Source organism: Grus americana, chromosome 1 (genome assembly GCF_028858705.1).
Source record: "Grus americana isolate bGruAme1 chromosome 1, bGruAme1.mat, whole genome shotgun sequence".
NCBI lineage: Eukaryota > Metazoa > Chordata > Aves > Gruiformes > Gruidae > Grus > Grus americana.
Genome location: NC_072852.1, coordinates 135,381,714 through 135,453,451, shown reverse-complemented (window position 1 = coordinate 135,453,451; position 71,738 = coordinate 135,381,714). Strand labels below are relative to the sequence as shown.

The 71,738-nt window shown below is 42.0% G+C and overlaps 2 protein-coding genes across 3 annotated transcripts; one reads left to right on the top strand and one right to left on the bottom strand.

Moving 5' to 3' along the window:
* Positions 1-12,034: 12,034 nt before the first annotated feature.
* On the top strand, positions 12,035-40,970 carry BMX (BMX non-receptor tyrosine kinase). 2 transcript variants are annotated; one of them, XM_054838875.1, is made up of 19 exons: positions 12,035-12,103; positions 12,833-12,979; positions 13,981-14,085; positions 15,907-15,988; positions 17,705-17,824; positions 19,607-19,668; positions 24,167-24,342; positions 26,309-26,371; positions 27,386-27,445; positions 28,235-28,289; positions 29,911-29,990; positions 30,751-30,878; positions 31,294-31,368; positions 32,074-32,245; positions 33,175-33,391; positions 35,029-35,093; positions 36,037-36,155; positions 38,094-38,251; positions 40,320-40,970. In XM_054838875.1, the coding sequence occupies exons 2-19, from the start codon at positions 12,842-12,844 to the stop codon at positions 40,392-40,394; spliced, it is 1,950 nt and encodes a 649-aa protein (XP_054694850.1). In that variant the 5' UTR covers positions 12,035-12,103; positions 12,833-12,841; the 3' UTR covers positions 40,395-40,970. The 2 variants fall into 2 exon arrangements, with proteins under 2 accessions (XP_054694850.1, XP_054694841.1); XM_054838866.1 differs by having other exon boundaries at positions 24,164-24,342.
* A 2,204-nt stretch (positions 40,971-43,174) lies between these two features.
* On the bottom strand, positions 43,175-69,758 carry ACE2 (angiotensin converting enzyme 2). The gene is made up of 18 exons (XM_054813220.1): positions 69,421-69,758; positions 66,292-66,450; positions 64,301-64,394; positions 63,559-63,702; positions 62,091-62,203; positions 61,434-61,542; positions 60,611-60,708; positions 58,925-59,094; positions 57,663-57,889; positions 56,707-56,851; positions 55,041-55,139; positions 54,298-54,420; positions 52,505-52,677; positions 51,439-51,497; positions 47,219-47,319; positions 46,112-46,228; positions 44,650-44,844; positions 43,175-44,028 (listed from the first exon to the last, which is right to left on the bottom strand). The coding sequence occupies exons 1-18, from the start codon at positions 69,601-69,603 to the stop codon at positions 43,917-43,919; spliced, it is 2,421 nt and encodes an 806-aa protein (XP_054669195.1). The 5' UTR covers positions 69,604-69,758; the 3' UTR covers positions 43,175-43,916.
* Between the last annotated feature and the right edge of the window lie 1,980 nt (positions 69,759-71,738).

Here is a 71,738-nt window from a genome sequence, read left to right as displayed (position 1 = left end):
AAATCTGTAAGCTTCAGATACAGAGGTATCAGACAGCTAGTATTTTTGTTCTGTAAGAACTGCAGTTTGAACACTCATCAATGTTATTCTTATGACGAGATCGCAGCAGTCCAATATAGTTTCTGCTAGTTAAACCCAAGCAACCCTTTCTAGATTTTTTTTTCTTGCTATTATCTCTGAATCTTGAGATTTAACATTTGGCCTTACTGCAGCCCTTCACATAAATCAGACATATCTGAATAACAAAGGTTCTCTCAGATACAAAGAATGCATGGCCTGATACATTAGTGATTGGCCGCTTGCTCAGTATATCTGCTCACAGTTTCACTACTCCGAGTCATCAAGGCTCAGATTTGATTCAGAATAGGTCATAAAGGTTGTTATTATCTTAAGCACTAACTCCATGTATTTCAGCATTTTGGTTGGAACATCTGCAACACAGAATATGCCAGGAGTCCTTTCAGAGGATGAGTTTACAAATGGAAACATTTGGTTTGACAAAGCCTTTATACAACTTAGTCTCAACTTACAAACACAATTCAAGTTCAAATAAGCCAGCTAGTGGGATGTTGCACTTTCTTTCAAACCTCATTAACAACAATGTGCAGCACTACGTAGTTTTCATTTGCATGAGATTCAGCACATTTTCTTGTCTCAGCTTTTTATGGGTTTGTACCTAATGAACCTCGTTTAGAGTTTGAACCTAACAGCAGAATTGCTTCCTAAATTTGCTGCACAGGTCATGAAAGTTGAACCCCATATATTACACAAACACATTGTGAGGGCCTGGGTGTGAGGAAGACTCATGAAACCATCAACACCAACAAATGGCTACTAATAAACAAGAAGGCAGAATTAAATCTAGTTCTTTTAAAACATTTATAATCCTCTGTGAAATTTTTGGCAGCCTTTTGGAGAAAGGACATTGATGTAGTCCAGAGAGAGTCAACAAGAGTGATAAAATTTGATTGTTAACATGCACAGAAAGTCTGGAAAAACATGAATACCATAAATTGAAATCTAAGCTTTTAAATTCTTCAAATGGTGTTTCATAAAGGAATAGAGCAAAACCAGCAGTGTCACTCCAGGAACAACACAGTGCACTTTGCAGAGCAATAATGGAGCAATAATGGAGTTTCTTGCTTGTGGTTTTAGGAGTAAGACCTCTGTTTGCCTACCTCTATGGTTATACACTGCTTAGCACTGAGGAACTTAGAGACCAACTCTGAGCTCTTTGGGCATTTTCTACTTAGAAGTCAGCATTCACACAAGTATCTTGACCGCACTAAACTCAGAGCCAAATGTTCAATTCAGTAAACAGGGAGCACATCTAAGCCCTTTCAATTACTTTGTCGTTTCACACATTTTAAACATCAAAAAACCACAGGTAAGTGAAAGGACACATCAAGTATTTTTCTGCCTCTAGAAAGTGCTGCCGTTGTGCACATGCACTGCCATCCTTACGTGAGGGTGGAAGGATAAACACATATACCACAGGAGGAGTGTATTTATCCACAGTGAGTGAGTTTCCTGTGCACTGCATCACATTTCTGAGGATGCATCCTATTTCCCCTCCTCCTCCATTTCTGTCCTCGCTCTGGGACTTAATGGCATTATTTTTACATTAAAGGGAATTTAGATTGAAAATAACCACATGTTATTCTGCATGACCCTTTGCTATGGCTGGGTCCTGGTGCTGGAGCTCTGACATTATCAGGCTGATGACAAGCAAACCTCCCGAAATTCCAACACTCCCAGGGCAAAGAGCTCCCTGCTTTAGCATATGGTTGTAAGTGACCCGACAGACTCTACCCGCCTGATGAAGCTAGACTGAAATGTTCTGTCCTTCTCCTTTTGGCCTTCATTTCTGGCCACTAGACAACCTCTGCTGCTGTAAATTTCCACCAACTCATTTAACTGACTCAATTTTGAAGCCCCACCTTGTCTGCTAAATTCAGTAAGTGCTAAACATTAAGAGGAACGGGGGCAGTAATTTTTTTTTTAAGTGAAAGCGTGAGCGAGACATAAGGAAGATATTAAGATGACTGAGGGCACCCTTACACTGTGCAGTGGAGTATGGCACAGAGATCCCCAAACCATCACACAATAAATGAGCTGCAGAACAAGCACCAATGTAATTACAGCAGAACCACACTGTTTGTGGGCTAATTAGCCTTGCTGAGAAGCACCACATTAACGCAGTTACAGTGTTTCCAAGACTCAAGACTCAATATCCTTGGTTTTATGGCTAAATCAAAACAAAAATCCATTTGTGCTAATGCAAAACTTTGAAAATTAGTGATTTTGGCAAAAATCACATTAAAAAAAGAGATCTGTTTAAGCTAGTCATTGTGGGCCTTTTTTTATACTATACAAGGCTAAACTCATAATGGCAGAGAAACAGCCCCCAAATGCCTCTCATGTCCTCCATAGCACAATTTTGGCACCTTTGCAGAAGAAGGCAGTTCACTTTTCTTCTCTGCTTCACTGTGAGTAAAAGTTTGAACTAAAGCTTCGTCTCCTGCTCTAAGCAGAGGTGGAGACTCATTACATTCAGCCTTTTCCATCAGTTCCAGTACCCAGACAACCACTGGCCACAGAGAAAGAGACTGACACTGTGACGGTGATTAACAAATTCTTTGGAGAGGTTTTGGTTTCAGCTCTTAATCCAGTGCATATTTCAGAGGAGCAGCTTCAAAGACCAGAAGAAACCACCTCGAATCCCCCGCAGCCTATGGCAAAAAAAGCTCCACAGGAAACAAAGGACCACGGTTCAAATTCCTCTCTCAAACCTGGCAAAGGAATGACTTAATGAAAGGTGCTCCTTTTCCTCCCACTGTTGAAAACAAATACTCTAACCACTGTGTTATGAGGGCGGGCTTCCTGGGCTAGCACTAGGTCCTTTCAATATTGTTTCTGAATTTATTTTAAACAAGTTTCATCAAATTCACCCCACTACCACCGTTAATCAGTCAAATGCCCACTTCTGACAACTCAATTTGTGCGCTTCAAACACAAATATATTCAAATACAAATATATTACTACTTCATCCCATTAAGCACCTTCAAACTGCTCAGTTTGGCCCTGAGTCTTTGTCCTGCAACTAGGAGCAACAGCATTGCAATACTAAACAATCCAATTCTAAAAAGATAAGCTTTTACTCCAAGCACACAGCTAGACAGTAATCACAAAGCCCTCAGGTGCAAGTATTCATCAGCTTATAAAAACCGTTTACATTACATGTCTGCTCATTTCTGTGAGCTCCTCCCCAAGATTAAGGTGATGCATACATACAAGCTGACAAGAGCTAGGGAAAGCCTTCCAGCTGCCACATTCACTTGTGCTGGATGTACCTGAACATAGTACATTGTAATTACTTTCTCATCCATATCTGTTTACCAAGGCAAATACTACTTAACCAGAAGTCTTTTGCATCAACAGAAATAGTTTATCTTGTTTTGATATATTCATGGCTTGTATCAGAGTACAGTAACACCAACAGCATAATAAATCAACAATAAAATCCCTAAGAACTGTCTCTGTTCACGTGAAGACAATCACACACAGAGTGCAGGTTGCTCACTGTCTCTGTGTTTCCCAAGGACTCCTCAGATGTTCCTGAGGAATGAGACACAGGCTAAGCTTGAGCAGCAAGGTCCCAAATGTCTTCTTTCCTTAGAGTCCCATGTCTTGGCCCCCTTGATGACTGACAATGCACCTTTCTGGGGACAAAACTGTAATGTCCCTTCTCTCTTGGAAGGTCCATATCTCTCATTCACTCAACAAGCTCATATGTGTACATGAGGTCATGACACTGTCTACCTATAAGGCACCTATAAGATCACAGAATCATAGAATCATTTTGATTGGAAAAAACCTTTAACATCATCAAGTTCAACCGTTAACCTAGCACTGCCAAGTCCAACCACTAAATGCTCCTTAATCACTAAGAGCCTCCTTAACAGGTCAAACATCCCTCCTGTCAGAAAGGGAGAGCTGAGGAAGATCGCCATTAACCCATGGAGCTAACCCTATGCCAGCAAGGCCTACCAGAATAGAGTTACCTGGGTGGGCACACAGGCACATAACATGCCCTTAAAATAAAATTGACCGTAAAAGAAACTTTTTTTAAAAAAAAAAAACCCAAACAAACTATGCTGAATACCCCTTATTAAGCCATTTTCCCTAAATCAACATGGCTTTTTTAGTATTTATCCCAGTATCAAACACACCTTGCCGTCGCTTGCAGACTTTTATTGCTGTTGTACCGTGCCATCTGCTGGCTCTCCTGAGAAAGACAGGCTGGTGAGAGCTCAAAAACCGCGAGGTGCTCCCCAGGCTGAAAGGGACCTCCAGAGAGCCTTCTGCCCAAATTCCTGTGGGAAAGGACAGCCCTGCATATGTCAGGCTGAGTCTCAACTATTTCCAGCAAAGGAGATTCCACCATGACTCTGGGCAACTTATTTCAATATTTAATTGTTCTCACAGTGAATATTTTTTCCTTGTATCTGGACAGAATTTCCTGAGGCAACTTGTCTGTTGCCTCTTGCCCTGTTGTTGTGCATCTTTGTGAAGAGTGCCTCTGCCTTCTCCAGAAATACCTTTTTGATATTTAATATTTAATTAATTTAATATTTGAAGAAGGTAACTAGTTCCCCGCAAGACTTCTGGTCTCGAAGCTCAGCAAACCCAACTCCTTCAGTCCTTCTTTGTACATCCAGTTCTTCAACACACTAACCATCCTGATGGCCCTCTCCCAATTATTCAATGTCTCTAACAATGTGTAAACCACACCTGGGCAGGGTATACCAGGTGTGGCCTAACAAGTGCTGTGTAGCAAAACTACATACCTTGATCTGCTAGCTATGCTCTTGCTGACACAGCCCAGCATGCTGTAGTCTCTTTACTTCCAGGACTCACAGCTGGGTCATGCTCATTAGTGCCCACCAGGAGCCCCAGGGCCCTGGCCACAGAGCTGTGTCACCTCCAGCCTGCTCCCAGGCTGTAGGGCTGCTTGGGCTTGTTCCAACACACGTGCAGCACTCTACAGTCCCTGAGGGCCCTCAGGTCTGTTGATGTCTCTGTATGGTGGTTCTTCCTTCCTATGTATCTACCTCTCCTCCTGGTTTGGCATACTCCACAAGCTCGGTGAGGGCACGTTCAGTCTCACCACCCGTGAGAGTGAGTAATGAGATGTGACTATCGCATGTGTACACACAATACGAATATCAGACCCTGCATTGACCCCTGTGAACGCCACGTGTGACTGGCTCGCTCAGTTCAACTTTAAGCCATTAACCATTCACCCTTTCAGCTCTATTTAGCCAGTTTCCTACCAAATTTGTGACCCACCTGCCCAGTTCATATCTTACCAGTTTGTCAACAAGGCTGTCAGGGTCAGCTGCATCAAACATCTTGTTAAATGTCAGGGTTTGATATCCACAGCTCTGCCTGCACCCACTAAGCAAGTTGCTCCATCTCAGGAGGCAACGAGGGTGTTTATGCAGTGTTTACTCTCAGTAAGTCTGACTTGGCTTGTCCCGACCACCTTCACACGTAGGCAAACAGCTTCCATGAGGAAATGTTACATAATGTACCCAGGGTGCACTCACTGGTCTGCAGTTGCCTGGTTCTTTCTTTTCACAGATAGGAATATTACTTGTCCTCTTCCTGTTGTTGAGGACCTTTCTCTGATCTCTGTGACCTTTCGAAAATGATAGAGTGGCTTTGTAATGACATCAACGAGCTCTCTTAGCACCCTCAAATACATCCCTGCAGATCCCACAGACTTTTATCTATATATTCATCTCCAATTTGTACAGATGGTCCCCAGCCAAGTTGATACTACTGTTGGTGGTGTGTCATTTCAACCTTGCTCTTTGGCATAGAGGTGTGTCATGAAAACCTTATTTAAAACGGGTAGAACAATGTCAAGGCATTTCATGGTTTGCTTAAATCTTCAGCTACTGAAATCAAGCATATATGTGAAAATACTCAGTTCTCATTGACAATAAAACTAGCTTCCAAGTTTGTGTAAGAAAAATTAAAGTGATCTGAAACTAATTAAAAAAAAGCCTTAAAAATTATTTTTTATTTTAATCTCATGGTCATTTGATACCTGACATTTTGATTGTTTGGCAACAATATGAAAATATTATCTACATTATTTCATACCTGATGCATATATTACAAATGTACATAATTTATACTGTTAGCTTTACTTGTTTAGGTAAGTGATCACTGCTTAAGAACTACTACAAAACCTCAGTGATCTAAAGACATGTTATCAAGATAACAGACTGTGCATTTTACATATACTAAGTTGTATTGGGTTTGCATGGCAAGGTTTTGGTAGCTGGGGGGGGGGGGTCTACAGGGGTGGCTTCTGTGAGAAGCTGCTAGAAGCTTCCCCTGTGTCTGATAGAGCCAATGCCAGCCGGCTCCAAGACGGGCCCGCTGCTGGCCAAGGCCAAGCCAATCAGCGCCTCTGTGATAACATATTTAAGAAGGAAAAAAAAAACAAGCTAGAGAGAGCTTTTGCAGCCGGAGAGAGGAGTGAGAAGATGTAAGAAACTCTGCAGACACCAAGGTCAGTGCAGATGGAGGGGCAGGAGGTGCTCCAGGCCCCGGAGCAGAGATCCCCCTGCAGCCCCTGGAGAAAACCATGGTGAAGCAGGCTGTCCCCCTGCAGCCCATGGAGGAAGGATGAGGGGGTGTAGAGATTCCACCTGCAGCCCATGGAGGACCCCACGCTGGAACAGCTGGAGGCACCTGAAGGAGGCTGTGGCCTCGTGGGAAGCCCACGCTGGAGCAAGCTCCTGACAGGACCTGTGGACCCGTGGGGGACCCACACTGGAGCTGTCTGCTCCTGAAGGTCTGCACCCCATGGGAGAGACTCACGTTGGAGAAGTTCGTGAAAGACTGTCTCCCGTGGGAGGGACTCCATGGTAGAGCAGGGGAACAATGAGAGGAGTCCTCCCCCTGAGGATGAAGAAGCGGCAGAAACAACATGTGATGAACTGACCGTAACCCCCATTCCCCGTCCCCCTGTGCCGCTGAGGGGGGAAGGTTGAAGCCGGGAGTGAAGCTGAGCCTGGGAAGATGGGGAGGGGTGGGGGGAGGTGTTTTATTTCTCATTTCTCTACTCTGTTTTGCTTAGTAATAAATTAGATGAATTTCCTGTCTAAGTTCAGTCTGTTTTGCTCGTGACGATAATTAGTGAGTGATCTCTCCCTGTCCTTATCTCGACCCATAAGCTTTTTGTTACACTTTTTCTCCCGTCTAGTGAAGGAGGGGAGTGATAGAGCAGCTCTGGTGGGCACCTGGGCCCCAGCCAGGGTCAGCCCACCACGTAAGTCCATGTTGCTTTCAGAGCAAGCTCTGGTCACAATAACAGTAGAGTAGCACTTACACAATATGAGATTACCAGACTACTTCCTTTAAGGGACATGGCCCAGCTTACTAAAGGTCTGTAAGGCAGATCTGGCCCTCAGCTGCAGCTTTGTGCCACCAGGTGCTAGGCTGATGAGACCTTTGATCAAGAAAGTAGGTTTTCACCTATTCCTGCAAGATGTAATGTCAGCAGCAATCAAAAGCAGACACAGAATAGTCCCCTTTGAAAGGGACCTTCAGGGGGTCATCGAATTCAACCTTCTACTGGAAGCATAGGTCCAGCTATGGGCAACTGCATCACGACATGAACAAGTAAGAATGTAATTTGTCACCCTATGGAATAATATCCCATTTCATATAGAAGTCACCTGGTACATTATAAACAAATAACTAATCCTAAACCAGAGTAAATGAAATGCATGTTTAAACACACTTCAGTGATAATATTTTAAGGGAGTTGAGGCTAGATGCCACTAATATCCCCTTCATAAAAAATGAATTATTGTGGCATATGCCCAAAAAGTAGTTTTGATTTTATATCCTGCATACAAAAATTTCTGCCCCTCAGTACTTTTCAATTGCACAGAGAAAAGATTGAGGGAACAAGAGAACTTCTGAGGGGGAAAGATAAGTTTGCTGTATGAAGTGAAATTAGACTGCCACTTAACATACAAAACAGTAAGTATAATACTGCCAAAACTTCACGTGTCTTGTACTGTGAGGAAAAATACAGAATACCAAACAGATCATTTTCACCGAAAAGTGAGGGCTGAAATGCAGGATAATTTAAACCACCATTTTAAATTAAGTTTTAAAATTAGAGGACAGAAAAGCTTAAGACGATTAGGACTATTTTCCATGTGTACTTGAGTTGTCTCCTTCACTGGTTTCCACTACACCAGCATCAGGAAAGAGTTCCAGCCCTTAGACTAAACATGACTTGCTAAAATGAATAGCAAGAGGATGCATCATAAATATCTATATTTAAATACCATGGTTTAATGGAAGTGTGTTCAGATTTTTTATGTTTACATTTTTATCATATTAAAATAAATTGCTTGTCTCATTTCAGATCAAATAGCTTTTTATTCACCATTTGTGTTAGAGTCACCTTAATCATCAATTGTAAACACCAAGGTAGTGCTTTGTAACTGGTTTAATTAACTAATGTATTTTGGGTGTGGTGGATTGGAAAAAGGTCAGTTTATCAAAACATTCAAACTTAAAAATGTTATGGTTCACTAGCAAGACTAATATAATTTGTAAGTAACTAGAGATGATTGGTTTTGCATGTCTACCCACACCTTGGAAGTTTTAGAATTAGTAGCTCTCCCCCTCTACATCTACTTTATTTGGAAGAGGAACGAAAAATTGTATTATTCCAAATCCCAGGTTGTTTCAGAGCTACAAATGAACAGCTTACTGAGCTGAAATAGTTAACATGAAATGAAGGAAAGTGGTCCCTCCAAACCTGCAGAAGAGAACACCTGTAAAACTTTCGGTATTTCTAGGAAATTAAATGGTGTTTGTACAGTGAGGGCCACCAAAGCCTGCTGCAGTGTCCTCACACCAACAGGCGTGCCCCTGGGGCAGGGGTGGAGGGAGATGATGGAGTCTCTCCTCAAAGATGGTCCATGCAGCAGAATGGGGGTAATCTAGTTCTGCAACAACTTACCCTGACTGAACATGTGCCCACCACCCTGAGGCCTTTGCCTGACACCTCTCCTGCCTACCCTGACCCCATTTTCTGCCCTGCTAGTTGCCCAGACCGTGACCCCTTTACCTTCCCCACCAACCGCCCACACCTTTACACAGGGCTGTGCAATGCACCTTCTTCCCGGCACCACCCCAAGCCTCCACTAGCTGCCCTGCTTTGCCCTCAAACCAGCGACCATACCCCATCATCTTGTCCTGTTCCCTCTACATCCATCCCCGCCCCCAGCCTAAGCCTGCTGGGTCATGTTGTGGAGGATATGGCGCCAAGCCATAGTGGCAAGCACTTCCCCAAAAGTCTGCTTCCTTCACCCAGGGGAAGGACATGTTTCTACTTGGTTGGTAGTCAGGGGCTCCACCTTGCTGGCATTTCTGAGCCAGGAGCCGTGTTTCCAGCATGGCTGTTTCCCCAGCCACCTTGCATGCTGCATTACAGCCTGCCGTTACAACATGCGTATCAGTGACCACCACATCCGAAACGCTTTGCCAGAGAAGGAAACAGAAGCAGAAGCTAATGCTAGAGAAAGCGCCTCTAGCCTCCAGGATGTCCCGGCCCCTTTTGCTCATTCCTTGCTGAGTGCAGTGCTGATAAACGGTCTCACAACAGCCCCCTTTCTGAGGCACAGGGTGGTTCCTAAGAATTTAAAGATCTGCTGGGGGAACAAAGCTTTTATATTTGTCACTGTGTTACAGAAAGCAAAGAAAATGCAAATATCCTCAGTACAAGCACAACTGTTGGGAACACAAGATACAAATTTCAAGCATGGAAAAGTAATCCAAGATCTCTAGATCCTTCACGTCTCTTCAAATCATACAGAACAAAGGTTTACGGATAATTCTATACAACTTTTATTTTCTTCCAGGGAGAAATTAGATTTCACAGTTGAAGGATCTGAGCTCCATCCAGCAAAGAGGGAGGATACCATGCCTTGCAATTCTCTAGGTAGGCAGAAATTTGTACGCAGCACAGGCCATGCTCTGCATTTTCTGCACCTAGGGATCATCCCTTCAGCACGACTGGGTGGTTAGTGCAAGGACGTTCTGACTCAGCACAAAAGAGTCTGCTCACAGACAAAGGGCAGCCTGGGTACTGAAAAGCCAGTGCAACACAAACACATTTTATTCCTAGGACTGTAATCTCATTTAAAAAAAAAAAAAAAAGTTGGATGTTTCATTTGGCATAATTTCAGCTGTTGTAATTTCTTTTCCACAAGCGGAAAAAGAAGAGCATTGTGCAGTGGATCTGGACAGGAAGTATTTTTGCTGTCAAGATATTTTCTTAGAGTTTGAAATTGTTTTCTATCTCAAATTGTAATGAGAAGTCAAAATCTGGAAAACATTTTTTTAAACTAGAGCCAGAGCACTCCAGTAATTAAGTGGTTTATATATGCTGCAGTGTAAGCAGCTGCTTCCTCAAAGGCTGAATTCACAGTATTCTGCCTCAGAAAAACCAAGGAATGTAATAATTTTTATAAGCTTTTTCAAGTCTTGTGAGTATTCCTCTTAACCTATACTTTTAAGCTTCTATTGCACCCTTAGAACTAGCTCATGTGATTACTATAGGTCCACACACAACAAGGTAGAAGTCATGCTGTTAAACCACAAGGTAATGCAGTACGTCATTTACTATGCAAGGACATATACAGAGTTCCAAAATTTAACAGAATATTGTTTTCAGCTAATTAGTTTAGAAATAAGAGTATGGGTTGTTTTCCATATCAAGACAACAAAATTTTAATTATTACAAATATTTATAATTTTATTGAATAAATATGTTTAATAAATCTTGTAGGAGTTTACTAGTTATTTCATCATTTGTATTTGACATATTTAATATATCTTAATGTATGTTTAATACTGTTAGGTGTTGCAAGGTATAGCTTATAGAACATAAGTTTCTAATATTTAAATGAAATTACATATTGTGATAAATCCTTTTGTCTCTACTCATTTCTTAGTGTGCACTCATGGCACAACTTTGACAAACCTAGAGGTTGTTTCTGCAAATAGTAATGGAATTACTTGGCTTTTTTTCTAAGCCACACTAAATGTAGACTGCAGTCACTCCATGTGGCTTTAGCTGATATTCTCTGGGCTCTCAGTGGTTGGTTAGAACCAACGTGGACTGGAAATCTAGCCTCACAGGAGCAATGTTATCAGCCCTGGGAGTTCAAGTGATTGTTCAGATTAATTAAAGCAGTAGTTAGTCAAGAAATTTTATAAAGATCACACAGTGACAACCCCAGAAAAATGACCTGTAAATAATGCTTTACAATGAAGTAGCTGAAATTCCATCTCACCCATCCTTATTTCTGGCTTCCAATACCCCTGTGATCTCCATGAACTTCAGTGGGTTGGAGCTAAAGATTGGATGTTCCCCAGGTTTTTAGGTCTTCTCTCGATCCTCATATTTTCTTTGCAAGGATAGCTTCTTTAAACTATGTTGAACTAACTCCTAACCTCATGCTAGTTACTCCTACAGTCAGCACAAGTACCTGAAAAATGTCCTAAAGTGAGGTGGACGCTTCTTTCCCCCGCCTGAAAGCAGGCATCTCAACAGAAAGATTTCAGCCCTGATTCTTCCTTTGTCTACCCCAAGCTCGTATCTCCTTCAGATCACATGTCATGGCAAGATTGCCTTTAAACTGACTCACCAGTGGCACTAACACTGGTCTGTCCAAAAGGGAGTTGGTGGAAGGTGTAAGTAGGCATCCTGTCCGCGAGGAGGGTAGCCACATATCCACAGTGGCGTAATGCCTAGTAAAGCCCTTTTCCTCTTCAGACTGTTCCTACTAGGTATTTGTTGCTTTCTGGGTTCAGGTGGGATTCAGTGGATAGATCAAGCGGGTGCGATGAGTATCATGCAAATTTTCCCTTTCTGCTCGGCTCTCTGTAGCGCACAGGGACATAACGAAGTGGACAGCTTAGCACAACACTTCCCTTTGGAGCTCCAGAACATACAGGGTAAAGGACGTGACCTACTTTATTCACATTTGGGTAAGATAACCTGAAACCACAATAAACTTGTAGAAATATGATGGATCTCATCCTTCTTAACATTTTCAACTGTATGATTATCAAGGCTAAGAAAAAATACATAAATATAAGTATATATGTATATATATGTATATATACGTGGTGCAAGAACATTTTTACTTTTTGATCTTTTCTACATGTCACTGTTCCATAAACGTGCATTTGTTTCAGTTGAAAGAAAGAAATGGGAAATTTCCAGTTCAGGGAACATACTGTCAGCACTAGGTGTGTTTTTCTGGTCTGTAAATAGAAAGGTTCTCTTTTTTTTCTTTTATTCTTTTGTTGTTGTTGTTGTTGTTGTTGTTCTCTTTGCTGCTGTAATGACTTACATATTATGCTGCAGATGTAATACATTTGTGCATAAAGCAGACTGTGCTCCTTGCCAGAAAGCATGCATGGCTTTAAAAGTAGAGATACTCAGACGATAAAGTAACAGAGATGCCTTGTTTAGAACTACAATATATCTGTAGCTGAATTTTTGTATAGTATGATTGTTTTTATTGAGTGAATAAGCTAAAAATTCTCATTGGTTTAAGCAGCGTTAAACACAGGCTTTGTAACCATATATTACTAGAAAATGTTATAAAACATATAGAGGACAATGATTCTTCACATATTCATTATTACAGTTTCTATAGTTGGTGTTGTTATGTTTATTAATAGTAGTAATAATAGTAACTGATCTTTTAGGGAAATAGAATGGAGAAGAAAACAATTCTAGAAGAACTTCTTTTAAAGAAGTCACAACAGAAGAAAAAAATTTCACCAACTAATTACAAGAAAAGGTTGTTTGTTCTGACGAAAGCAAGCCTTTCTTACTATGAATATGACAAAGGGGTAAGAAATATTTTTTTTAAGTAAATTGTTCTAAGATTTTCTAGTGTCACCTTATTCCTCTGGTTTTCTTCTGTGAAACTTGATTAGACTTTATGTGGTAGAACAACAGGTGTACTTTGTTTTGAGTAGAATTACAGGGTATCAAATCCTAGTCTAAGTTCAGGAAAATGCTTAGCCACTGGCTTGAGTGTCTATTCAGAACAACTCTTAACAGTTGTGCTTAGCATTGAGCATCTGTATGTGTCCTTCCAAAGACAACTTAAGCAAGTAATTAACATTGGCATATGTTTACACATTGTCTGGAATAGGGATGTTTTCCTTGTTCAGGCTTCCGTCTGAACTGATGTAAATAACTGGCTTCAGAAGTTACTTCTATGAGGCATAATTAGTTCAGAATCTCATCCCTCAGCTGCACAAAGCAGATGGTTAAACTATCCTTGTTTCCTAAGGAGTGCCTGTATATCACAAAAGGGTGGCTTTTCACTCAGATCTCCCATCGGGAATGCAAATCTGTGTCCCAGGCAACTTGTTTTTAAGTTTTTGCTCCTTTTCATACATTTGGATTCCTCCTGTGAGTTACATCTTATTACAAAACTGCAGGGAAGCTCAGTGAGAATAAGCCCCATTGCTCTAACAAAATTATGAATGCCACAGCTAGGCTTCTGGTTTGCAATTAAGGTGTTTTCCTCTTAATTCCTCCTTCTCCTTTTCCTCCCAATCCCCACTCCTGCCCTGTACTCCTGCAATTGTAGCAGATGCTTTCTGAGACGTAGGGCTGTGTCTTGTAATTCTTGTAACTGACTTAAAAAGGATTTTGATCAACGTATTAGATGCAGGTAGGGGACCAAGGAGGTTTTTTTACTACCTTTCTTTTAAAATTAACAAGCCTGAAACTATGGCTTATGTAGCTTGAAATGCAAAATTGTACAAAATCATCAAACTAGAATCCTTTATATTGTGTTAATATTAGTTTACAGTCTGCTCTGCTTTTTCTCTCTTAGAAAAAAGGAAGCAAAAAGGGGTCAATTGAGATTGAGAAAATCCGATGTGTCGAGACAGTGAATCTTGAGGAATCAACACCTCCTGCAAGACAATATCCTTTTCAGGTTAGCCATGAAATCTGTTTCATTTACATTTCATGTGAAATATACCAGTCATCATAGAATCATAGAATCGTTTAGGTTGCAAAAGACCGTTAAGATCATCAAGTCCGACTGTTAACCTAGCACTGCCAAGTCCACCCCTAAACCATGTCCCTAAGCACCACATCTACATGTCTTTTAAGTACCTCCAGGGATGGCCACTCAACAATTTCCCTGGGCAACCTGGGATTGCCACTGCCAAACAGTGCAACTGCAAGTAGCAGGCTGCTAGAGTGAATAACAAGGTTGCTGAATAGTGCATTAATTAATGACCCTGCAATAATCGCCATGCCCAAGGGCAACCTCATGAGAGATACCTAATATTTCTCTGCCTGGTTCATCCTAGGTGTCATTCTGGTCTTCCTTTCCCGTCTTCCTCCCCTAGTTTTGTGGCACCGAATGACACATTTATGTTAAATTAGTGTATTTGTGTCAGGAATGCACAATTCAGTTAGGTGGAGAAAAGAGTGTATACTATAGTTACAGGATGGGGGACTCAGTTCTGGGAAACTGTATCTCTAAAGAGGACTTTAGGGTCATGATAGCTGAATATAAATTCCCAGTGCGATGCTGTGGCCAAAGAAGCTAATGGCATCCTTGGACATGGAAGCAGGCACACGTTGAATAAAAGCACTCAATGTGTTTTGACACTACTGTGATCACCAGGAGACTATTGTGTCTAGTTCTGGTGACTGTAATTGAAGAAAGATGTTCTAAACTGAAGAGAGGTCGAAGGAGAGACTTGAGAATGACTAATAGATTGGATGGATAACATGTTAAAGAGGAAATCTCAAAGGGCTCTACCATTTAACTAAATAAAGAGAGAGCAAGCAAATTGATCAGTCATGTATACTTACTAGTGGGAGTACACATTTATTTATGAGGGCTCTTCAGTCTAACAAACAAAAGCAATAAAGTGGCATTTGAAATTCAGTGAAGATGACTGAACAGCAACGCACACGAGGGAAATTAAACCCTGACCTTGCACACACATACACACACACACAGAGTCAGTGCAGTACTAAACATGATCCAAAAAGCAAAGCAGATGTTAGTAATTATTAGGTAAGCATAGCAGAAGGTAGGCTGAAAACAAGCAAAAGGAGCTGACTGTTCATATTGTGCAGCAAAGCTGTAGGACTGCTTACTGCAGGATGTTGTAGATACCAGTTATTTGCTTTAAAAAGGCAACTGAACAAATTCACAGAAGAAAAATACCCCTCAAAGACTATTAAGTATAAATGCATCACCTTTGGTTCAGGATTCCCTGATCATTGTACAACGGCCCTGAGCGTATACTCTGCCCCAGTATTTGTACTGGACATTGTCAGAGATGGGTTCCTGGCCTCGGTGAGCATTCGGTCTGGCCTTGTGTAACACGAGCGAAAAGCTGGAAGATTAATGCGGAAAAACTGAAGCGGAAAGAAAGAATTTACATGTGGGTTGTAAGGTCTTTTGTACATAGAAGATGGGAATATCCAGAAATATTTGATGCTGTCCTTTGTTTCTGTAACTGTGCTTTAGGACACAAAGCACCTTGGTTAAAGCAGTATATTTATATTTATATTTATATTGTTAATATACTTATATGAAATATGAAGTATTTATATGAAATGTCAATAATGTAAGTGACCTCTGAGAAATGTTACTAAGTTGTGGGAGTTCAATGTGGGACCACAGAGCCTTTTTTTTTTGGTTCCCATCCCCTTCCCCTTTCCCATCCTGCACAGTAAATGCTTTCAGGCAGTACGTTCTCACCACGCTGGCTTTCCCAACCTCTTCCAGATTGTGTACAAGGGCGGCCTGCTCTACGTCTATGCAGCTAATGAAGAGAGCCGGGAGCGGTGGCTTGCAGCTTTGCATAAAGGTAACACTATTCCTTTGTGTACCAAAATATTCAGATAACACGAGGAGAGATAGGCAAATGCTCCTGCCTCATCATTTTGTGCCATTCTTTGTCACATGTTTTTAGTCTCATTAATACTTCAGTACCAACTGATTGAAATGCATGGTCTTTTCAAGAATGGATTAGAAATTTTAAGGGATGAAGGTTTCAGTGAGAAATAAGCCAAAATAAAGCTTTTTTTTTGTTTGTTTCTATGGGCATTTTTTAATCTTCATCGTATGTTCAGCCTTTACCAATGCAAGTTAATATACAACCATTCCTGATGTGGTTATGCACTTACCTGCATAAATGCCATTTTGATAACAAATACTGCTAGTGCTTTCGCCTTTGTATTTTCCTCTTTTTTTTTTTTTCAAGGAAGCAAAATCAGAGACATGCAAAGCATAAGTTATAGGCAGAAAACTGTGTACCTGCATAACCCCTGTGAAGGCAAAAACCTTACATTGAATAGGGCAGCCCTCACACATGCTGGCCATTGTAGGAACAGAAATAGGCAATGTGTAATGGACTGTGAACAAATATCCTCCTGGATTTTACTTGTAAGCCCATGGATGAGCTGCCTCTCTGGTTGTGGCTCCCTTTGTGTACACACAAGTGTAAGTATGTCAATTGATTTGCCAGTGCTATGGAGAATGTGGACCAGAAGCAGAATGGCAAGCATTCGGCAAACTAGCTACATTGAGCCTTGTAGAAACCAAGATTTTCAGTAAGACCTTTTAAAACAAAATTTGTGAAGAATGAAGTTGTGTAAATGATATATTTTGTAATGCTCATGAAACAAATAATAGCACAAATATTTTACTGGCTACAAGTCTTTTAAAAAGTGTATAAAAACCACTTGTCGCCCAGGGGTGCCCTGATCCTTCTGCTGCTCTCTCTTGCATGTTCAGGAATCTTGGTCTACAGTGGCTCACCACAACAGGACTGAAAGCCTCTCCTGACACAACCACTTTTTAAAGTCTCACTCTGTGTGCTCTACATTTCTTTTAGACCCCTATTAAAAGCAAAACTGCTATCATGACTTACGGAACTCATGTATCGCTAGCACAGTGATACTACTAGGGCCATTTTTCTAAAATAAAGCAGTGCTTTGAATATAAAATAAATATTTCTTTGTCGGTGTTCCGTTTTGGTGCACTTAAATACAAAATATATTTTAACAGATAGATAAATGGTAGTTTGGATTTGCCATATGGGGTATTATCTATTCTGATACTGAGTATCAGTGAATATAGTTTCCCTACAATAGATAGTTCTAGGAAAATACTCAGCATATTTTGATATAATAAATATTTTCTTTTAATTAGGTTGTTGTTGTGTTTTGGTTTTTTTTTATTGATAGTGAAATCTTTATAAGATCCGTGATTTTGAATCATAGCTGTTGGATCCTGTTTTGGTTTCGGGTGTTTTGTTAGATTGTACTGTACCTTCTTCTTGATACCCAGGTTACTTTCTCAAAGAAACAGGTAGCTGGGGAGTATGGATTTCAGACTTGGGTTTGCATAGAGGAATATGGTATAGAGATGAAAATGTGACCAGGATGTGAGCCTACGAGCTAGGAGTCAGCAGGCACTCTGGGGTCCCATGGTTTAGAGTAGCAGACTAAAGGATCTGGTCATAAGGAACATTCCCATTTTGCAGCATGTCATGTTCTCTTTGGTTTCTTTGTGCTTCCAGAAATTAAAGACAATTCTGATTTACTAAACAAGTACCACAAAGGATTCTTCATCAATGGGAAGTTTCTCTGTTGCAACCAGACCTGCAAAGCAGCCCCTGGATGTACGATTTGGGAGAAATGTAATGTCTTCTTTTATTTGATTAGTTTCCTTGATGTTTTTCACAGTATTGCCAAATCACATAGGTATTTAAGGCAATGTAATCAATGTAAAAGCTAATCTAGCTACAACTTTTCATGTATGTATGTGCTAAGCTCCTTTTAACATCATAGTTGCTATACATTGTAGCTTATAGTGTAACTGGGGGAAATAATACATTAAATTATTTCTGCTGTGTTTGATCAAAAAGTTAGTGACATTTTTACCTACAAAATAAACCAGATGGAATTATGTTTCTCCTTATTCTTAAGATCTCCAGCTAAATTCTAGCATTATGCTGTAAGATCCTTCTAGTGATGAGGTCCCATAAGCTGGATGGGTAAGAAAAACAGAAGTTCAGCACAAATGTATGAAAGAGTGTAAAACAATACAGTTTCATAACTAAATAGAAGTAAAACTCTTATATTAATATATAATTATATTTATATGTTTTTTTTATAAACAGCATGATTTAACTTGCAGCTTTTTTTTAATTTTAACATGTTTTTCTAAAGTGTTTTTGTGTAACTTTTAGTCACAATTATTTAGGGGTTTTAGTTTTTATCTGTAAAGACTGAGAGAGGAAAATTTGTAAAGCAGTACCCTCCTAGGTTTCATATTTTCAAAGGGAATTCCCTCGTGTCTGTGTACATGCCTAATAGTGAAAGGCCACATTTGGGAGAAGGAACAGCAGGTTATGAGCATTTAAACTTCAGCCTTTTAAAGCTTGATTATTTGGAATTGTAGAGCACTGGTAGATTCACTTATTTCAATCATCATTGAACCTTGGTCTCAAGCATTTACAGTGACAGTCAAAAAAGTATGAACCCAAAACTAAAAGTTAAATCAAAAAATGTAGATGTGACCAGTTAGGAAACAGATTTAGAGCTGTGAGACTGCCTGTAACAAGCATTTGCTTTTGAAATTCAAAATTAAAAATACAGGCTTATCTACTATTATTACAAGTTTCATCATTATGGAACACTAAATAATGTAAAGAGCTGCCGGCTGATAATTTGAATAGCTTCATCTAGCTTCAAAACCTCTTGTTACTAAAACAAGTAAGGCCATGAAACCCTCGGTCAGTTACAAGGACAAGGAAATACCTCATTACCAGTCATGGATGACTTAACCAAGAGGAGACTTAAACAGAGAATTTTAGTATATTGAACACTTCATTTATGTCTGAGATAATAATACATGCAGGATACTGTGCTGTATCTACTCTAAATTTGTGCCTAAACAAGTCCCTGCGGTTGCTAACAGAGATGTGCAGAGCACAGGGAGACTGTATAGGGATGACTCCAGACAGCCTCAGTCTTGTAACCACTGGGTAATTGAAAGCAAGATTTCTTAATCACTGCTTCATAGACTGAAAGTGTCAATGAAACAATTAAAAAAAAAAACAAAAACAAAACCAGAATAAAAATAAAACATACATGTTTTTCCCTCTGTATGCAATCAAATAAGCTAACAGAACCATGAAAAACACAGAGCTAAACACATCCACAAATTTCCCTGAATTTGTATTTTGGCATAGATGAAAACAATGGTTGAAGGGGTTTTTAAAGCTATTGAGATGGTGCTTGAATTAAGAGAAGGTTGGAAAATACAAAACTAAAGCAGGTCGATAGCTCAGGAAGGTAAAATGTCAGCTGGCATGATGCTGTTGCTGCCACTGTATAGATCTGCAATTGAGAAAGCCTCAAGAGATAAAGTCTTTCTCAAATTCATGTTTTTTTCCTTAATTGTCCCCCTCTTCTAGATGTGACTCTGTGTTGCACAACTGGGTCTGTGAAACCACTACCTCCAGTTCCTCAAACGACGGTAGGTGAAAACGTTTTGAGTATCTGGCTACAGGGAAAGACCCACCAGTCAGGTGGTAGGGATGTCTGTGGGAGGGATGGAGAATTGCAAACAGCCGCTCACTGGAAGCTGGTGTAGACCTTTAATCTGCAGTGCAGCTTCAGCATCCTTGTGTCCACAGCATGTCAGAGGGAAGGACTCATCTCCTTCTTCCATGTGGCAAACTAGGAAAGCCTCAGCCACTTTTAGTTCACTTTAGCATGCCAGTGGCAGTACTGGCTACAGCCCTTGTAGGGATGTCTTCTACTTTATACACTTATTTCCAGTGGGATCAGGGAATGCCATCAAAATTAGGTCTCTAGTGTGTAGGAGGTCCCCATTCCTAGAGATGCAAAAAACTTCCCTCGCCAATGAAGGTGGTGTTCATAGTACTTGGAGAAAACATCGTACCTAAAGGTGTGAACAAATATACCTACTTTGCGTGGGTGAGAAATGGTGGATGAACTGCATTTATCTCAGACAAGTCCCAAGCTGTGCTGCTCTGGGGTTGAGCCAGGAGTACAGATACCGTTTAGGAATCTTTATTTAGCCCAACTTAGAGGCAGCCTCTAAGTTAATGAATTGGGAAGTGCATCTGAGTTCTTTATGTGCTCTTGCCTATATGTTGACTTTATATCAGACAGAAACCCAAGAGTGTGGTGTCCCACCAGCACCCACAAGGCCTTACTGTCCATCTGAGAAAGCTAGGCTTTCACAGACACAAGGAGAAAAACAGGTCGCTGGGATGTCAAAAAGCACTACTTGTGTTTAATTCAGTCTGAGTTCTCTAGTACACCAGTTGCTTGATGAAGATGGGCAACAGTTGGCTGGGTTAAGAATAAAAGTAGGACTGGAAGATCTGCTTCTATGCTTATTTCCTCATCTATCTCCTCCTATACAAATACAACGGCAATAGTGGTATCTTTGACCTTAGTTTTACTGCCCGGCTTAATTATTGAGGTTTATAGGTAGGAAGGAGGTAACAATGACAAGAGAATAGAAGAGAAGAAAGTGGCTTAAGTTATGATCATTTTATGTTTTTAAAAAAGGACTAACAGTATGTGTATTCACACAGCATTACCCCAGCCTCCTCCATATTAAACCAGATTGAGTTTCAAATCATGGGACTTTTAAATCTGTATTTCCTACTTTATTTTAATTTGTCTTCTGTTCTGTATGTTTATAATACAATCTGGGTCTATTTCCTAGCCTCTCTCTGTTAATTAGAAAGTAACTTAAAGAAAAAAGAACAACAACAAAAAAGAAAAGCTGGAAATTTTGTGTATATGTGAACAGCCAGAGCTTTAAGAAACACATAGATTATCAGGGTAGAATAAGGTACAGAAGGTAAAATCACAAGAGCTGTAAAATGGACCTTTAAGAAAAATAATAATAAAGCCTTGGAAAGAAGCTATGAACAAAGAGGCTTTTGACATTTTTTTCTGATAATGAGATTTTAAAGTAACAGCATTTTGAACACGCAGCAGCGTAACTTGTTTTGAATACTGTGGTCTGTTTTGCCTGGCTTCCATCAGGAGATGCTTTGTCTATCTGGAGAGATCATCAGTCATGCAAATCTGCTGCTGAACATGCTGGCTTCTGCTATGCCTTTATGATTTATTTTTATTATCTGCTTGAGTTCAGAGAAGGTATTTTGAAAGGGAAATGTAAAAAGCAGGGACATGACAGTTTTCAGATGGGTACTTCTAAAACATGTTCAGTAAATCCAGATATAATAACTACCACATCTGGTTGGAACAACTTGGCTTCATTTTCCCAAGCCATATGATATAATCAGGTTAAGAAGGCTTCTCATGGTGAGGAACAGTCTATATTTAGTCACAGAGCTACTTCTATAAGCTGTCAGCACATTTTTACTTTGGCCTTTCACCTGCTCAGTTTGACCATGAGAGGTACCACTGTACCCCCCAGCCTTGCTTCTGCCTGCCTCTCAGTTCATGTCCCTCACCTCTCCAGCCTCTGCAAGTCTTGCTCCCTTGCTTTCTTCCCAGCTGACCAGAGGCATTACTTCTGCTTGTAGGCAAAACTGACCAGAGGCATTACATTTTGCATGACACATTGCTTTTGCATGATTACATCCTGCACCTTTGATGCCTCTGTCCCTTTCATCAGTTTAGCATTATACCTCTAGTCTCCCACAGAGGATCTAGTTCCTAAAGAGTGATGCCATTACAAAGAATAGTGGGCACAAAGGTCCCCTCATGGGAGTCGGTGGGTGTTTCCCCTGTGCTTTGATAACAGCAGGAAGCAGGGACTTCCCGCCTGAGAAACACTTTCAGCTCTGCTGGTGCCTGGCATCCGCTGTCTTTGCAATGGCAAATGGTTCGTGTAGGTCAGACCAGTACTGCAGTAGATCAGATCACAGAAATCCACTGAGTGCAGACACATTTCTTCTCATGCTTACGTATCGGACAAGGTTTATGGAAGCTGGAGTGATCCAGCACTGTACAGTAGGGGTGCAGTTCCGCAGATAGTGGCCATTCCCCGTATGCACATCACAGCACAATCTCAGACTGTCACCTACGGCTCTCTAGATGACAGTGGTACAGTCATCAATATGAAAACCACAGTAATATCACTGCCAGCATAAAGGAAATAATAAGATCCACTCGGTTACAATTAGGAAATGCTCTTGGGGTTTCAGCCAGTGCTGGAAATGGAAAGCTGTATATATGGACACAAATCAGGACATGAATCTGTACCAGCTTACAGGTGAAGTCCATCCAGAATATTGCAACAGACAAATACACACCCAGCAGTGAAACCCAAAGGGATGCAAATCTGATGTGCTCATCTTTGGCTGGTTCTTTTCCCTGGCAGGTTGGACAAAGCAAATCTCATTTCTGTGATCATAATTCTTTCTGCCATTTACTTTGGCCAATGCTTTGCACTTTCTTCTGTTCTCACCAAAAGATGGAAGCTCCATTAGAGGATGACACCTTTATTGTTCTGTAAGAAAACACAGGAAATTAAAAAAGATCAAATTTATCTCCAAAAATTACAAAGGCCAACGCTCAGAGGTGTACATCAGCTCATAAATATGTTTACTGAATACCAGCTTGCTCTAACATCACTAGATGCTTTAAAGAGAAAACAGTTTAATCTCTATTATAATTTTATCTATCCTTCTGACAGCTGCAGGCAACTCTGGTTCTGTCATTACTCCACAAAGCAAACAAGCAGTCTAAGACTTGAATTCTGCCTAACACAGGCTCTCAATCTATGAGCTCCTTTCCACTGAAGTCCGATATGACCAACAGGAACCACCCTTATAGGGTCCAAGTAGTAGTACTTGATGAGTAACAGACCTAATTCTAGTCAAATGAGGAGGACTCTGCTGTGAGTGATACCTCTTTAGAGAATGAGTATCTCCACTGGAGCTTGGTGAGATCAGATTGAGACTTTGAGCCTTTTCTCCTACATCTTTCTTATTTTCCTCATCCATTGCCATCAGTGTTTCAAGTGTAGTTTTCTCTGCTCTTAAAGAATTGTGATGTTTGGATTTTCTCAGTTATGACATTTCACCAATTTCTAAACGCATTTCAGTGCCTTAATTTTAGATGCTCTTTTTGCCCATGATTTGATTGATGTCGCCTAACTTTAATGTCAGGCTTCTCATCCAAGTCATTTGTGTAGACTTCCTCAACAATCAGTGGTGAGAGGTAGACACTTCTGTAGGATGACATGTCTCACGTGGAGACACAGGTCAAAGCTAGATAAGATGAATCCCATAGTTACATACCTACACTTGTTTAACTCTGCACAGGGAAAGTTAGGCACCAAGGAGTAGGATTCCTCATATCCAACATGCTTAGGAGAGAAACATCAATAAAACTTGGTAAGGAAAGGGAATGATTTAGAATTAGCGTAGCTTTTTGCTTTCAGTGATTAGTAATAACAATTGACTAACACTTGTTGCGCTTCATGGTAACGTTACTATTGATCAAAAGCCACTCAAAAACCAAAGTTATTTTATAATACTGTGATAGGGTCTTTTAATGCAACGGGACATCATTGCACTTAGTTATAGTAAAGCACAATTCAGTCATGTGGTGTCCAAAGCACATGAATTGCAACAGTTCATTAATTAGTATCAGCTTCAGATAGGTTGGCAGGCTTTTGATGCAAATCAAGTCTATCACATAATTCTGGTAATGAGAGCTTCCTATTACAGCAGTGTCAGCCTCCACTCAGAGTTCATTGTTTCTGGTGTCATTATGATGGAACTCGGTTCTGTTGTCACCTGTCTTACAAACGTGGACAGCAGTATCTGGGCTGTGCTTCTAAATGGATGAGGAAAAAGCTGCTTGTCTGTGCCCATCTTCTTAGCTTTGATTAATTTGCCTAATATCATTACACATGTTGAAGATATAAGTGATCATGTACATGTTGTGTTGTTTCTTACAATACTCAGTGCTGCATCTTGTTATCATTTTATTTCCTCTGTCTTCAAAAGCAGAAGCGTAGAAGCCTCCCTCAGGGGCTATCACCAGACAAGTCAGTCCTGAATGTGGCTGTGGCCCAATGCAACTATGAACCAGAAGGAAATTCAGGTCTCCAGCTTGTCAGAAGCAGTAAATACTATGTATTGCAAGAAGAAGATTCTGACTGGTGGAAAGTAAGGGATTTGGAAGGGTAAGTATGCTCTTAGTCTTCCACATATTTCATCTTCATAGACAACATTGCAGGCACTCCTGGGACCTTTCCAGATCTATGTTAGAATTACCTTAGTAGCTTTTAAAGATTATTTTAGAAGCCTCATTGTCTTCTGTACAACTACATTTTCATTACTATCCTTGGCTGCCAGGTTGAGTAAGATTTACAACAGTCACTGCCTAGTATACTCGCTAAGATAGTAGCCAGTGGCCTTAATTTTGATATGTGCCTGAAAAAGGGCTTCTGTACACAGAAGCTATCCATTTTTTCCCAACTATTTAGTTTAAGTGAATAAAAAGATAAAATCCCTCATCACAAATATTGCCTCTCTTGTATGCACAAGCCATCTTTAGTCCAACACCATTACTATTGCAATAGCAGCACGGAAGACCAGTGAGAGCTGCTGAGGCACACATCACTTATCACTTCAGTCTCTCCCCAGCTTTAGCAATAGTTTTCCACAAAGACAGGGCACCTCTATCCTGCACAGGGTTTAATTATTCTCTTTGAGGTTCACAAGTGGAGGAATCCCCTTCAGCAACTTAAAATAAGATATTTTTCATTAATATCCAGCTGGGGCAGAAAAGAGCGTGTCTTCCCAAGTTATTAAATGTGAAACAGCTTTAGGAGTGCACTGGAGACAAAGGCAGTGCAACAAACAGGAGCTGCCTGGAAGATATAAATATTCCTTGTCTGTCTCGTGATGGATACTAGCTGAGTTTGATTTTATGTACTTGATAAAAATGTGGAAGGGAAGAATTTTTGAGCTAGGGGATGCCCAAACTGGTTTGGAACAGAATGAAATTACTTGATCCACTCATAATTCACTGATTAAGTTTACAACTGCAAGGAAACCAACAAATAAAGCAATCTTAACTTTATAACTCACAGGATTGGCATACTGTTCTGGATAAAGAAAGGAGCACACAACCCCAGCAGCTCAAAGACAATAATAAATTAGTAAGCTGAGATATGCTCTTAAATTCCTTCACTGGACTGTTTATGGCTATGTAAAAGCACATGATACAGGCAGCTCTGTTTATAGGGCCTGAGTAGAGGGGTCTAAGATGAATGAAGGAGCAGAGAGAGCTCAAGAGAAAATGGGAGCATTTACAGTTTTTTCTTTGGCTTGAGAAACATACTTGTGCAGTATTGATTCTGTAAGGACAAGTCACATACACATCATAACAAAAGCTTTAAATTCTGCTTGAAAAAAAAATTGAAGATCTTGTTTTCCTGAATGTAGTAGGAACAAACATCAGGAGTTACCTGTTTCACCTGTTTTCATGCACTCTCAGTTTTCTTCTCACTTTACCGAGACCTGTGTTAAAGAAAATCCTTTCTGTGTCCATCCATATACAAATATACAATTTTTTCCCCCTGTTTATTTTTCTGATGGGCACAGCATACAGCTCGCCCCCTTACAACTACAGATGCCTGTTGGCCTCCATAACTTAGGTCCATCATCCCATGTTGCCAGCTGCTTTAAGTGGTAGCTCAGCTGTCCATATTCATTTAGCTTAGCTTCTCAGTTGCAAATGGCATTTTGTTGGGAAGAGTGCTGAGTCTTCCTGCATTCGACCTTGGATACTCTGCTGCCACCCATCAGTCACTAATGTCCTTCATCACAGCAACTGAGATGACATATAATGAAATTGTTGAACAGCTACTCCAATCTTACATATGATGAAGCCAACCACTGAGGAAGAAGCCATTTCAATGACTAGTGAAAAGAGTGCTTCATTGAAATGTCATTTTTCTAAAACAAATTACTTCTGTATTTTTCTACCTGGTAAGTAAAAGCAGAAATGTTTTAACCATAAGCATTTCTGTTAGTGGCATTCTAAAAAGTGACTCTCTGATTAATCCCTTTTCCTATTTTAAGTGACCAAATTTAAGATGCAGTCATGTACAATAGCTAAACTGCGAACTGTTTATTTTGCAGGAATGAAGGTTTCGTACCGAGCACTTACTTGAGAAAGTTATCTCTGAATGATGATGAGCCAAGGTGAATCAATATGCAGCCATCCACTGCTTAAATGTGTTCTTCACCACTCTAGTAAAGATTAGGCAATATTTCTGGAATATTTTTCTTTTTAAATAACTTTCTGAGTACTAAGCATAAAGTTTCCTGAAAGGTATAGAATCAGGTACAGTTTGTCTTCTTGACTTATACATGAATGCAAAAAACATCAGGTGAAAATCCTGGTTTCATTTAAATCATTAGGGTTTTACCACTGCTTTCAATGACGCTGGGATTTCAATCTTTGTACTCTTATTTCAGCATTAAATCAGCCTTGCTAGCACTCTTGTGCCTTTGTATGTAAGTGAGTAGTCCTGTGCAGGGTAAAGGGAATCTGTCAAAGTGATACATCAGACCCATCTTTTCCTTTTTAGTAAGATGAAATGACATTGTAAGCATTAAATGTATGCCTAAGCATTTGAATGAAAATCTGACAGAAACATAGCAGATTGTGTCATAGTAAATCATACTGGACAATATTCAGAAGTTTCCTAAAAAAACCCAAAACACCCTACTCTTACAGTATACAGTAAAAGGCAGCATAAATAAGAATCATTATTATTTCTGCACAAGAGGTTATTTTTGAGGCTTTTTTTTCTGCCACATGAACTCTTTCTGTTGCCTGTCATGCTAAGAACATTTATTTGGGAAGTCTAGGGTTGTGCAGTTTTGGAAATCTTCCATGTAAATTTTGAAAAGGTAGATGCAATTTCTTCATAAGGTCACTAAAGGGATATGTAATTTCATTGCCCTGTTACAGCATGCTTGGAGAACATTTGGCTTTCCAACACATTGCACAGTGGAGGGCAAAGGCAGCATAAGTGTTTACCAAGTCATAAAAAAATCCAGACAATTAAATATGTCTCAACTTTTTGAAATATTCACCTTAGACCAGGGCATAACTACTCAAAAAATATATGTAGTATGACCTTTAACCCAAGGAAGGTATTTTTCGTAACTAGTTTTTCACAATTTCAGCATGTTGTTTTGTCTTTGCAGGGAAAACTCCAGTGTCAGTGAACAGACATTGGCAGAAGAGCAGAGTATTGCTAAGCATGAGTGAGTATATAGAATATGTCTTCATGGGAACCAAAAGATTCTTTGAACAGAGATTGTCTTCCCACTTTACATGTCCACTCTACCTAGAGCAATGGTATTCAATATATGGCTGTCATAATAATGATAATAATTATAGATATTGTCATCAGCAACATCACTGCCCACAGACTTCCAAAAGCATGAATCTATTTGTTTTCAGAAAAAAAAAAAAAAAGGCATTTAGACAAATCAGTCTAGTACACTAATAAAGGGGTGTTTCATGAAAGTGAACTGCTATTAAAAAGGCTTCATTGGAGCTCCCTAAACTGATCTGACGGAGCATGTTTGGCTTGTTTCCTCCATTTGGGATCTCTCAGTTTACTTAAATATTATGACAACCAGAAGGTTCAAGGTTAGAGGCGAATTATGCACCTCCCAGCTTTTAGGGAGACAGCTGTGTCATGGTCTCCAGGAGGCAGAGCAAACTACTTCTGGTAGAGCTCCTGGCAGAGCATTAGAGCAGCAGGATCCTCCTCCAAGGATTTACTGCAAAAAGTCAGAGTCACAGGGTGGGCCCAGATATTTCAGGAGGAGACCCGCTGGATGGGTGAGAGAAAGCAGATGGGAACTAGTGGGTTCCCTTTTATCTCATGGCCTAAAATCACACATGCAGGACAAGTCCCAAGTCTACTCTCTGGCTTTTAAAAGCAATTTTGAAAAGGTCTACAATGTCTGGCATTTTTCATGTGTCTGTTGTGCCTTATTCAGAAACCAGCCTGTGAATAATAAGCCCAATATTTCTCTTTGCAGTTGGTATGCTGGTAATATCTCCCGTGCCCAGTCTGAGCAGCTGCTCCGTCAGAAGGTCCTACATATCCTTATCGCTTGTATATGAACAACCATGGAAATGTTTCTGTGTCTATTGTCTTTGCTATACTGCGTAGCTAGAGGATGCTGATGCTCTTCAAATAGCAGTAGTATTACAGAGTGCTAGAAACTCTTGTGCTAACAATGTCGATAAACAGATCTCAAAAAATGCCTGGATGCGTTAATGGCTCTTCTACATAAATAAACAAACGATGCACCACTAAAATACTCTTGGAACAAAGCCACACTGCATGCATTTCCTCTCAAAGTGCTGCTTTTTGGTTTTACCTCTAGGCCTGTGTTGTTTGCTCCAGTGTGGCGCGCTCTGCAGGTCAGTCTAGAGGAATCATCTGTGATGGTTTTACAATATACAAATGTGGAGTAAAAGAAGATCATCCAGACAAGCTGACAACCTTGAGCAAACTCAGTGCTATGCCCACTGAGCGTTGGCTGGATGCAGCTGATTTGGAGCAAGGATGGAAAGCACCATAGGACTTAGTCAGGTGTACAAGTCTTTACAGCAGACAACTGCAGAAGGACTTGTCCATGTACCTTTCTGGAGAAGACCCAGCCTCTGCCATGCTTAGTGTTTGAGCGTGCTCTGTAAACAACTTTTCCTCTCATGGCTTGCTGCTTTCTCACAGCCGCTCTTGTTGGTACTCAGCCACTAATGACTTTGATATAACCCGACCCTTTGGGAGCCTTGGTGCAGCATCCTTTCCCTTGGTCCTGCACCATAGGTTCAGGAATTAAATTCAAGTGTGGAAAATCAATGGACGAAGGGAGTTATGTCCCAGTCCCAAAAGGTGCTGGATACTCGTGTCTTCAGTTAACTTTAAGGGGGCATGAGGTTTCCTTTGAACTTCACAGGAATGAACCTTGGCCTGTATATGAGGTTCTAGATGTCTTCTTTCCTCCCTGCAATAGCCATTCCTAGCACATTAGAGGTGTAGCTGTTAAATGAACGCTGAAAACCAGAATTTCCAGCCCAGTATGGTAAACCATTAACACAAGTAAGTGGATAGTGAAAGTTAGGACTGGAGTACCACATAAAGACTAGAAACAGTCGGAATATGACAGAGTGCAGTGAAAAATCTTTCTACTTGTTCAGTAATTCAGAAATACTTTGGCAATAGAAAATACATCAGTCTAATGCATTATGTAAAGGAACTGAGTGTGGTGGATAGAGCTCTCATTCAGATGGGATGTATGTGGCAGTGTTTGGATCTTAAAACGTGTACTGCCTCTGGAGAGTACATGAGGACAGAGATGGGGTCAACAACTCTCCATCTCCCCAGTTATAAACCTGTATCTGTGCACCAAAATGCAGGCTACTTTCTTCATGTCTGGGCTGGGGTACAACTCACCTAATTTTAAACATTTTTAGTGGGATACCCCAACCAGTTACCTAGACTTTCCTTTTAGTGGAGAGAAATAAATATTTCTAAGGCAGAATTAATCTTATCCTAATGTAGTCCTTAAAGGAGGTCAGATGAGTCACGTCTCCTTCTCTTCTTTGCGGACATTACAGTGTAAAAGCCTAAAGTTCACTGAAATGAATCCCAACCTCCTTGATCCTTGTAACTTTTTTTTTTTTTTTTTTTTTTTTTTTTAATTAGGGGAAAGAAGGTGCTTTTATGGTTCGGAAATCTAGCCAAGCAGGAATGTATACTGTGTCTGTATTCAGCAAGGTTCCTGAGTGAGTATCCAAATAATGTGTACCATTTCTATGATGGTGCTATGGGTATGCTGCTTGGTGTGACTGGTCAGCAACAAAATCTCTACATTGTGTTAAAGGTGAACCTCGGGCACATTCAGGTCCTGTTAGTTATTTGAATTCATACATGACAGTGGCTCCCCAAACGGTGGAACAGAGGTCCAGAATTGTCTCATCTAAACATAGGCATGTAACAGGCACATAATCTAGGGGAACAGCGGGGTCTCAAGAGTGAGAGGGAAGGAAGGGAATAGAATAGGAATAGGAATAGGAATAGGAATAGGAATAGGAATAGGAATGGGGAAGGGGAAGGGGAAGGAGAACGGGAAGGGGAAGGGGAAGAGGAAGGGGAAGGAGAAGGGGAAGGAGAAGGAGAAGGAGAAGGAGAAGGAGAGGGGAAAGTGTTCAAAATTAGATGTAGAACTATTGCAAGAGCAGTATATGAAAGTCTTTTGCTCTAGATGTAACTGTTGGGAGACAAATACTCACCATCAGCCTACGTTAGTGTATGCAGCAGGTCTCCAATGTGCTGCGAGCCTGTAATACACAGCCAGCAGGTGTTAAGGGGAAAAGCAGACTGAGGCAAATGTAACAGTCTTCCTGGTCACATCTACTACATATTTTGTTATTTGGCCAGCTGGAGTGTTGCAGTTCATTCAGCGACTAAGTAATCTATTAACACATGGGCTGGAAGACACTTTGCAAGGCTTTGACATGTATGGCACTTTCTGATGTTTTTCAGAAGTAAAAAAGGAACAGTCAAACATTACCATGTGCACAAAACCCCTGAGAACAAATATTACCTCGTTGAAAATTACTATTTTGATTCCATTCCCAAGCTTATACACTACCATCAGCACAACTCAGCCGGTAATCCTATATGCTCTTTCTACTCGATTGGCTTTGGCTTAGGCATCTGGACTTCTCAGCATTATGGTGAATGTCTTCCAATACTGAATACTCTAAATATTGAAACATCTTTTGGGAGAGTTTGGGTGGAACTTGATCTAACATCTTTGCAATCAATACAGTTGCTTTCCTTTGCTGTACAGTGCTTTTTGGTATTGTACTACGTCTCCTTGCAATACCTCTGCTGGACTAGCCCGTAAGCACAGAAAATTTTTGATCTTGTGAAGTGATGTAGCAGCTGCTGAATATTGAATATCTGCGGTTACCTGGATGGTTGTAATACATAAGGGAGATGGAGGTATTCGTTTCCCTGTATTTTCTTTGATTTCAGAAGACTCATGTATGTATTGTGACCTTTAACAGGTTTTCTTTGTAGGTATGGTGACAAGGCTTCGGCATGCAGTGTCAACACAAGTAAATAAAGTCCCATCCACAGCTTCATTAGGAAATGGTATGAAGATAAGTTTCCTCTTTGAAACTGGTGTCAGTCTTGGCCACTAAGAGAATAACCAGAAAGTCATGACTGTTACTGCTTTCAGGCTTGCAGGAGGTTACAGAATCTTTGGTGGCTATTTCTGCTTGTCCACGAGAATTTTGGAAGGATGGGTTTTCAGTCCATAGCTCCTTCTGTAGTTTCCCCTTGTCCAGCGTAGCATTGAGACTTTATGGTTCTATGAAATAGAGTGCCCTTCCTACAAGTGCATCTAGCCTACATCCAGGGCAACATGAACACAAAGGCATTTTATATCAACTGTTACGTTGTGCCCTTTTTAAGGCATTTTATGTCAGGTCTTATATCAACTGTGCAAGACCTTGTATGCTTCCTTCCCCAGCACATCGGAGTCATGGCCATTCTTTCCCTTTGCCACATTACCTGGCACAGTAATACTTGTTCTCCAATCTCCTACATGAAAATATATCATCATTTGATGCATAAATCTTTCTCAAATCTATTGATAAGGCTTAAACCTAAGCAGCAGCAAACAACACTTGTAGGAAGTGTAGTCTCCTTCCATAACTCAAACACCAAGTGGAGAGACGGGTATGTTGCATGGCTCTGCAACCTTGAAGAGAAAACAGCAGCATTGCATGTGGGGGATATGACACTTGCATTTGTCATTTTTTTTTGCTAAAGGATTTTCTTTTGTCTTACTAGGAATCTGGGAGCTGAAACGAGAAGAAATTGTCCTGTTGAGAGATCTAGGGAGTGGTCAGTTTGGAGTGGTCCACCTGGGAAAGTGGAAGGGACAATATGATGTGGCTGTAAAGATGATTAAAGAGGGAGCAATGTCAGAAGATGAATTCATAGAAGAAGCTCAGACCATGATGTAAGCTATGTCATTGCTTAATTATTTGGAAATAATGATGTCTCAAAACATTAATCAGTAATGCATAACACACACAGGAAAGAGAATTTCGTCTTAAAAATAGCATTAAGTAGTGTTGAGTACGTTGGGCACAAGCTAAATAGGTAGCCATATAGGATATTTGAAGTATTACCAACAGAACTTCACAAAGATTGATACAGTCATCTACAAAGTTTTCAATTAACATCTCTTCCACAACTTCAGAGGTTCCACATATGTCACTTAAAACTCTACTGCATTAGCATTTATACAGAAATGGTTAGAAAGCTGTTCCTGCCACCCTGCAGGTGGGAATGAGAGACAGATCAATAACTGAGAAATGCCAGAAATATGAACGTGAGACTTGAAGTTTTAGTCTCTGACTCCAAAGAGTTAAGGATGTTAGAATTTCCAGTGAAATTCCATGAGATGATAACTGAAGCATACAAATTCATGAATATTTCATGTATCTCATATCCTGAAGGAATGCACTACATTAACTACATAGTTAATGATCAGATACGATCAGGATTCTCAATGTGAAAATTTTGTAACATGGTTTTAGTAGAAAACCTTAAGGTCTAAGGTCCACCCCACCAACTCAGATCTATTTTCTCCCACCAATAAGGTTGCACTGTTGCACTGTTAAATCCTATTTCAAGTTTTGACTATAAAGTTGTCATTTCATCAATACTGAGTCTTTTGATTGTCATCAATACCGAGTTTCAAAGTAATCAGCAGAAGGACACTCAATTCTTCTTGAAAAGGAATATTTGAAGTCTGAGATGGAACTGTATCCAGTCTCAATAATTTCCTTCAGTATGTTGTATTAATATTTGAAGAGCAAGACTTACAGAAATGCACAAGAATCTCCATTTATCCTTTGATTATTTTATTTTTATTTATTTCAGGAAAATTAATCATCCCAAACTCGTTAGACTGTACGGTGTATGCTCAAAATCATATCCCATCTATATAGTGACGGAATACATGCCTAATGGCTGTTTGCTTAGCTACTTAAGGAGTCATGGGAAGGAACTACAATCCCTTCAGCTTCTGGAAATATGTTATGATGTTTGTGATGCTATGGCATTTCTGGAGAGCTGTCAGTTCATACATAGAGATTTGGTAAGCTATCCCACGGCAGAAGTGGAACAGTGAAGGTAGGGGGATGACGTAAAGCTAGGCAGTCCTACCCCTCAGGTTCACCCAGAGCTGCACTGGCTCTGATGGCACGCACCCCAGAAAGCACGGTGGTCCACTGAACAGAGACACCCAGCCGGCTCAATACGAGGCAGCTCTGGACGAGCATCACTAAAGCCACATGTAAACAGCGCTGCCCACAAGTGAATATGCTCTGCTTCAGAGCTGAGTTGACAGGTCTACAGCGCCGCATACCACGCTGCCTGCATTTATGGACTCTAGCATCAAGGATTTACGCACCACTTGGCAGCGCAGACATCCAATCGCAAAATTAGTCCACTGAAGCAAAGGGTTCTGGCCAATGATGCTGTAGTGCTCCAGAAGAAAGCGGTACAACATTAAAGATTTGTCTGGCTTAGCTTGTTTTTTGATGAGCTAGGGATTTATCTAATTGGGAACTATTTCTCTTATAAAACAAGTGTGGGCACTACTAGGATAAACTGGAATTTACTCTGGTGCATTGCAAGCAGGAGCAGAACTTGAAAGTCTGCAGCTACCTATTTTAAATACATTCATCTGCCAGTTTTCAAGCAAGTATTTCAAGTTGCTTTCAATGAAAGGATCAGGCCTTTCAAGGACTTGGACCAAAAGTTTATGAAAAACTTAGCTTTTAAGAATGCTGGCTTTGGGGAAATAAGCTGTCATTTTATTGGCCTATTAAAATTGAACCTAGCCAAATTTCTGGTGCATTGTGCTTCAGAGTCAGGAACAGTATTTTACATTCTAACTCTAGACAAAAATATAATGGAAGATTTGTGACAATTTATGTTACAGATTTTCTTAATTTTCCAATAGGGGTGCAGTCTCCTCAGGTAGCATTTTAAATGTCTTGTTGATGCTTTCAAAGAATTGTCTTTATGTGTAAATAAAGTTGTTAAATCCATACCTCACCAATTTTCAGGCCCTGATTCAGAAATCAGGAATATCAGACAACTTAAGTAGCAGAATTCTAGTTGAAAATATAAAGTCAGCTTCCCAAAAACTAGCTGTGCACCATGAGAAAACAGAGATAAAACTTGTGCTTGATTTCAGGTTGAAAACTGTAGATGCAAACTGTATCACAGAAATTAATAAGCATGTGGGCAGAGAATACAGCCTTAGATAAATATTCTCAAGTGGTCATTTGCAGAACTAGGTTTATATTGACCTTTTCATAAATCAAGCTGTTTAAATCGCTTTTCATTGCTCCACACTATAGTGCATTGCAAATAATCCAATCAATGTTTTTCACTTTTTGATGTCTTGGTAAATTCTGAGACTACTGAAAAGGACCCTGAGTAGGACGCCATTTGAAAGACAGACCTCTGTTTCCTCATCCCTCAATATCCTTATTTGTAAAGCTGGGATAATGGTAAAGAATGCTTTTCAATCATTAGTCAAATAGTGAAATGAGAGCTACTTACTGTTCCCTTACAGTTCCAAACTTAATTGCTTTAATCAAAGAATGTCATTATTCATTGAAATGCTAGAGGACAGAAATTATTAGCAAATTACCAAGACATGATGTTATTTGCTCCTCTTTGTATTTTTTTCACTCATGTCTTCTCATTTCTCTACTAAAGGCTGCTAGGAACTGTTTGGTTGACAGTAACCTTACTGTGAAAGTATCTGACTTTGGGATGACTAGGTAAGTAAAAGAACTGGGAGCCTTGTGAATCTATGATGTCAGTGTATATATAGTTTACTGGCATTGATCAGCTAGCAACTGGTTGTTAGGAAAGTTGAGCCACAGGGTGCGATACATCTCTTTGTGTCTGCTTTCCATTAATGACCAAAAGCCATTATGAGATTAGCATAAAGTCATTCTACTGTCTCAAAAAGTTAAGGCTTAAAGGCCAATTGCAGCTGAGAGTTTTCACTAGTCATGTTCATTAAAGAAATCTCAGAGTTTACTTAATGTACAAGATTTTCACCTAATTTGAGGGCCAAACATCTTAATTAGCAGCCTCATTGGAGAGAAGTTAGAGAGGATGAGCAGCCTAGAGAACATGTCCTCTGAGAAGAGGCTGAGGGAGCAAGCTGCTTAGCCTGGCGAAGAGGAGGCTAACAGGGGATCTAAAAGCTGCCTGTAGCTACTTACAGTTACAAAGCTGATGGAGCCAAACACGTCTTATCAGTGCCAGGTGGTATAACAGCGGACATTGGCCACATACTGTAGCTTGGGAAGTTCAAACTGGACAGTAAGAGAAGTTGTTTCCCCAGGAGGGTGATGGAACAGTGAAATATGCCAGTCAGGGAGACTACAAGATTGCAATCTTTGGAGGCTTTTAAGACTTGGCTACACAGAGCCATGGCTCACCTGATCTGATGTTGGGAGTAATCCTATTTCAGCAAGAGGATGGGCTAGATGGCCTGACAACAGGCATTTCCATGATTCTGTGTTATTCTCTGATAAGTTGATAGCAATGATCTGTTCTACAGATTCTAGCTAATGCCTCCATCAGGTATCCTTCAGAAATCTGGGGTCCTGCCCAGGCTTTTTTTAGGAACCCTGTGATGTACAAGGAAGAAGCAGTAAATAGTATTTCACTGTAACTCAGTCACAACCAAATTTTGTTCTTTCTTTCTAGATATGTTCTGGATGACCTGTATATAAGTTCACTAGGAACCAAGTTTCCAGTGAAGTGGTCAGCACCGGAAGTTTTTCATTACACCAAATTTAGCAGCAAGTCAGATGTATGGGCCTTTGGTATGTATGGAATTTGACAGATAAATATGTATGCATATATGCCATTACATTTGGATTTTCTCAGCTGACTAAGCATAAATGCTAGACATTTACACACTGAAAGAATGTAAAAAGCAGTTACAGCTTATGTTCTTGTTTAATATTTTTATGCATCCAAAGCTTATCCTCTTTGCATTTTTTTAGCCCTACTGTTTTACTTTTAGGTGCATAGAAACTCTACCCGCTCCCCTTTTCCTATATATGTGTTTAATATGGTAAATTGTTGGCAGTGGAGAGCAAACAGTATCTCTGGCATATCTAGAACATAAATCAGTGCTGCCCAAATCAAAAGATGTTTTCTGTTTGTCACAGAGGTCAGAGTGGTCTCTGTACATAAGCCAGCTGTGGAAGAGAGTCTGTGTGAGCTGGGACTCTGTATCTCAGAAAAATAAGATGCGTTTGCAGATCACTTTCTACCTAGGAATTTCAAATATTTGAACTTCTACTTCAGTGGTTTTCAAGCTATTATTTACAAATCCCTGGAGTCTGTTCAGTGTTTCTAAAAGTCTGTAAAAGGTGTCAAAGGAAAGGGAGCCTTTTGTGAACAATCTTAAATTCTACTTACATGGGTTTGCTCCTCCAGTAGGAAAATTTTGGCAGCTATCAAGTTGATGAAAGATTGGCAACCCACTGTTCTTAACATTGAACAATGGTGAATAAAGCAGATGAAAGTGTTTCCAAATGCTGGGCTGCTTCTTATCTTTAACTTCACCTACCCTCCCAATATTAATGACTCTGGCAGAGAAAGAGCTCATTCATGCGTTTTACAAGTTATTCTTAATATATACAATTAAATCAGAAGTTGGATTTTCTGGTGATACGTTTTCTTTCTGTTATATTGATGAAATCCTGGCTCCAGGCTTTATTGTCATTAACTTCAATATTGGCGTTAACTTCAATGAGAAACTTTATTTTTCCTTTTCTCTTTTTAACACTATCCATTGATGCAGTGGAAGCAAGGGGAGAGAGGGATCCGTCAGTTCTTGTTTGGTTGTTTTTAACTAATGAGTCTTTAAAGGGCTAAAGAACTCAACTGATGTCTTCATATCCCAAAAGCAGATGCCAGAGAACAAATAATCTTGGGGTTTTAATGTTCTCATCAGGGAAAGCTGGGATTCAGGTACCATTTTATTCTGATCCCACTGTGACACTGCAATGCTCCAGTCTTCAAGCTGGAGTGAAGTCAAAGATTCAATAAATTTCTTTTTCAAAAAAAAAAAAGTCATTACTTCCTGTATATATTATTGTCAAATAAATATTTAACAAGGGTTTGGTTTTTTTTACTTTACGGTTGACATGATTATCACATATGTTCAGTTACAACAAAAATTGTTTCCTGCAAAGCTTTCATTATGAATTAATGATTCTTATATTATCCAGTGTTTCTACTACTTCCGTATAATCCAGTTTTTATAGGTATGTGTAGCTGACACTATAAAGTATTCAAAAATCTTTCTGTTACCAACAGACTATATGTCCCACCCACTTAAATCAGTAAAAACTTTCTTATTATTCGTTAAAAACATAGATACCTATAGCTGTCATTTTGTTTTTCCTTCCCTCTCTCTGTGTACGCACACATACGTATACACGGGGATGTTTGTATGTATTTTGTAAAAAAAATCAGTCCATGGAGAGTTATGTCCTGGGTTTTCTCCATCATTGTTTGTATTAAATAACTAACTTTGTCATCTAACTTTATCTTCTGCAATAGAACTTGTTTGACATTTGGGTACAGGATCCCACTTGTCAGTCATCTCCATACTTTTCTGTGTATATTCTCAGTAAAGAGTCTGGTAATTTTTATGTTGCATGTGTGTCTTACTCTGGGAAAAAGGGGTTATCTTGCATTTCTTGACTTTCATTTTTTGTCTTCCATTGCCATGAATATTTTTGCAGGTATCTTAATGTGGGAGGTGTTCACTTTGGGAAAGCAGCCCTATGAGCTTTATGATAACATGCAGGTGATTGAGAAAGTTTCTCAAGGATACAGACTTTATAGACCACAACTGGTTTCAGACATCATCTACCAGATAATGTACAACTGCTGGCATGAGGTATGTCTATCTGCACGTACGAACTGGAGAAAACAAAATAACAGGAGTCAGTAGGAGTCCCTGTTGACAGCTGAACTAATGTTCATCATGGAAAATATCCCTTATAAAAGCCATTGCTTGTAAGTAGTACATTCTATATAGCAGTCTAGTTCAGGATATTGTTAGTACAGGAAATAGGGTGTAAGGAAAGATTGGCTCCCCTTTTTCAGAACCATATATTTAAGCAAATAACGGTAAAATACCCTTCAACATCAACATAATATACAGGATGAGATTCTTCTCACCTGGATGGTCACACTCAAAAGGGTGTGATCAACAGCTCAATGTCCAAGTGGAGAACGGTGACGAGTGGTGTTCCTCAGGGGTCGGTACTGGGACCAGCACTGTTTAACATCTTTGTCGGTGACATGGACAGTGGGATCGAGTGCACCCTCAGCAAGTTTGCCGGTGACACGAAGCTGTGTGGTGTGGTCGACACGCTGGAGGGAAGGGATGCCATCCAGAGGGACCTTGACAGGCTGGAGAGGTGGGCCCATGCAAACTGCATGAAGTTCTACAAGGCCAAGTGCAAGGTCCTGCACGTGGGTCAGCACAATCCCAAGCACGACTACAGGCTGGGCGAGGAATGGATTGAGAGCAGCCCCGAGGAGAAGGACTTGGGGGTACTGATTGATGAGAAACTCAACGTGAGCCGGCAGTGTGCGCTTGCAGCCCAGAAAGCCAACCGTGTCCTGGGCTGCATCAAAAGAGGTGTGACCAGCAGGTCGAGGGAGGTGATCCTGCCCCTCTGCTCCGCTCTCATGAGACCCCACCTGGGGTACTGCGTCCAGCTCTGGGGGCCCCAGTACAGGAGAGACATGGAGCTGTTGGAGAGAGTCCAGAGGAGGGCCACGAAGCTGATCAGAGGGCTGGAGCACCTCTCCTATGAGGACAGGCTGAGAGAGTTGGGGTTGTTCAGCCTGGAGAAGAGAAGGCTCCAGGGAGATCTAATTGTGGCCTTCCAGTACCTGAAGGGGCCTACAGGAAAGCTGGTGAGGGACTGTTTATCAGGGAGTGTAGTGACAGGACAAGGGGTAATGGGTTTAAGCTGAAGGAGGGTCGATTTAGATTAGCTGTTAGAAAGAAATTCTTTACTGTGAGGGTGGTGAGGCACTGGAACAGGTTGCCCAGAGAGGCTGTGGATGCCCCATCCCTGTAAGTGTTCAAGGCCAGGTTGGATGGGGCTTTGGGCAACGTGGTCTAGTGGAGGGTGTCCCCGCCCATGGCAGTGGGGTTGGAACTAGATGATCTTTGAGGTCCCTTCCAACCCAAACCATTCTATGATTCTATGATTCTATGATTTTAATGATTTAAAATTTGGGTGCTCAGCTAACTTAATTGTTTACATTTCTCCCATGATTACAGGAACATTACTGGTACCTCTCCATAGTCATTTGTCCTTTCCTTCTTAGCCACCACAGAATAAAAGATATCTGCTTTCCTATACGGAGATCTGTATATATACAGCAAATGTAGACGAGACTTCCAACTTTTTAGATAGCTAAAGTACCTTAGAAAGCTAAAGCACCCTTAGTATGAGAAGGATGTGTTACCCCATCTGTGAGTCTTCTAGGAGTTGTAAGTCAAAAGCTGATCATACTTATTTTATTTTGAGAGATCTGCATCTTCTGTGGCAAGAATTATCCTGATTTATTGTTGCTCTTCACCTAAATTTTAGTCAGCTGTCTGCGGACCATGACTTGTTTCTCATCAGCAACAAAGAACTGCCTGGCATGTTACTGGTGATATCATGAAATGACAGTGATGTTTTGGTGGGGGTTTTTTAATATAATTGTCAGAAAAATGAGAAAAATAATTTATATTTGAGGACATGTTAATACAAAGAAAGAAGATTAAACTATCACAACATAGGATAGATATTAAAAGTAACTTTAATTTTCTTTACCTCATAATCATCACTGTCTCTACTAATTTCTGCGTGCTAAAATCAAGAAAAACTAATGAAAATTACAGTTCTTAAATGATTTCAAAATTAAATAACCATACCCATCATCTTTGCTTCATTTAGCTACCAGAAAAGCGCCCTGCCTTTTATCAGCTCTTATCATTTTTTGAGGCACTGAGAGAAGACAACAGAGCTTGAAAAAGAAGATTCAGAAACACATGACTGTGCACAGCAGTTGCGTATCTCCTGTCTTCTGTACGAGAGCTAAATCTGAAATCTGCCTGACATCAGCCACCCCTACTATTCTGTATATTAGTCTTCTCATTTAATCAGGGAGTTGACCAAGAAGGGTACGGAGAAAGCTTTTGTGACACTCTGTGGGTGACAGAATTTGGAAGGATACTGTGGAAGATTGTAATTCATTTTGTTAGCATTATCACAAAGGACTTCTCAGACGTTGAGATATTTATACCAATTGTGTGCACTCCTCCAGTGCTACCAAGCTGTCATTATTTGGCCTTAACTGGAAATGTAAACAAGGAAATACATGCCTGTTAGGTTTTCTCATTATCATAACTCATCTTAATGTGTTTTTTCTTTGTAATCACTTGAAGCTGATGCCTGAAGTCAAATTTAGAACTGTTGTAAGTGACAGAAACATAAATAGTTATAGTCTCGCTTTCAATTACTTAGAAATTATTACTGGTAAAATATTATATCAGTTAGCTTACCAGTACTATTGACTTTAGTTTCAGCCCTCAGGGTGTACATTTGATTTGGAATTTATTCTAAGCTACATATCTAAGATATTTGCAGCTTCGCAACATACGAGGTGTTTGCTAGAGTGTTATTGCTTCCTGCTACAAGTAAAAATAGAGAAAAAAAGTTTTATGCAGAATTCCATAGTCATTGCAATAGTAAATGGTAAATTTGCTGAGCTCTATAAAACTTGAAGAGCAAAAATTTGAAGAGAATCAAAAATGCTATTAATAAAATTGCTTAACCAAGTATTTTACTACTGAGGAGCTGAAATTTGGCTCCTGATGCTAACACTTAAATAAGAGCACCCAAATTTCAGATGTGCGTAGCACTGCACAAATTAGTGCTAACTTCAGTAAGTCTAGAGATACAAATACATCTGAAGCCACATGACTATAACAGAGATGTCTGAACTCAGACACTGACATTTGTAAAATGCTGATCTAATATGTATAAAATAAAGGGGTTTTAAAATAAAGTAAGGTCTGAAAAAAAATCCTCTCCGCTCTCGTTATATTTGAGCTAGTTCAGTGTGTGATGCCTCTAAGAGCCCAAGTGACGTCCGCTTGCCCTTTCCCGGGTGGAGCTGGCCCAGCCCTAGCACGGACACCTCTGCAGCTCCAGTTTGAGCTTGCCTGAACCTGAGGAGTAAGAAATGCAAGGTGCGGACATCTGGGGAGAGGAAAAAAGAAATTAAGGTCTCTGGCCAGCCAGGGGCTCCAGCACCTGCACTTGCTGGCGTTGTCTGGTCCCCGCAGGAGAAGCTGGCCAGCAGAACACATCCCTGTTACGTGGGGAGCGGTGCGCCTCTTTGAGGGAAAGCAGCATTTGGGGTGATGCGAATGACTGTGGGGATCCACGCAGGCCTGGGGGGGCCATGAGGGCCCATGCAGGAGAGGCAGGGCATGGTATGGTGTTGGCTGTGCATCAAGCTGGGCCAAGGACTGCTGACCCAGAGAAAGTGTCAGGAAGGAGTGCTGACACAGATGAAATATGAGAGGGCGTAGGGGGTGCCGCCCCCGCCCTCCCCCAGCACAGACGGTATGAAATATTGTTGGGGCTAATGCATGTAGTTGATTTCTTTAATATAAACATTGTCTTTTTATTTCTGTTTTTCCAACATCCTGCTCTATTTTTTTAGTGGCTTTATGTTGTTGACAATTCTGAACAGTGTTTTGTGATTCATAGCACAGCTTTTAAAATTAATTGCATTGAAATGAAAGCTTTGCCTTAATGGAAATGTTAATCTTAACAACAGATCTGAAGATGGCTGGCATGACTAATTACATTATTTGATTGTTTCCAGCTCTGCCATTCCCTTTTTCTGTTACTGCACGGTAAGTGGGAAGACCACATATAGTTGAATTACTTATCTTAAAAGTTCAGCTGAAGTACTAAGGTTTGAGGTTGTCATGGCAATGGGATATGTGGTGTAGGTAGGCAACATAAAGAAAAAATATTTTCTTTCCTTTACATTCCTGTCTAGTTTGTAGTTAATCACTATTGTCTGTCTACCATTTTGAACTGTCTCATTTAAGGGTCCTGTTTCCTAAATAGGAAATGAGTGTGGAGCATTAGGATATTGTTTTGTTAGCCCACAGAGTCCAGCCGTACGTTTTCAGATATACGTTTGACTGCTTTCTACAGTTTCTGATAATTTCGGAGGCACATGAGTTTAAGAGTCCATGCAGTTGCTGAACGTTTTTCATGCGGGCTCATGTTTGCTACTGGCTTTTTGTCAGACCGACCTCAGGACTGTGTAGACGTCGTGTCCACGCACCTTTCAGTGCCCCTGGTGCGCACAGAACAACTGCACTGGCATGGCGGCAGGTATGGCATGGGACCTACAAGAAGCAGAAGTATAGAAATGCTGGCTGGAAGGGACCTCTGAAGGTCATCTAGCCAAACTTCTCACTCAGAGTGGGACTGTCCCCACTGCTTGGTCACCCATACCTTTGTCTACCTGAACTCTGTGCACTTCTAAAGGTGGAGATCCCACAGCCTCTTCCAGAGCATGGAATAGGCAACCTGTTCCAGTGTTGCACTATCCTCCCCGTGAACAGCTTTTCTTTTTCAGATGCAACCTGAGCCTCCCAAGTCTCAACCTACTGCACCCTGTATGTAACAGTGCAATTAGTATTTGTAGTATGCAGTCAGTATCTGTACAGTGGAGGCAATGGCTAAGGTACCGGGGGAAAAAAAACCAAACCAACAACATGTTTGACCTTTTAGTATTAAGGAAGTTTATTCCATTTTTAGATGACAACATAACACAGAGGGTTTTTTTGTTTTTTTTTTTGAGGGAGCATGGGCTATTTGGTCTCTACACTACTTATCAAGGAAACGGTTAGAAAAATAACTTATGTTACAACTTCCTAACAAAGTTCCAGTGCTTGTTAGTATTCATCCAGTATCCATTTTGTATTGATACAGATTTCCTGAAGGTGCAAAAATTGCAGTTATTTCGTATCAAATTGAGTTCTTCATCACAAAGGTTCTTCTAGTGGTCAAGTTTTTTTCTCACTGTCTATTAGATATGCTTTTGAAGTCTCCCTCTGGAAAGATCAAGATGTTCCTCATGGGCATTAGGAATATGTGAGTTATTCTTATGTCTGTCTTGATCTCTATATACAAATGTATACTTCCACGCTTTTGTATCTCATTACAGAGAAATGAGAAGAGAAGTTGGATGCAGCACACTTATGAAAAGCAGCACAAATAGTCTTTCATATTATGCATATAATTCATAGAAAAGCCACAGAACGTATATATCTTCAATTTTTGCATGGTTTTAGTTACCACATAAACAGCAGATTCAGTTGCAGTTCTCTATGAACCAGTGGATTAACGGTCAATCCAAAGGCATTGTGTTTGATGACATCCAGTGTTTTGGGCCTTGCTAGGCACAATTGTTAAAAGTGAAATGAAAAAACCCAGAAACCCTTAGTGTACCCACATCTTCTAGAATGATGTTTGTGTCTCTTCAGATGGCTCAAAACCCATGTTGCTTTTTCCTTCTTCATCATAGGGGTTCACCTCTCCGCCATTTGAAGCATTCCTTTCTTTCGCTCTCCTGTAATGAGAATTCATTTTGTATTAGAACGCCCCATTCTGTTCAAGTCCTTCTGGATCCCCAGAATCCCCTACTGTAAATAATACTGAGTTTAACTGGGATTATTAATATAAAAGGACTTGTGTTGGTTTTATGGGGAACTGCAGCAAACCTACTACCTTCTTAGAAACTCCATTAATGGCGAGACATAGAAAACCAACCCAGCTATATTGCTGTTAATGCTATAATATTTAAGGAAAATTACATTACTGGACAGCCTCCAACAAGATTATTGAAAACTGCAGGTGCTGATGAATGTGGGCAACTGCTGTTGGAGAAGACACTGTGTTCCCAGCAGGCCACTCCATCCACCTTGCAGCAGGGTTGGCAGAAGCCCGGCCCTGTGGCCACAGTGTCTAGCTGCCTTGGTTAAACTGCTGATGATGGGGAAATTGCACTAAGCTGCCAAAGCTGCTGTGAACTGAAGGGTCAGGAGCTGAACTTTTAGCTGTCACTGTTGATGGGAGGGGGATAACAAGCTTTAATTCCTTAACTTGCTTCAGTTAGATTTGGCAGCTTGATGATTCAATCATCGTGATGTCTCCCAGTGGTCATGATCATGATATCAAAAATAATACTCACTTTCTGCGATCTCTCTGCCCAGTGATGATCAAGACAATAACTCCAATGACAACCAGGCTAATGACCACCCCAAATATAATTAACCAGATGGTGACTGGTGGTTCATAAGGTGTGGCCAGGGTTGGAAGTATGCCCACAAACTCCAGCGAGTTGTCATCCAGTCTGAAAGCCTCATTGATTCGTCCCCGAGACATCCTGCCATCAAGAGCAAATTCAAAGACTTTCACACATTTATTGGAAGGAAATAAACAATTTTCTGCTGTTTTATAAATCTCCCATGTACCAAGCTTCCCCTGAACTTCTCAGTTGAAAAGGCTGCACAGAAGGTACCGCTAAACCCATATTCCTTCTGGCATGGGGTGGTGAGTGACAACCACAGTAACTTAACCCCTTAACCTGTTGCAGCTTCACTGACATGTTCAGACACTGTATGAACTCTTAAACTCAGTCTTGACATTTATCAAAAAGAGGCAAACAGCCTTCTGATCTCCCTCTCTATTTGCATTTTGCCCCTCATTCTTTTTACCCTAAGTTTCTTGGCTATCCATAAGTTTCTTGGATATGTGACAGAAAACCAGAGCTTTGACATCTTCTTACCTGTTTCCCTCCTACAGGTAGTTTTTGATAGTTTTGATTCTTGTGTTTTTCACTGCTCTGAATGCCCTTTCCCTGGTGTATTTTCTGTGCCTTGTTTTTCCCTGAACTTCTACTTCTGCTACTGAGTGCTAACTGGACAGTGACTTTCATGGCCATACGCTTCTCCCTGGGTTCACCAACTCATCTCACTGCTTTTTCAACTCCATCTCTTGTTGCCACCGCTTTTAGATTTGTGCCTTCTTCATTTCCCACTGTACATTAACTGTGACCATCTGCAGAGTTGAAGTTGTACTTATCATTTTTACAGCAATGACTTACAGTGGTGTCATACTGTGTTATAAAAGATCTCTTCACTGACCCATAAGCGGGAACCAGCTCCTGCTCTGACCTCTTTTCTGCATAATCAAATACATCTGGCTGTCTTTCTAATACATCATTATTCTGGAGTCCTTACTAACAATAATTCTTGCACTGAATTTTCACTAATGAGAGGAAGAAAACATGTGTGCATGCACACACCATTACTGTGCTTGTATTTCAGAATAGAAGATATTTCCTGTTAAAGTTCGAGCAATGATATTTTCTGGCAAGGTATGATGCAATTAGGTGTGTTGTGGCAGTTTTACAAGCCCCCTGAAGCATTTTACATTGGCTGTTATCCAAGACACCATCAGATAGATGGACTGTTTTCTTTCTGTCATAACAGTTTACTCTCATCCCACTGTTTCCATGCTTACCGCAGAACTGACTTTCTTATCGCCCCTTCTGCCTCAGCCGACTAGAGCACTGCTTTCCCTTCCACCCTTTCACCTAGTTCTTTCTTGGGTTTTTTGGGTTTTTTGTTTGCCAGAGAGCAAAATCTCACCTGATGGCATGCTCCACTTCAGTTTTTGGCACAATATCACTGATATTACCTGGCATGCTGACAGCAAGGTAGAAGGAGATTCTTTGTGTCAGTTCCTCGACATGAATGTCTGTAATCCTGAATGAGAAACAGAAGAGAGAAAGGGTTTTTTAATTGTTGAGATGACAGCTTTAAATTTGGGCAAGTGAACAGTCGTGTTTGATCAGCAATGCCAGGGGGTTAGCTTATGTTGAGTGAATGCTTCCTAGTGACTTCAAGTGGGAAGTGAAATCAATTTTCCTGACAGAACTTCTTCTTGTATGTACTAATTCATAACTTTAGATGGAGAGAGTCTACCCCTTACCTAAAACAATCCTTGGCATACTTTTCCGAAGCACATAATTAGCTGCAGAATAGAGAGTGTTTGAGGTAGGTCTCATGAATGAGGTAAGGTATGAAGTATCAAGTGAAAAAAAAAAAAAAATTCCTTCTTCCTTATATTCTGCTGGGAGTACATCCTGGATGTTACATGACTGATGTTTTATAAAGTAATATCAAATAGCTTAAGTAGATCACTTCTGAAAATTTTTGCAGGGACGTAATAAAAAGTGTTGTTTTTCTTACCAAAATAAATTTCAGATGATAGATTTTATGTTCGTAAGTGAACCTAGATAAGATTAGTAAATCTGCACAGAATTCTAGTGCTTTGTAATCAACAAGTTTATCTCTCCTTAGCCCAAAACCTCTTGGATATTCAGTATCATACACATACATTGTTAGAAATTTTTATTTCTAATCAATGTATCTTCCCTGATTTTCCCGTATAGGTGTTGGCACAAATTCTCAAGGCTCGCTTCCACCACTGATAAAACATAGGAGACAAAGCCTTGTGCCTTCACTGGAGTTACCTAACTTTAGCATGTTACTCCTAAACTTCAGACTCCTGAGTGAAGAGAAACAACAGCATGTAACCAAGCTGGCATCTTGCCCTTTACAGCCAGTTAATGTTTGACATTGTTTGCTATCACTTTACATTTGACAGAAGGCACAATTAATTCCACCAATTCATGCTGCTAGCGAACCAGAAGCAATATAGACATAGCCAGCATAATTAAGCAAGCCACTCACTGGAAATTAACTTCCTGCTGCTTCACCTCTGCAAAGTATTTTCTCATGGCATAGGCGATGGATGACTTGAACAAGAAGAGCTCGCTTTCATTCCATTCATACTGCAAAAACAGCACAAGGGAAATTCATCAGAGATGGCAAGTTTTCTGACACTAAGAAATCATTCTAAAAAGAAATAGCAATTGTAATGCTTGGCATGCGCTTCAGTATTATTTATTTGTGCCATGATAGCACTTCAGGAACATACTCAAATCTTTTAGCTCTGTTAATCCGGGCGCTCTGCAGGAGAATAACCAAGCAGGCATCCCCGCTGCCAGACACTGCATCATGCTGTCCCTCTGCAATTTCTGGTACCTTTACATGGGGCTGCTGACGATGCTGCAGTCCCAGCCCATCTCCCTGCCTTACGGGGAGCAAAGGCAGCAGGAGCAACATTATTCCTACTAAATATTGTGCATTCTGTTTGAAATCTAAAGATTTCATAATTTAGATCTTTTTTTAATCACATAATTTTATTTGCAGACCTGTTCTTTTAAGGAGGAGAAACTTTAGGGTGGGGTTGTTGTGTGAAGGTGTCTCATTTATCTGCTTGATGAGCTGGGATTTTTTGGAGGGTTTGTTTTGTTTCAGTAAAAAACCTCTGTGCATTAGAATTCTACAGCAGGCACATATTTGTTGGTTTTTGCTGGAGAATAGATAGGTGATATAAAAAAATGCACTGCCTGTAGCAGACTCCTCCTGACCTGCCTTATGAGTCCAAAGTTATTTGCACTGGAAGTCAAAAACAGCTTCTCCGGGGCAGAAACCAAGAGCTGTACAGGGGGCAAAAACCACCTGATAATGCAGCCCGGTCTGTCGTGCAACACTGCGTGCGCATGAAGGGAAAATTCCCATTTGAACTCTGTGGCAATTTTTTTTTTATCCCCTGATGACCTAGATTTGATTGCGTTTATGGTACCTGAGCAGGAATGCCTATAAATGCTGCCAGTGACAGTTTTACGCAGCTCCTGACTTTCTCGAGTATCATTCGGGAAGGCGTGGTGGAAGGCAGCTCTGTTGTAACAGGCTTTATAAAACCCAGCCACATTTTTCAACCCTGTCCTCTTGACACTGATATAAAACGAAGACCGAGAAATACAAGGGGGCAGAGCAGCCCCCAGCCCGATCCCGGCGGCGTGCGGATCCCGGGGCTGTGCCGGCTCTGGCTGTTCCCCCTACCCAGGGCTGAAGCTGCGAGTCACCTCTGCCTTGGCAAATGCCCCCGGCTTTCTCCTGCTTGCTGAAGCACATCTCCTTGTTACCGCTGCTGTCTCCGGCAGCTGGCAGTGTTCACCCTCACAGCCTACGATATTGTTGTGTGGGGGTTCTCAATTTTTCATTTAGCCACAACGTTTTTAGGCTCTGCAGTGCTGCTTTTTTTTTTTTTTTAAAAAAAACAGGAGCTAATTGAGCTTGATTCCTCTGCTGCTGCTTTCCATACTTAGCATCTTAGCTTTTTAATCATTTATTTGTTTCCATGACTTATAGTTTGTCTTTTTAAGTCTAATATATTTTAATTGCCACTGTGCCTCTTAAATGCCTTTATAAATACCATTACTGGCTCTGTGAATGGGAAGTACCTGGCTGGCTTCTGATCTGTATTGAGTAATGACTACCCACATGCCTTCCCTAGGCATCTCAGAAACCTACCTTGGTGCTCGCTGTTCGTTACAGAGGCTGCTTTGCTTTCAGAGCGAAATTAACTTTGCCAAGTGCCTCTGCTCTATTATAGCATGCTCCCTCCAAGATCCCACATGTGACTTGAAAGACAGTGTAAGTATGGCCTCTGATTCAAAAAAGGATTTTCCATTGTAAAATACCAGCCTGCAGGCTGACAGCTCTCCATTCCCTAACGCCGTCTTGTGTGCCAGCCTTTTACAGTGCAATCACATGTATGACATTGACCCAGTGGGGAATCTTGAATTACTGTTTGAAGATGGGCCCCATTTTCAAGTGGTGGTCAGGGGACTGAAGCTCCTGGAACTCTTTATTTTAAATAAGACAGACCCCAAGTGATTCAGCGGGGGTCTTGTAGCAATTTCCCTTGGGAGGGCACTTTCATAAAGCCCCAGCTGAAGCAAAGCTGTGGGTGTTTCAGCCTCATCAGCTATACTGGTGATCCAGCGATGCTATGGCTGCAGCTTTCATCTCATCAGCCTGAAAACAATTAGCAGGGTAATTGCGGCATCACATGCTCCAGCACAGCTGGAGTAAGCCCATCCATCAGTGTGGGTGCTTAATTTGCCAGAACTTTGGGCTATTGAAACTTCCCTGCTGGTAACAGCCAGGGTATGTAGCTGAGAGGTGCAGGACTGCCTGCGTGGGCTGCAGCTACCCCCCCCCCAGTGAAGCCCTCCCCCTGCAGAAGAGGGGGGGGTCGTTCCCTTTCTGCTCTATCCAATGCTAAAGAGCAGAAATACAAAAAGATTTGCTGGCATACCCAGAATGCTTTCTACTGTCCTAATGGTGCAAGGAAGCTCGAAATACATCTGAAACAAACAGTTGCACTGGGTTCCCGGCTTCTGTGCACTGTGAGCCACATAAAGCAGTCAAAACGTATAGCTCTGTGTAGCTGGGCTGAGATTCCTGCTCGAGGTTGTCCCTGCCTTTTCGCTATGCCAGTTCATGCATGTACCATCACCCGCTGCTAGCATACTAGCCTTCAGAGTTATGTCCCTGGGAGCTGAGTGTAAGGGAAATTCGTGGGGAGGTAGAAAGCTACTGAATAGAAAAGGTCTCTTGCAAGTTGGTGATGTGGACTGGTTTTGAGAGGAAAATGCATATCTGGCTCTTCAGAGCTTAGGAACCTACCGTCCATACAATAATTCAAATTAAGTAATCTGAATGAGATGATTGTTTTACAGCTGCTCAATTGCACAACAAAAGACTATGATGGCAAAAGGCAGGCATAAAAATGGTATTAAGCTAAACATTAACCATAATGACTAATAAATGTGTTGTAATATGGAACCTTTTCATGCTGTTGGTATCAGTTTTGAATTGTATCTAACTCGACTCAGCGGTCTAAGAAGCAATAAAACTCCAATGGGGCTTGCATGTGAGAGAGTGATAGAAGTGAGAGCATCAATTCAGATGAAAAATGAGCCCACAGTATTGTGTCCTTGCTAGTCCAATAGGCTCTGATGCGCAGGTCTAAATGACTTGCCTGATGACATACTCATTCTTGGAAAATTACTAATGTTCTGCAAGGTGAAAATGGCTATTAAGAGGAATGAAGTGTCTGCACTTCAGCCTTCTATGCTGCCTCTGTGAGATTAGCATAGGCACAGCTGGAATAAGGAGCAAATTTTCAGCTGGGTGTCTGCGTTAAGCAGATGGGCTAAGCCAGTGCTCTGTTTCAAATCTTAAAAGCTGTCTTTGTCTCTGATGAGTTTTTTCAGTTGCTGTAATACATTTTATTGGACCAGCTGGTATAATTGGGGAAAGCAGACATACTCTTGGGAGTGAAAGTCCTTCTCCTCCTCTGAAACAGAAGCAGCTGTGCTGCCCCCCACAATCTGAATAACAAAGCTGTCTGCATAAGGGTTGGAGGGCAGGAAGGCAGCTGAATATATCAGGGCCTGGAAAAATTACAGCAACAGGCAAACAAAAATCTACAAAGGAATGCTGTCAGCAGAGTTTCAGTGTGAAATCAAGAGAATTCAAGAATAGAGGGTGAGATTCAATCCCTCCACGTTAGCCCCACATTTAAATGTGAAGTAGCTACTCTAATAACAACTTCTGAAGGCAGCCACCATAGACATGATGATGGAAATTAGGAGAACCATGTGGGTAGAGGCTTTATTTAGACACATCAGCATAGCTGGGAAAAATATAGCCACTTTCAGGTACACAGGTGCCCCTATGCTAGCCCTCCGGGCCTGTCCCATAGCAGGTAAAACATGATCGGTAGCTCCACAGAATAGCTCAACTCATCTAGATGAGATGTCTTTCTTAAAATGAGTGGGCTAACTCCCTGGAGAGGTCCCTCCAGTAATGTAGAGAGAGTCTTAACCACACGCTCGGACAAGACACCTTTTATGTGATAACCCTTCACCTGAGCCAATGCCGCTCTTCGTACACAAAATCAGCTACACTCTCTCTTACTTTCTGAGAGCCATTAGCATGACATCTCTGTTGCCCAAACAATACAAAGAGTGTCACAGTGCAAACACACTTACCGCCTGGTCCCCCAGTGCTGACTTCAGGCTGATGCGCACTTTGATGGCGTGTTCAATATCTGGTTTAAAAAGAAACAAGGTCCATGTCAGAGCTGCAGCGACAGAAAGTCAGTCCCTAGGAAATGCTGGGATGGCTACAGTTTCCTTACAGGTTCCCCATCTCCTGCTGGCCAGCTTGGTGGGATTGATCTTATTTCCCTTCAGGCACCTCTACTGCAAACATCCACATCTGAGCTGTCAGTCACCCATATCTGGCTTTACAGTAGAGAGAAAGAGCGAGCACATCTGGAGTATAGTCCTCTGGTCTTCTTTAGACATGTCCTAAAGGAAAAGCCTCTTTTCCTCCATGGAGAATGAGCAGCTCAGATGCAGATGTTGGTGTCCGGCTAGGTGAATCCCACCATTAGAGACTGGCACGGTACTGTAAGAGTTACGGGGCTTTCCAGTATTGACAGTGATTACGTGGATATAACCTGGGTGGTTCAACACTCAATGTCACCACAGTAGGCTGAAAAATGCATTTTCCAATAGTCTCCTCCTTTTACCCCCCTGGAGATCCCTTCTTTGACTAGCACATGACAGAAAACAAAATAGTAGTAATTCTTCTGCACTAGTTTGCCCCTATGCCCCCAGTTCAAGGTCCTATGACTGCCAGGACCAGTGGCTCCCAGCCCTGCAGAACAGGCGCACCGCTCTCAGGCAAGCGCCACACAAGTCCAAGCTTCTTCCCTCTGCGCAGCCATCCCACATTCTTACTGCTGCTGCTACAAAAACAAACAAAAAAAAAACCAAACAAAAAAACCCCCCAAAAAAAACCCAGAAAACTCCATGTCTGAAAACTGGGTGAGGCTGTGACAAACCCCATGAGTTCTGACTCCTCCAGCTTTGGCCATGAGAAAGCCCGTCTATCTTCCTATGAGTAAAACTTACTGCTTGGTGTATATTTCCCTTAACCTTGCTTTGCTAGGGAGAGTAGCCTTCAATAGCTACAAGAGACAGGGACTTTGCTGGTCAAGGGCTGTGAGGACTAATGAGTGTCCTTAATTCACCCACATGCCATACGTACATGGAGCCCAGCCTGTTTTCCAACCAATGTATCTGCCAGAATTGTTTTTTTGCAGCCAGTTATATAGAGGTTCGAAGTAGTGGAGCAAGGGCGCCGCATTCATGTATTTCTCTCCTGTTGCGTTTTCCAGTGCTTCAGTCCAGGGCTTGGATCTGCCTAATTCAAGCAATTTTCTGTGTATGTGGAAGGAGAGGTAATATATGTTATCGCCATGTTCCATCTAGACATCTAGCAAAACAATCTGCGATCGGTATCAAAGTTTTCTTTTTTGCTTCTGAATTCCCTCCTTTCTCCCATCATTCCTACTAATAAAAATAAATTATTTTCTCATTAACAGGCAATTAAACCTTTGTTCCTTGGCTGATATAAATTTAGTTAACTTGTCAAAATAAACTGAGTAGATATATGCTAAATTTTCAAGCTAAGTCAATTCTTGGCGCAACCTCATTGACTCCAGAAGCTTTCAAGGATGAATTACACAGATTCACAGATTCACAGGTTCACAGAATGGCAGGGGTTGAAAGGGGCCTCTGGAGATCATCTAGTCCAACCCCCCTGCTAAAGCAGGACCACCTAGAGCTGGTTGCACAGGATCGCATCCAGGTGGGTTTTGAGTATCTCCAGAGAAGGAGACTCCACAACCTCTCTGGGCAGCCTGTTCCAGTGCTCGGTCACCCTCAAAGTGAAGAAGTTTTTCCTCATGTTGAGACGGAACTTCCTGTGTTCCAGTTTGTGCCCGTTTCCCCTTGTCCTGTCACTGGCCACCACTGAAAAGAGTCTGGCCCCTTCCTCTAGACACGCACCCTTTAGATATTTATTAGTATTGATAAGATCTCCTCTCCATTTTCTCTTCTCCAGGCTAAACAGCCCCAGCTCTCTCAGCCTTTCCTCATACGAGAGATGCTCCACTCCCCTCATCATCCTCGTAGCCCTCCACTGGGCACTCTCCAGTAGTACCCTGTCTTTCCTGAACTGGGGAGCCCAGAACCGGACACGATATTCCAGATGTGGCCTCACCAGGACAGAGGAGAGGGGGAGGATAACCTCCCTCAACCCGCTGGCCACGTTCTTCTGAATGCACCCCAGGATACCACTGGCCTTCTTGGCCATGAGGGCACATTGCTGGCTCAGGGTTAACTTCTTGTCCACCAGGACTCCTAGGTCCTTCTCTGCAGTGCTGCTTCCCAGCAGGTCAACCCCTAACCTGTACTGGTGCCTGGGGTTAGTCCTCCCTAGGTGCAGGACCCTACACTTGCCCTTGTTGAATTTCATTAGGTTCCCTCCACCCAACTCCCTAGTCTGTCAAGATCTTGCTGAATGGCAGCACAGCCTTCTGGTGTGTCAGCCAGTTTTGTATCATCAGCAGCAAACTTGTCCCCTCATCCAGGTCATTGATGAATATGTTGAATAAGACCGGACCAAGCACTGACCCTTGGGGCACATCACTAGATGCAGACTTCCAACTGGACTCTGCACTGCTTATCATAACCCTCTGGGCTCTGCTGTTCAGCTAGTTCTCTACCTATCTCACTGTCCATTCATCTAACCCACACTTCCTAAGCTTGCTAATGAGGATATTATGAGAGACCGTGTCAAAAGCCTTGCTGAAGTCAAGGTAGACAACATCCACTGCTCTCCCCTCATCCACCCAGCCAGTCATGCCATCATAGAAGGCTATCAGATGGGTCAGGCATGATTTCTCCTTGGTGAATCCATGTTGACCACTGCCGACAACCTTCTTCTCCTCCATTAGGCTTTGTTATTTATTATGTTTGAGAAATTTGATTTCTTACCTCAAATTCTGACCAGCTGCTTTGGAGTTGGTAATGTCACATGTGTGAAGAGGGCCAGTATGGTTAGCTGCCTTGCAAAGTGCCTCCTGAAACTGGAACTGATAGATGGTCCGGGTGTAATATCTAAAGGAAGGGCAAGGAGAAGGAAGGCACATGTTTTGTTAGTCATTTGGCAAGGAAATCCTTGAGCCCTTGGCGTTTGGAAAGCTCTGCCGTGTCAGCCAGTGCTGCACTAATGCGGATTTAACAAAATGCCAAGATCAAATGCAGCAGAAGAGCCCCAAATCTGTCTGCTGGCACATAAATCAGTAGCAAGCAAGGTTTTTAAGGCCCAACTCTCCGCTCCAGCTGAGCCCTCTAAAATGAGGCAGCTGGGACATGGAGGGACGTCCAAAGTTAGTTGCTTCAGGGATGCATGTGCATGGCCCAAGTGACAGTGTTGTGGGGCACACTGTCTCCCCAAGAGGCAAGCACCTCATACAGATGTGCTCCTGCTGGTTTGATGGCAGCACAAAGCTTCTCTGGTCAACAAGAAGCTCAGCAACCCCCTGGATGCTCACAGATTGCTACGGAGCAGCCCTTGATGTCCACAGAAAAACTTCCACTCAAATCAGTGACCTTCAGTCAGGACTTTAAACAAAGTAACACTTTTGTCCTGAGACTCTCCAGTAGATGGTAGTCAGGGCTTGTTCTGTACCCAAAGTGTAAGCCATGAATTAAACACTGAGCAAGGATGGAGCTACCTTATGAATGAGTAATCATTGGCCACATGAAACAGCACTGCAGGGTCACAATAGGTTTCATCATGAGGGACAGGTTCAACAACACCAACTATTTCTCTCCTGGGGATGAAGGAAAAACACAGGATTTCCATTAGTAGATAATAAGGAAAAATAATCTGACCCCTGCTCTTCCTCTGTATTGTCTGATACGTATGGGCACCTCTCTTCCAAACACAAAAAGTATATACAGCTCCCAGTAACCCCAAAAGACTACCTGGAGACCACAGAGAAAAAACTGCTTTGAAACTGATGGTGTAAGGAAGGGATTTGTATGATAGTAGGGTTTTCAGGGAGTAATTAGTAGTGTGAAATAATCTACAAGACATGAGCTTCACACGCACCTCATGCCCTGGCCCATCCCTTAGTAAGGGCATGCAGAGATTGGGCATGCAGACCCAAAAGGTATATGGCCTGCTGTGCCACTGGAGTGGAGATGAGGTTTCTCTTTATTTCCCTCTCCTGAGAGCACGTTTCCTGAGCAGCACTATGGAAACAAACCCATGCCCTAATTTCTGAAAATGGTAATAAGCTTACACAGAAATATTTTCCATAAACCTATATTTCAAGGTCTTGTTGCAGGAGAGAGCTTTGCAGTGCCGCTGCAAGAGATGTGATAAGCTTCCCTGAACAATCTGTCATTCTCTGTTTCTCTGGCATCTCTGCTACTGTTGAATAAATCGAAGCTGACTGTTTTTTACAGTGGGTCAGGAGGCTTGCTTATATAAAGTTTTATTATAGATTTTGTTGCTGATGGAGGCTCACTGTTTGTGTTCGTGTTAGAGTGCAGACTCCATTTTCAGTGTGGGGCTCGTTTAGTTTCTTCGTATTTTTCTGCCCCCATGTTAACCACCCCAGGAAATGACAGGCTCCAGTCTGAATCAAACTGCTTTTAATCCTGAGCTCCAAGGAGCTGAAAATAGATTGGCAGGTGGGGATAATCTGAAAAGGCACCTCTGGATGTCACTTGCCAAGGGAACTGTGTTTTCTTGACTGAGAAAGGTGGTATCTTAATACATAAGAGAGGAAAGACTCAGTCTAGAGTCTTTCAGACAATCTGCCTCCAAAACCACTCTAGAATGAGGAGGAAATGCAAAGCGGAGAAGTGTGCACAGGCTGGCAAGTATGATGAACTTCATCCTTCTCAGGTTGGCAAGTATGCCAACACATGCTTCTCAGGCTGGCAAGTATGATGAACTTCACTTTCCACTTGTCGTTAAGAAGGTGGGGAGCAAACCAGAGTGTACGCCCCATGAGACTGTACTTAAGCTACGAAGATGTCTTGGGGCATGCATGAGAGGGACGGCAATGTGGATCCTGGGATCTGGAACATCTCATGCAAAGCCCATGGGCTGTCTTCTTCAGAGAAGCTGACATTAGAAATGAGGAGAAAGTCTGCCAAGAGGCAGAGTAAACTACCCAGGGCTGAACACAGTGCTAATGGGGATACGTGGCTTGTGAGACCTTGTCTGCACCATGTTGGGTGTTTCTACCTGGCACTCTATTAGGCTTTGTAGAGAGACAGATCCTGCACTATGGGGGGCACAGGCACTTCAGTATGTTGAGTAACTAGGAAGGAATGGTTTTGCAGGATCATTTGCAAAAGATCTTCCTTGTTTCTCAAACTTACTTCATCTCCCACCACCGCTTCGTCCATTCCTGCTTTGTAATCTCACCCCTAAAAACCATCCACCTCCACTTCTCCAGCATGTACGTAAAAGGCATCGTTCCAACAATTGTTAGTGCTTGTTTGAGCAGAAAGTTGATTTCAGTTTCTGAAGAGAGAAGTAGTTAAGGTAATGGTTATGGTAGCAATTAGTATCTGATTAGACAGCTAAAGTTGCTTCCTTTTACACTTAATGCTTACATCTGGCTTGAATTACAGATTTTCACTAAGGAAAAAGTGGAAGGAAGAATACCACTGAAAAAAACATCATAAATACTTAAATACATGAGAAACACACAATACTTAAGTATTGTATACAGTTTTGTCTCTCTTTTGACTGCTTAAATAACCTAACCCTTTGGCATTTACATGTCATTATCCTCCACTGAAAACCTCCCCAGGCTCTGGGGAATTTTGAGCTGAGGACTTTGGTACATCTCCATCCTTAGAAGGTAATACTCAGAGAAGCCAGACAAACTGCACTGTAATGAGGACCTGCCTACGTTATCCACTCAATATACACTTAAATGAGAGATGTAAATCTCAAGGCTTCAGTTTCATTTGAACTGCTAAATACATACCTTGGTAGAGATATGTACAGATTCATGCAACAGAAATTGAAAAGACTATTAGAGGCTCATCCAAATGAACTATGAAGATTTTGGGATGAGTTGTTCAGGACTGAAGGTAATGAAGTGCTAGCTATTTGTTTCTAAATCATTTAGTGGCTTTATAAAGTAGAGTTCCTTGCTTCATGATGTGATTTGGGAAAAAAAAAATAGTATTTTTGGTAAGTTGGTGGGGTAGGATTTTCAGAAGCCTCTCAGTTGCTCGCTCAGCTTGCAGACACGATCTTCTGCTGCAAAGTAAGGCCTGAAAGTGTTTTCACTTAACTATATAATATGTATGCATTTATTTACCTTCATCCTCTTGGAAAGTTGGCTCTAGCAGGTCAAGAGATTTCAAGTGCTGAGGAGTGGCTGCAGAAAGTGACATAATTTCACCTACTGCTTCATGGAAGCCCTCATTGGCACCGCCTCTTAGCAGGTAGGGCTGCGCAGAGTACGCCATGTCATACTCGATGTGTCCCATCTCGTGATGTGCGGTCAGGAAGTCATCCATGGTCACTTTGGTGCACATCTTGATCCTGCATGTCAGGGCAAAGTATTTGTGGTTAGAGAGACAGTGGCCCAGCCAGCTGCTGCCCCAGCCCTGCCCACCACAAACATGGGGCAAAGCAGCCTCCAGAGCTTGCAAACACCCCTCGCCCCTCATAAAATCTGGGCAGACACATCCTAGCATGGGGCGCAGTTCCTCCTGCAAGAGGAAAAAACTATCAGCCACCTTGAAATTGTGCTGTGAGTAAGAGAAAATTGTCGTTTTGTGAGAAGCAGCTGCTCTCTGAAATTTGGTGATAAACTCACTGTGTGTGTTGGAATGAGTACCCACTATCACATTTAGGCAGATAGTAGTGTAAAAAACCCTGTGTGTCAGTGACTCCTACTACTTCATCCTCATGTAGGTATTATTTATTAAAAGGATTTCTTCCAAATAGGCTTTCTTTTCACCTTCCCTAGACTGCCGAGGTGTGAGGTGTGAGGTTGGCAGCATTCACTAAGGCTCTGCTGGGGACCAGCCTCTTTCCCCAGGTAACTGCGGGGACTGCAAGAGGGGACGGAATTTTCCCCAGGAGACTTCATTGTATGGGAACTTGCTGTCCCTCTCCTTTCCCAAATGTGGAAGAGAGCGATGGATTTTCATCAACCTGGATATATCTGCTAAAGACAGACAGCAGGCTCTCAGGAGCTACCCAGGGACCCTGTGCCATTGCTGCAGAACAGGCAGGTGTCCACAAATGTCACTGGTATCCACGAGCACCCACATTTCTGCTTATTCCTTAAGCCCTAGAACACAGTCATTATTTCCCTAATTCATACAAGTAATAGTCACTCCTCTGCTTAAATTTGAGATAGTAGTCCTTAGGTCTTCACAGAAAAAGTTACACAGAAAGGTTTACAGTCCCACAGAATCCATGCTCTCTTGTCTTCCTTTCCCTTCTTATCAGCCAGAAAAGAATAATAAATAAGGAAACATTATAATTTAAACAGGCATGGTGGACCTTTAGTGAAAATATGAACATTCTAGGAGACAGTACTAAAAGGGGCCATAGTAATTGCAGTACCTGTAGTCATTTTTCCCCAGATCCCATGCTGTAGGATGGCACACAACCTTCCTGTTGTCAGTTGGCTCTGTAAGCATGGAATTATTCCAGAAGCCCTCAGTCATTTTGTCAAGGCCAATGGAGGTGAAGAAAGCCTCAGCGGCTTGGAATATTTTCATTGCATCCCATTTCTGAAAGAGACAACACAACACCACCATTAACCGCTGCTTCTGCATGGAGCCTGTTCCCAACGGCTGGCTTAACACAGGGCAGATGACTTCATATTTGTCTCGCAGTGACTTCAGATCAGCACCTGACTTACTGAGAGTAAGACAGTAGTGTCTGCCTTCGGCACTTCTGTAAACTCTGCTGGGAACTGGAATTAAGTGTTTTCCCTGCAAACAAAATAGGTTTCTGCACTCAGAGGTTCAGCAGATAGCACCTGACCCAGACCAGAGAAGTGCTCAATAAAAGATAAGGTAATGAAGATAAAAAAGGCATTCCTGTCAGTAGCACATCAGATCTGGGATCAGACCCTTCAGCCACTTCAGCCGGGGACAACTCATTTGAGGGAGTGGAGCTGCACTCCCAGCAGATGAGCATGAGAGGAGATCTCGGCCAGAACCATCCTGGCAAATGTATCTAGAGGAGTTGCTTATTAGATTTTAACTGCGTGTTAATGTCATTCAGTAGTTTTATTATTCTACATAGCAGGAGCTCTGCATTTACTGGACTGAGTTTTCTCAGAGATTTAGGTGGCAGACAGCTCAGTTGGATGAGAACCCTAAACTGGGCACATCCGCCAACAAAGGTGAGTCCAGCCTTTGCCCCAAGGCTCTGTGAGTAATGCTTCCCTCCTCACGATGGTACTTCAATATACACAAATTTATGACTACTAGGGGGTCAGTACTGTAAAAGAGAGGTGAGATTAATGCAGACTTGTGCAAACCACTTATGAATCAAATTTAGCTATTCCTTCTCTTGCCAGCATAACATTTGCATGGAGTACTCCTTATGAGAGGAGGGTAAATTTCAGGTGAATAATCACATTTCAGAAATCAAATTACACCAATTACCTTTTATTTTGTAAAAGGAGTGAAGCTTAGGCAAGGCTATAGAGAGTTATCTTCACCCATGTTCTCAGTCTGGTAAAGGTGCTGCCACGGCTGTTAGCACTACAGATCTCAAACACAGACCTTATGGTGTTATGCAGTTATCAAAAGGTAACAGGCAGCATTGCAGTGTCCTAGCTGTATCCAAATAAACAAGACTGGCAACAACAACAAAAAAAAAAACCCAAACAAAAAAAACCAACAAACCCACCCTGTGATATACAAACTATTTGATTACGGTAATGGCTGGCAAAGGTCATATTTGATACCAGCCAACTCCAAGAGTCCTGAAATATTTATATGTACAGAATATATCTCCTAATGGATAAGTGTCTCTGAGGAAAATAGACTTGGAGCCAAGATTAAGCCATTCAAAGGGGGTGGAGAAGAAAGAGAGGAGAACAGTTAAGGGAAAAGGTACAGTGGGAAATGCATGAACACTTTAAGGTGAAGAGCAAAAAAAGGATGCAGAAAGCAATGCTTTGCTAGTGGTGTGTCTGCCTTAGGGCAGCTATGGTTTTCTAGGGAGCAGCTGATGTGGTATGTGATTTTTATACCATCTAGATTTTGCATACTGCATAAAGGCATGTCTTACCTTTTGAACCATTGCAGAAGTTACATCAATGTTTGGTTTGGCTGGATAGGGAACGGTCAAGGCATACAGATTTGTCCAAAATCTACCCCACATATCACCTTCAAAAACCAGAGAAACATAAGTACTTTAAATGATTGATTATGTATTGTTCAAAAGTGCCATACAGGTCTATAAATTGCGCAGTGTCAGAAATAGGGACTCCTATACATCTAAACAGCTCTGATCCAGATGTGGAGGGGAGCAGTTCTGGGAAGTCATGCATAGGTCAAAATCAGATCAAAGATCCTTTCGTTCCCCAAGATCAGCTATTCTTGTACAATACAGTTTCAGGACTGATTACCTTCCTAAAGGTCTATTCACAACTGAACATCCATGTTGTTAGCCCATGTGACTGCTGCTACTGTGTTCATGTACATTACAGTTACAGCACCTTGATGTTGCATGCTTGAAAAGCAAATTCATGAAATGTGGGAGCTTGGGATAAGATTTTAAAGGAAAAACAAGTCTCTGAAACTCTCATTTCTAAGGAAGACAAGTGCTGCAAAGAGAAGGGAAATGTCCCAACCCAGTGCTGGACTTTTGAGCTGGGTGCCACCAGCTCTGGCGAGGATGAGGACACCTGCCTTCCCTACCTGCCTCTGCTGCTAAGCACCTGTGTCATCTCTGCCAAGGACTTCTCCATTTCTCCTCTCCCCTTCTCTTATCTGTAACCTGTTTGTTAATATCCTGATTAAACAGGCAGATTACTCTGTTCCCATGTGCCTTGAAGGTGACTGTCCTACATAGAAAGTCAGGCTTGCACAACACGGCCGCGTTGACATACCCAGCAAGTGAGCAGGGAGGCATCCCGTGGAGCTGATGAGATCGGGGCCGTAGAACTGCTCCAGCCGGTGCCTCACGTAGGCATGCAGCTGCTGATACAGAGGTTTTATCTGGAGGCAGAGGAGGAGGAGGAAAGAAATTATTTTGTCTTTGCTCCATGCCACTCATCCCTCCTAAACAGACAGCCTTGAAGGTGTCTCTGGTTAAATTCTCGTGGTGGGTAAGTGCACCCCAAACCTGCAGCTCAGCTTTGCTCCCTGCCTCAGGACTCAAGTGATGAGTCCAGATCCTAGTGCCAGAAGTCCTGCTCAGGTACAAGGGAGGGAGCACTGCTAACCTAAGATGCAGAGTATTAAGGATGCCATCTCCTCCATGGAAAACATACCTCTCCCCATGGGCGCTACCTGGAGGAGAGACATGGATCTGCAGAGCTCCCTCTTTCCCAGCCTTTGGCACAGTGCAGCCCAAGGGGACCAAATTGGTCCTAGAATGGCTGCAGAGGTAAAAATGTCATGTATGTCTCCCAACGTCTGTTAACCCCATGTAGACTAAGATTAGCCATTTCAGAGCAGGTCTTGTCTTCACAACATCAACATGTGAGCCCACCATCACAAAACACAACCCTGTGGCCCAGGTCAGAGCTTTTTACTGTCTCTACCTGCTCAAATGTCTTCTCCACATCTTCAACCAGCTGGTCACGGTTGTATTTGTATTCTTCTGGATAGTCTGCTTCGTAATTTGCTCTCCAGTAATCTCCATAGTCAGAATAACCTGTAAAGCATGGATACATCACATGAGGACACTGCAGATGGCACTGCTCTGGTCTGCAGGAGCAGTGTAGCTCCCTGCTGATCCCATGCAGACCTGCAGCCTTTCCCCTAGAGCAAAGCAGCAAAGCACAAGATGCTCCGGGTCTAGGGAGGAGGAAAGTGCTCCCATGAGGCTCTGTCCCATGAATGTGCAGGTACGGGAGATTTCCAAGAAATGCAGAAATTGCAGTCATGGTTATCTGCTAATTAGGGTCATTCCAGCTGGAGACAGAGATCAAAGGAAGTCATCACTCCTGACTGGAGCTCCTGCAGCTATGAGGGAGGGCAGCCTCTGCTCAGGCTGGATTGTAAGGGATTCTCACAGAAGGTATAAGCTGGTGGACATTGAATATGGGCCCCCTCCTCCAGCAACAAAACTATCAGGGCAGGTGTAGACACAAGGACTGAAATTTAGCTCCCAGTTCCACTAAGTCTTCCAGTCCAATGACCTCCATCAAGCCTGGAGTAGAAATGTCACACAGCTGAGGTCTCTTCCTTAGTGGTATGGAGGAAAGTCATAATGACCATTTCTTAATGTTTGATTCTTCTGTCTAACTATTTGGACTATAATGTCTTATTCCTGGTGCCTAGCTCCAGCTTGAGAATTTTCACAAAACAAGACGTATAGGAAAGCAGGTGATACAGCTGCAGTTTGGCCAAGAGACAGATGATGTAGCTACTTTAGAAGCTATTTTAGAAGACCCCCAAAGAAAATTAGCAGCCACCTGACATTGTTCCTTGAAAAGACAGTTCCCTATGATTTGTGTGGAGATCTCTGACTGGAAGCACACTTTCCTTAGCACAAAATCCCTTTTAAGCACCTGGCTGCATCTGCTGGCCCAGGCCTACCAAATGTGGTCATTCTAGTTAGGGCATAATGCTTATAAAGGTACCACTGCTTGTGGCTGGTGCACGAAGGTCAAGGCAGGTAGAAAAGAAGAGACATCACCAAGACTCAGCAGCACTCAGAAATCGTTTAAATTGAGTGTGCTTGCCAATAAATCACAAGCACTGCGGTTCTGGGTAAGGCAGTACGTAATGAAGGGCACTGATACATTATGGCATTTGGGAAAGGCCCCAATAAAGACATGCCCCTTTTGTTCCAGGCTGGTGACAGACCTCTGATCTGCTGAATGGCACCTGTCTGCATTGCCTCTCACCTTGTGACATGTACACCAAGAGCAAATTATGTTCAAAGCGTTGCTCATTGATGTGTAAAAAAGTATGGGGTTTGAATTTCTGTGCAAATTGTGCAAGACTGCAGTATGCTTATTAATTTCTGGAAGCCAGAAAAAAAGAAAAAAAGTTGTGACTTACTATTAAGCTTTGCAATCTCATTTTTAAGTTCAACATACTCTTCATATAACGGTCTCATCATCCTGCCAACATTAGCTCTCCAGCCTTCCCAGGCCCACAGTCTCTCATCATAATCTGTGCTGTTAGCCATAATAGCATCCAGACCTGTTAGAACAAAAAAATAAGTACTAGGCCTTGAAAAAGCAAACAAAAGAGCCAAAGCAAAAGAAATTTCATGAACTAAGAAGAAAACACTTTGTGTTTGATATACTGAAATTTTCCATTACTTTATTGCATCCTCTTCTTATTTAAGGTTTTCCCCTTCTTCTTTTTAAGAGATGCAGAGCACATCACGAGCCCCTTAAACGCTCTCTCTGCACTATCCTTCCTTTAAGTTGGTAGTGTTCTTGGGACTGGCCTCAATGCAACGTTGAGTCCAACAAGACTTTGATGACAGGAGGAAAAAATTAGGCTTTCTGTGATGTAGGCAAACACCAGGCGACAGGCAGGCTGTCACACAAGCTGAGCAGCCCTCTCCAAATTCTATCTATTACAAGTAGGAGACAGTACGTCTCGTGGGCAGCAGGCCCACTGGAGGTTGCTGAACTGCCAGGTGCAATTAAATTATGACCAAGCTTTAGATAGCAGGATATATTTATTGAAACTACAGCCTGCTCTCTTGCAGTCAGGAGCCACCCTTGGGCTTTTTCTTTTTGAACCCTTGGTGTAAAGGACAGAGGAGGGGCAGTGGTTAGTACCGTACCTGGCTCCAGCACCAAACACTCAGACGGTTCGGTGGGTTTACAGACGGTCCCGGTGCTGTAGATGGTACTCATTGTATTTAGCACAGTGCTCAGCTGCAAGTTAGATGCAAGATAGCCCATTAGAAACCCACTCTGTGCAAAATAACAGCCAATTATGCTAATTCCTTAAGAGCTCGACTCAACATCACCCACCAGCTTAACACTTGAGCATATGTTTAAGCTCAGTAGAGATTAATGAAAGAATTTGCCTGAATGCATTACTGAACCAGGACCTAGCTGGAAAACACAGATAATCTCCCAAATATATGACGTAATCTACAGATCCATAATATCCAGTCAAACAGAGCTCTGGATTTAATGAGCAAAGACTGTCATGAGAGAGCTATCAATATACAGCAGCAATAAAACAATAAAGTTTAGCAATGCGCTTCCATAAGTGTGGACCCACCTAACCTTTCCAGGTAGGTCATGGTTTTGCATGGCAGCAAAAAGGGCCCCTTCTGCAGTTGCTGCCAGGCTGACTGTCGCTTCTGGTTTTTAACATGGCATCACACTGATTGCATAGATCTGCTTATACTCCATTACAGAGAAGTTACATCTCATGTCTTGGGTCAGCTGAAGGCCAAATGCATCTGAAATCATTCAGCTCTATCTCGGAAGCTATGCTACATAGCTCTGGTTTTGTTTTTTATGTTTTCAGGTTTTCATACCTCAAGAAGAACATGCACCACTTTTAGCTTTTCCTTTAGGACTATGTTATTTCTCATTTAAAGCTTTAAATCAGAACTATGCAGAGCTGTCAGTGGGAGGGGTAGTTAATGACTAGCTCTAACTTTATCTCTGTCAGCCTTAAAATAAGTGGGCACCCAGGGAAATTTTTGTATCCATGAAGAATATTTAAATATTCCAATGGAATCCCATCAGACTGTACAAAAAGTCACTTTTCAAGCAAGAATCAACAATTTCAGCCCCAAAGGTCATTTATCTAGGAAACTGCAAGTGTCTAAACAGCGAGGATACTGATGAAAATACCTCCTCAACAGCGACAGCATTACCATCAGTGCACTGCTGCGCTCCAAAATAAATATAAGTTTGTATGAACTGTCAGAATTCCCACCAAGGTAATCTGTCTTTCCAGAAACACATCTCATTTGGATCAGTTCACTGCTTTTCTTGCACACTGCTGAACATTTCTGATCATAGCAGAAACATCTCAGGATGCTTCTATAATCAGTACTGTAGGATCCCCTAACTCAATGCTATGTTTCAATTTGATCTTCAGCAAAAGGAAACTAATTTAACCCTCAAGTGTTTGGTTATAAATCCCTTTTGAGTCTGCATAGCTGTTCACTCCAATTCCACATATAGTCGTTATCCATATACATGCCTTGCACATGAACTTGTCAGTGGAAATGTCAAATCTCATTATGAATCTTGCCGAATCTTGCTGGCCTTCAGCAGCTTTCTGTGGAAGGAGATCATCAACCCTCCCCGATTTTAGGCATCCCAGGGTGCCTGCTGCATAGAATCATCCTTTCTTTTTCACAGTTTGATAATGCGACATGTGCAGAGAAAGAAAGACTTCCTCCACCTCCGCCTTTTTGACTCATTGAACGTCCCTTCACCCATTTCTTTCTGCTCGTTGCCCTAGGTCTGGACTTAGCCAAGCACTTACCACAGGTTCTCTTTTCCTCTTATGACTAATCCGGCCATTTGTGCAAGGACAACTCTGAGGCGTGTGTATGTTTGGAATTCATTGCATGGATTACATGGAAAAATTGCTGACCTGAATTGGAACCAGCTTCCTAAGCCAGGCCACCCCACCAGTCCTGCACTGCTGGAACACCTTGTACAGGTACATTCTCCATAGTGATGCTGGGAGGGAGCATCATCCCCAGACAAGCAGGGTGGCTTGTGCTCTCACTCGAGGGTGTTGTGGGAAGCAGCTCAACTCACCCGAGAAAAATTAGCAAATTATTCAGCAACTTACTCTGTTATATTTTTCCGGTGACAGCACAGATGATCCTCTGTCCTGCAGAGACTGGATCTGGAGCCTGGTGAGAGCATCCTGGATGCTGGCTAACGGGAAGCTGCTGGCATTCCTGGAGGCCTCGTCGTAAAACGCGGACCACTTGGCATCCGCCTCATTCTGAAAGGGGTTCACACAAACTTTGAATTACTATGCCAAAAGAGTGCAGCAGCCTGAGGTACTGAGGAGAACTTCATTTGTGGAGACCACCCGTGGATTGTGGGTTGAGCACTTGCACTGCGCAGTAAAATGGCTGGAGAACTTTTTGGCTTTGTTTTATTCACACGTCCAGATAACCATTTTTCTTTGGAAACAGCAAAAAGCAGGACTGTCTCCTCACACTGTGCTTGTTATAATTGATCCAGCATCACCCTACTACTGTTTCCTATTACTCTAAATCACCACGTATTCTTCCCTTAGTGCTTTTCTTCACCCACCTGTGCCTAACAGAAACCAGATACAAGCCAAGGCACAAGAAGTCTGTGACCTAGATGTCATTCCCCATTTCTGCTTCAGTAGCAGTGCCAAACAGCAGCCAAGATATTGACATTGAGTCTTTTCATTATGCAAATATCACTTTCTCCTAAAGTTTTGGTAAATAAGGGATTATACATGGCCATAGGAGGCTCCAAACAGGTGCCTAAATTGGGTGTGCAAAACCTCAATGTTCAAAACATTGAACATTGAGATTGCTTTTACCACTGCTGCAATTACATACCACGACACTTCAAACTCCCAAATTTCAGTGCACAAAGTAGCACCATAAGAAAATTATTTGGATTTGGGACTGTCTTATTCACCTTTTTTATTGTGTTTGTACATAGTTTAGCACATCAGCACCCATCCCAAATAGCAACAAGAACAGTACTAATTAACCTGGGTCCTTGGGGCAGTTTAATTAATTGTGCTCACGCCAGAGCTTCCCAGGTTGTAACACCCATCCCTCCTCGCTGAGGCATCAGGAAACACAAATGTCATATTGTGCCTGAATTGCTCTTTCAGGCACGCTTCACCCCGGTGAGGCCAACGCATTCGCCAGGGCTGTGCCCGGGTTGTGATGGACCCGCCGTACCCGCTTTGGGCTCCGGTGGAGAGAGGCGGTGGCAGATGGAAGCCTTTGGCAGACCCATCCCTGCATCCCCCCCCTGCCCATGCGGCCCCTCATCACCAAGAAGCTTTCCAAACTCTCCCTTTCACGGGCACAGAGCAAACAGCCCTGTCACTGCCCAGCAGCTGGTAAAGCTCCGTGGGCAAGAGCACAATAAGCACCCAGAGGAAGAGCATCCCTCTGTAAATCTGTTTCTGAACTCCTTGTCCTAAGCAGGCACAGAGAGGTGCCTTAGGAGCGGCGGGGCAGAAGAGGGGGCTCTTTGGCTACGAAAGCTAGGGGAAAGAAGTTCGCTTGCTGTCTGATTTTTTCCCAATTAGAGGAACTGGTTGATAAGTCAGAGGAATAGTTATGGGGTTTGTGGGCCAATTTAGAAGGAAAATGGATGGGAAGGAGCCAGAAGGGACAATATTCATTAACTCTGCTCCGCCAGCAGAAAGGGAGGAGGGGAAGCAGTGGGTTTATTACCAATGCTACTGAAGAGATCGAGTGAGAGAAAACATTCTCTCTGAGCACTGGACTAATTGGTTCTTATTGCTGGTATCTCCTCATGTATTTTATTATCATCTCATTAATGCTGAAAGTACTATATGGGGCTTTCATTTTACGTGTTTGGAAACATTACAGTTTAAGTACCTGGTGCCTCGGAAAACATTCCAGATTGACAATGATTAGTCATTAGGATATCTTCCAGCAACCAGTCTCCTTGCTTTAATTAAGAAATACAGTAATTAAACCATGTTTTAATTAAGCTATAAGACCACAAAATGGAAGACTTAAACCATTAAGCAAAAGTAGATGTAGGATGTTCAGCTTCATTTTTATGCTCCGAATTGTTTTTCTCTAAACCTCGGGTTAACTTTAAAATACACACAGCTACAAAATTCAAGGTGTTTCTGTTCATTTTGAAAGGCTCTAAGGTTACGAGATGCTAGGCTGAGGCATGGCAGTATCAGTAACCAGCCAGATCATGGCTGACTGCTCTTGATAAACATGGTACTTGCCTAGAGACCCTGTTGGCTGGGACACCTAGAGGTTGGTGCTGAGAAGCAGGAATTGTGTTGCAAGACAGTGTAAATACAAATGCTGTGGTCCTTCCTGCAGATAGAAATTGACTTTCAAACCAACATACTACAAACTCCACTGTTGGCATTTGGAATCCATGATCTCACTTCATTTTTCCCAGTTTAATACCTCCAGACAGTCTACCAACAGCCCTGACTATAAGAAGAGTGATGGGGAGGGCAGGGAGGAAGGTCGCCCACTGGCTAAAGGGTGTGGACCACTATATAAAACCATCGGCAAACATTTAATAGAATGCTTACATTCAGAAAATGTTTGCATATTCAGTGAGAAGCAAACAATTTCAGCAACAGAGAAGAAGGAGCATTGTCCGTGTCAGTAAAAAGTCCAGTGTTAGTTCAAAAGCGTGAGATCTCACACTCACGTGGGCCCAAGGTTCGAATCCCGTTCCCTCATGCCACAGGGCGGGCAGCACCTAGCCCAGGCCCTGGGAGAAGACCTTCCCCTCCGGGCTGTGCCGTCTCCAGGAGGAAAGGAGCCCTGCACAGAAACGCCGTGCCATGAGGCACTGGTGGTGGTGGACCCCATGCAGAAGCAGGCGTCTCACCATCCAGCTCAGGTTTTGGGTCTGAACATGCAGCGCTCCCTCGCCTTTTTCCTCCGCTCAGCAGGGGCACTCGAGGTGATGGCTGGGGACAAGTCCAGCCTCTGGCCATCCCCGAGCAGTGCGAGGGCAGCCCAGACACCAACCCTAGGCTGTAGAGACTGGCAGTGGCCCAGGCACCTCCAGTGAGGCATTGCTACATGAAAACAAGCCCATCCACCCTCCTGAAACTAAACCACAGCTACCAAAGAAGTAGCACCCAAATTTCAGCCAAGCTTGGTGGAATTAAAATAAACCTGAAAGCAGCTGTCAGATTCCTAAAACAACAGTAAAACCCACAGGATGGAGCACATACCATTTTCCTGGCAGTCTCCTCGGTGATGTTGGTGTTGTAGTTCCAAGAGGCAAGCGAGCTCTCATAGCTGATATCTTCTGCCCTCCTGTTAAAATCTTCTAGGAACATCTGGGCTTGTTGTGTGACATTCTGAGGGGTCACGACAGCACTCAGAGCACAGAGAAGCCAGAGATGGACCAACATATTTGTGTCCGGGCTGAGAACCTCCCAACAGAGCAGGCTTCCTCAGGTAAGCTTCTCAGTCAGGGTCCGTCTCATCAGCCTTCAAGCATGGCTAGTGTGAAGAAAAAAGGCCGAATCCACTTTGCCGGGCCTTTTATACGTTTTATCCATTGTAGGAGAGAAAGGAAAAAGTTTTTTATAAAAAGCCAAATAAACAAAAGTCAATGATTAACTTTGGAAAAACATAATTACTCCTGCCATTTTATGGCCTTCTTATAAAAGGCTTTTACTTTTGGTTAATGTTTCCCAAATGTGCTGTCAATGATACAGCTGGACACTTTATCTATAGCCTGCCCGTGTCTGTGGTAGCTCAGAATCTGTGAATCCTTTAACAGGTTGGCGATAAGCTGTAAAAATATTTAGAAACTTCACTGAAACTCCAAGCCACGAACCTTAACTCCCAGGCAGGAAGAAATCCCAGTCAGCCTGACATAGGGTACCTGGTTGGGTGTTTAGGCCCATGTTTTAAAAGGCTCTGCAAAGCCTGAGAGATTTGGAGAACACACCTCATTTTCAAAGCAAATCGGGGCATATAAAACCTGATTTTTAAATGTGTTCACTGAACTATCAAAAAGTAGCAAGAGACTTCATGGGATCACAGCATTTTGCGTAGAGGTCTAATCTGCTGGATTTAAGTACTAAGGTGACTAAGACTACTAAGATGACTCCAATTTAATATCTAAATACTTTTGCTAATCTAGCTAGGAACGTAGCACTTACTGCAAATCAATGGGAAAATCAATGCATGAATTAGTTCTGGAAATGCAGGTTGGGTTGAGTGTTATCGATCAGACAATACCTTAGTACTTTTTAAATTAGCCTATTTCTGCTCAGGATCACTTGGCTGGTTTTGTTTCCAGTTTGTTTGCTTCTTGTAGGGGGGCTGTTTGAGACACAACTCTGCAGCCACATCCATGGGGTTGGTTTCCAGTTCCCAGCAGAGCTTCTCCAAAACCACTGTGTGTCTACATGGGAGCAGCAGCAATCAGCCTCTTCATTGCCAAACCCCAAAAAAAGGACCTCCAGCCCCCCCATCTGCGACAGGCTGAACACAGCACAGCCTCAGCAGGGCCGCCACCAACAGGCATCCCCAGCAAGCAGAGCCAGAAACCAGGGACCTTGAAGGAGCACCATGTTCTGTGAACCAGGGACAAGTGATGTCTGTCATCCATGTGCAATTCTCTAACAATTCTTTTTTTTCTTCCAAGGGAAAGCCAACAACATTCACTCAACCCTTTGCCAGAGGTCACGTTCCCTAAATTGCATGTCACTCTTCTTGGTGCCATCCAGACTCACCACATTTTGTGCTTCCTCAGTGATGGTGTCCACATCTGATCATAACCGAAACCTTGTCAATGACCAGTAGCGCAATCACCATCTGCATCTTAGATGCTGTACCTTGCTGATACACATCTTCTTTCTGGAAACATTAGCCAACACTGACTCATATTCCAGTAGTGACCTTTCTAGTAGCACCACTACTTGCTCAGCCGTTCCCCTTTTTGTCTTTGTACATCTGGTTCTAAGGTGGCCCTAATTAATGCATTTTAATTTGTCTGGGATGAAGTTCATAGCACTGATATAATTTTTCCAGCTTTTTATGATCATTTGAAATTGTAATCCTTCAAAGGGCTCCCAGCTTGGCAATGACCACAAACCTGTTAATAGATAGGTTTTCTCTTCCCACATCCACATCATATGGCATACAGCAAGACTGAGATGAGCTATCACTTAAAATGGCCCCTCTTCTTGACTGAGAACCATGGATCCTGTTTCGTAAGTAATTATGTGCCTTTTCTGATTCTTGTCTAACTCATCGTTCCTTAATTTGCCAGTGAGACTGTCACGTAGTGAAATGTTGAAAAGTTTTTGTGGTGGTGTTTCATCTGTTGTCTGTCAGAGCAGAGAACTATTATTACCTTGATATAATTTCTTCTCTTCCAGTAGAGAAGAGGGACTATGTTGACTATTTGCTTTAACTCTTTTATTTTCTCTTCTATGCTGGTAAGTTAACTGCACAATCACTGGACTCAGTACTTTTCAGGGTACTAAACCAGGGCTGGCTAATCCAAAATTCTCTTTTTACATGCAGGTGG

Bases quoted from the DNA above. Each gene is read 5' to 3' on its own strand.
- ACE2 (XM_054813220.1), bottom strand. From the start codon at position 69,603: ATGTTGGTCCATCTCTGGCTTCTCTGTGCTCTGAGTGCTGTCGTGACC. The intron at 44,845-46,111 runs GTGAGATTTTGC...TCTTGATGGCAG, and splicing joins GAAGTGGAGCATGCCATCAG to GATGTCTCGGGGACGAATCA. The intron at 44,029-44,649 runs GTGAGTATTATT...TTCTCATTACAG, and splicing joins GGGCAGAGAGATCGCAGAAA to GAGAGCGAAAGAAAGGAATG.
- BMX (XM_054838866.1), top strand. From the start codon at position 12,842: ATGGAGAAGAAAACAATTCTAGAAGAACTTCTTTTAAAGAAGTCACAA. The intron at 19,669-24,163 runs GTAGGTGAAAAC...TGTCTTCAAAAG, and splicing joins CTCCAGTTCCTCAAACGACG to CAGAAGCGTAGAAGCCTCCC. The intron at 29,991-30,750 runs GTGAGTATCCAA...GATGTTTTTCAG, and splicing joins GTATTCAGCAAGGTTCCTGA to AAGTAAAAAAGGAACAGTCA.